Consider the following 72,089-nt stretch of genomic DNA (forward strand, 5'->3'; position numbering starts at 1 on the left):
TCAGGAGGAAGAGAAGGTATGATGGGGAAGACATGTTGTTTGGGACTGTTGAGTTTGAGGTGCCTGAGGGAGGGCCAAGAAGGGCCTCCAGAGCTCAGGAGAGAGAGATTAGGCTGGAGATGCAGGCTTGGGAGCCGGTGGTGTCCTCACGGCTGCAGAAGCCGAGGGGTGGCTGGGCTTGCCCAGGAAGAGAGGAGGAGGGCAGAAGAGAGGGGTGGATAGAGAAGGAAAGATTGCTTGGAAAGGTGGGCTTCACAAGGAAAGACCCGTGGAGTAGACACCACAGGGCTGTGACACTGAGTAAGGAGGACAGGGCACTCCTGATGGTATGTGGCAGTTCCGTGTGCCTGGTCAGCACCGCGGCACCTGTGAGGCAGGTACTGTTCCCTCCATTTTAGGTGAGGACTCTGAGGCTCCGAGTGGTGCAGGGACAGGCCCAGGGCACCTGGGGATAAGGGGTGGAGATGAGATGGAAACCTGGGCTGCCCCTCCAGCTGTGTGGATTGTGTGATAAACTTTACCTCAGAGTCAGGGCAGATAAATATGAAACAAAATGGATTGGCTCAGACAAGCGGGTGGGCTGGGGTGCCCAGGAAGAGGAGGGAGTAGGCTTTGAACCCTGACCCACAGCCCTTGGTGAGGACACCCCTAGGAAAGGGGGGTGGGCAAGGCTTGGGGAGGGGAGCCCAGTGTGGGGTGAGGGTGGGCTGTTTGAAGAGAAGGAGCCAGCCCAGAGGGAGAGGCTGGAGGCTCAGAGCAGACAGAAAGAATAGCTTGAAGGAGAAGTAATCAGACCCTAAGCAACGGAAGGGACCCATGCCCAGCTATACCCTTTAACAAAAAGGCTCCTTCCAGACTCTTCCCCTTTCTCAGTTCTCCCCTTGAAGGAGGGGGGCTGGCCCTGCCCCCTCTCTGAGCCATGCCTACCCCTACCGCCTAGCCCAGTGAGGAGCACACTGGGGATTCTGAACAAAGACATCAGGGAACTAGAACAAGAGCGGATCACAACCAGCCCCTGTGGCTGCCAAGCCGCCCTCCCCCATCCGCACACCCCTGCGCTCCCGCAAACACTCCTTGGCTCAGGCCCAGCACTGGGCCTTCTGGTGAGAACCCCTCCCGTGGAGCGCAGCCTTCTGGGCCACTTTCTTCTCCCGGACTGAGCTGACAGGAGCCTCCAGGAGATTTCAAGGCAGCTCCCCTCCCCCAAGGGAGGCCTTTGTCTTTGTCTCCATGCAGGAGGCAGCAGCAGGGCGGGGTTTGGAAGAGAGGGAGCTGAGGTTAGTCTTTGACCCCAGGAGCTCGCAAATGGGGGTGAAAGATGGCAAAAAAGAATGCCTTTTATACTCTTAATGCGAAACCTTTGGGACCTCAGAGGGCTGAGAGTTCACTGCCTTCTGGAAGGTGGTCACAGAAGGCTTCAAGGAGGAGGCAGCCTTTGTGCTGTCCTGGAAGGACGGTAGGGCTACCTGGGCAGAGATGAGGAGGAAGTGGAGATGCGGAAGCACCAGGAGCACTGGGGAACGGGGCGTGGTCCAGTCTGCGGGGCCTTCGAGAGTGTGGGGAGAGATGATGGGGAGATGGGAGATGAGGCCAGAGAAGCCCCAGGGCAGCCAGACTCCAGAGCGCTTGATTGCCGGCAGCATGAGTGCTGTTCCCAGGCAGTGGGGAGCCACAGAGTTTTTTAGCAAGTGAGGGACTTGATACAAATGTTGGCTCCGGCCACTTGAGTGGAGGATAAATGCGTAGGGTGAGGTGGAGGCAGGGAGAGCAATGGCGGGGGAGGGGGCAGGGAGGGGATCCTTGGTGGCCTGGACGGGGCAGTGGCAGTTGGGGTGGAGAAAAGGGTGCACACGGAAGAGCGCTTTCAATAGAAGGCAGAACTTACAAAACACGGGACTGATTGGAGAATGGAGAAAAGTCGAGGAAGAAGCAGCAGTCAGGGGTGACTCCTGGGTGACCCAAGCGGCCCTTGGCCGGGAAACCAAGTCAGGTAGAAAGCAGGAGAGGGTTGGGTGGCATCTTCTGAGCACAACTGTCTATGTCCCTCTGGATATCTGTGACCCCACACATGTCTGGGAAGGTGGTTTTGCTCTGGGCAAAGAAGATTTTGCCTTCATCTGTTCCCACCCATAGTCTCCCAAACTTGTGTGGGAGGCATAGAATAGGTGCTTGGAGCATGTGGTATGTGGCAGGGTCGGGGTGCTGTAACCAGCAGGCCTGGCACAGGAGAGTACCCCAGGGAAGAGAGAAGGAGCAGGGTGGGAAGTCACTGACCACACATGGAAGGGGTAAAGGGAGAGCACTATTTGCTCAAAGATAATTTCTTTTTTTAATTTTTTATTTATTATTTTCTTATTCGGTACGCAGGCCTCTCACTGCTGTGGCCTCTCCCATGGCGGAGCACAGGCTCCAGACGCGCAGGCTCAGCGGCCATGGCTCACGGGCCCAGCCGCTCGGCAGCATGTGGGATCTTCCCGGACCAGGGCACGAACCCGTGTCCCCTGCATCGGCAGGCGGACTCTCAACCACTGCGCCACCAGGGAAGCCCAATTTCTTTTTTTTAAATTGAAGTGTAGTTGACTTACAATGTTATATTAGTTTCAGGTGTACAACACAGTGACTCTTTTTATAGATTACACAGCATACAACATTATTATAAAATACTGACTATATTCCCTGTGCTGTACATTACATCTCTGTGACCTGTTTATTTTGTAACTGATAGTCTGTATTTCTTAATCCCCTTCACCTATTTCGCCCTTCCCCCTGCTCCCTCCAGTAACCACTAGTTTTTCCTCTGTAGCTGTGAGTCTGTTTCTCTTTTGTTATCTTCGTTGTTTGTTTTGTTTTTTGGATTCCACATATAAGTGAAAACATACAGTATTTGTCTTTCTCTGTCTGACTTATTTCACTTAGCATAATACCCTCCAGGTCTATCCATGTTGTTGCAAATGGCAAGATTTCATTCTTTTTTATGGCTGAGTAATATTCCATTGTGTATATATACCACATCATCTTTACCCTTTCCTCTGTCAGTGGGCACCTATGTTGCTTCCATATCTTGGCAATTGTAAATAATGCTGCAGTGAAAATACATGGGGTACATGTATCTTTTTGAATTAGTGTTTTCTGACCTTGACTTTTCCCATTATTCCAACATTGACTGATCACCTCCCGTGAGCCAGGTAGTGGTAGAACCATGGCGGGTTCTGACCCAGCCCTTACCCTTAAGGAAGTCTCAGTCTAATGTGGGGAGGGTGACATGGACATAACAGCCTCCAATATTAAGGCTCACAGTGCTCAGTGCCTTGAGACAGGGACAGGTCAGTGAAGGAGTCTTAAACGAGGTTTCACCTCCAGGACTTGGAGATAAGGATAATCCCGGGAGAGGAAACAGTCTGAGCAAAGGCATGGAGACAGGAGCCTATTCACGTAGACCGGAGCCCAGAAGGATTTGAGAAGGGAGACAGGACAGGGGAGGACAGCAGAAGCAGCTCTGGAAAGGCAGGCTGAGGCAGATGCAGGTGACCTGGGCTCTGGCTGTGGGTGGGAGGCTGCAGCGCGGGCAGTAAGAAGGGACAGTGGGGGTAGGCAGAAGGGAAGGATGGATGATGGAAGAGTTTCATAAAAGGGGAGGCTGTGATGGTTGCTGAGCCTGAAAGGTCACTGGGCCCTGGCCGCCTGCCTCTCCAGGACCTCTCAGTTTACATTATTGTCTGGGTCCTGACTCCTTTATATTACATTTCTGATCACCCACTCATAAATCCTCATCCTGCCCGGGGCCAGAAGCCCTTGAACAGAGAGCGGCTTTGATTTAAAGACAGGAATGGCAGTAAAGGGGGAGCAAAACTATCTGGAGAAGAGCACAGGCTTCCCTGGGGGCGACAATGTAATTAAAATGGGGCCGGCTCTCTTCCTGGGATGGAGACGTCTGGCCCAGGCTCTGCATGGCCCTAAGAGCCTCCCGAGAGCACAGACAAGGGAAAACTGCCACCTGCCACCGTGCCAGCACATCTCCATGTCCAGGAAGAAGGGCCAGACTCAGAGCTGCACACCCCGGGCTCCAGCCCAGCCCCCTGCTGGGATAAGCAGACTTCTAAGACAGCCTCCAATAATCCCACCTGCTAATAATCATGGCCTTGTGTAATTCCCTCCCCTGGGGTAGGAGTCTGGAGTGGAAGTAGTGACTTGTTTCTGATGGATAGAATGCAGCAAATGTGTGGGATGTCACTTCCATGATTCGGTTACGAGATCATGACCTCCTTGCTTGCAGACTCGATCACCTTCTTGGCTTGTACACTTTGATAAAATGAGCTACCATACTGGAAAGGCCCCCACAACAAGGAACTGAGGGTGGTACTTGGTCCACAGCCAGCAAGGAAGTTAGGCCCTCAGTCCAACAACACACAAAGAATTAAATCCTGCCAACAATCACGTGAATGAGGTTAGAAGCAGATTCTTGTCAAGTTGAGCCTTCAGATGAGACCACAGACCCTGGGCTGATGCTTTGATTACAGCCTCATGGGAGACCATGAAGCAGAAGATTCAGCTAAGTCATGCCTGGATCCCTGACCACACAAACTGTGAGATAATAAATGTGTACTGTTTTAAGCTGCCAAGTTTGGGGGTTATTTCTTACACACCTGGCAACAGATAAATCATACACCCCCTGATTTAAGCCAGTTGATTCCTTACTCTAAGTCTCAGTGTCCCCATCTGAATAAATGGGCTGATGATACACAGCCCAAGGGGTTACTGCAAAGATCAGAGACAGTGGCAGATGGGAAAGGGCTCCATAGACTATAAAATGCTATATACATGGACTGCATTTTTGTGAATATGACTACCTCAGTGAGAGGTTAGGCAGAACTTGGTTCTCATTTTAGCTTCTCAAGTCAAAGGCCAGGTGACCTTGTATAAATCAGTTAAGCTCTCTGTCCTTAGTTTCCTTATCTGTAAATGTGCTTGTTGGGAGGAACAGAGGAAAATTCAGATAAAGCACCCAGCCTGTGCCTAGCACGTAGCAGGCACTCAAAAAAAAAAAAAAATCATGACCTTCTGACTCATGTTATTATTATCATCATTGTGACTCTGAATGAGATGAATAGGATGGGCACTGTGAACCCTGGCTCAGCCATCTTCAGAGAGGCCAGCGCCTGTCATCCCCAAGAGCTCTGGACAACCAGCCTGATCTCATCTGTAGGCCAAGTGGGTCTCTCTGGGGGAACCAAGGGCAGAGGGCAGAGTGATCCTGCCCTGAGATTCACCCTCAGCAAGGGTTTATTAAGGCTGCATTATTAAGGAGACAGCTGGCAGAGAAGCATCTGAGATGCAGGATGCAGAAGTGGACCCTGGGCCCATGGCCCACTCTGCAGTGGATTGGGCCCCTGTTTAGCCTGGGTGTTTGAAGCCAATCCCAGAGTAACCTGAGGAAACCCTTGAAGTCCTTGAAGGGAAAGTCAGGCCTTCCTAGCAGGGATCATGAAGGTGCAGAACAGATTCTGGCAGCATGTATCCTGTCCAGAGGATGCAGAGCGCTAATGGCAGATAAAGAAGACGAGGGAGTCAGAAAGGGCATCCTGGGGACAATGTGCATCTTGGTTAACCTTCACCTTTTCTCATCTCTATTGGGTGTTAGATTCTGACTGGGTGGCCTCTGGCCTTCTCATGGCTTGCAGGTGGGGGGCATTCTACACCCTCCTGGGCCAGAGTCAGCTGGGCAGAGCAGAGTCATTGGCCCAGAGAGAAACAGTGACTTACTTGCTCAGCTGGTGGAGGAGTAGGGAGCAGGAAGGGGTCGGCCTGACCTCAAAGCCCATGAAAAAAAATCAGTCTGTAGAAGCTGAGGTTCTAAGGCTGGACTCATTCCTTTTCCTTGAAAAGAGAGGATAAAGTTGAAAAGTTTAGCACATTTTAATCCTAAAGATTTTGGTCCAAAGAATGACCTTCTTGCAGTGACAGAGCCTGAGTGTATTCTGTCCTGCACATGGCAGAGATAATGACATAGATGCTATGAAGTAAAAGAGTTAGGTTCTGGGAGAGAGAGACAAGGATGTGGGAGACCTAATTGGGAGAGGTGAGAGGTATCAGAGAAGACTTCTCTGAAAAGGGCTTAGATCTAAGGATGAGTAGGAATCAGCCAGGGGAAAGGTAGAAAAAGAGAGTCACAGGAAGAGGGAATAGCTTGTGCAAAGGCCCTGGGACAGGAAGGCACATGGTGTATTCAGGTGATGGAAAGGAGGCCAGTCTTCTTGGAGTTCAGTGAACACGGGGATAGTTTATTGAGGCCAGAGTGTGCAGGACTCTTGGAAGCCTTGGTAAGAAGTTTGGATTTTATTCTAAGTGACCCAATTCTCATTATAAACAGGCCAGGCCTCTGGGTGTGTGGGAGGTAGGGAGTGGTAGTAGGGGTTTGGTTGGAGATGGTGCCACGTCCTGAGATTAGGCAAGCAGTGAGTATGGGTGGTGGATGAGAGATTAATAAAATGTGGGAAATTTGGGGCAAGTTTAAATGCCTATGACCAGGGCAGCCTCAGTTTCCCTGGGCACCTTGGTGTTAGGGAGCTTGCTCCAGGTTTTAAAGGACTAGACTGTAAGAAAAGACATGGGCACAGATAAAGATAACAAAATCAACGTAGTTCAGCCATCCATGAACTTTCCTAGGTCCTACAGAACTGTATCCCTGGACAGGGTGCTGAAGCTCTCGCACATCTGGTCCAAGCCTGAGTCACCTACTCTGCCAAGTAACCCATTGATGGGTTCTGTGGGCAGGGATCTTCTCTTTGTCCCTGCGACAGGCAAAATAATGCCCCCAAAGATGTCTATACCCTAATCTCTGGAGCCTGTGAGTATGTTAGATTACATGACAAAGGGGAATGAAGGTTGCAGATGGAATTAAGGTTGAAAATCAGCTGACCTTAAAAGAGGGAGGGAGAGTATCCTGGATTCTGGGTGGGTACAATGTAATCACAAGGGTCCTTAAGAGTGGAAGGGGGAGACAGAAGAGGACGTCAGAAAGATGCAACCTGAGAAGGACTTGACCAGCCTTCTTTGCTGGTGCTGAAGATGGAGGAAGGGGCCACAAGCCAAGGAATACAAGTGGCCTCTAGAAGGTAGAAAAAAGCAAGAAACAGATTCTCTCCTAGAGCCTCCAAAAAGGAACACAGCCCTGCTAACACCCGGACTTTAGCCCAGGGAGACTTGAGTTAGACTTCCATCCTAAAGAACTGTAAGATAATCATACATTTGTATAATCTGAGCCACTAAGTGTGTGGTAATTTGTTATAGCAGCAACAAGAAAGTAACACAGCCCTCTTTCTCCCCAAAGGCAACCCTGAGGCATGTGGGCACCACCTCTGTGTGGGTGGGCAGCTTGTCCTCAAATAAATAAAGTCACCTTCCGTAAACTGGAGCACAGCCGTAAGAGCACTGGACCTGTACTCTGGGAACCTGGGTTCAGTCACTGTGGCTTTGCCAACTAGGTATCCCTTCCCTTCTCTGGCCTCAGTCTGGAATGGGGCTGATACCCACCCCCTTTTGTCACCTTGCAGAGGGAGAGCACTCTGCGAACTGTAAGGTGGGACACATATGTGAAGGATGTTCATTATGGTGCAGGGATGAGTGGCAAGGAGAGGGAGGTCATAGTCCTAGAAGACCAGACATTTAAATGAGGAGAGAAAAGACACAGGCACAAGTAAAGATAACAAAGTAGAAATGCCACAGGGAGATGTGACTGGAAGGTACCGAAGCCAAGACTGGAGGCTAGACAGCCCTGAGTGTGTTCAGGGAACTGCAAGTTAACTGGCTGGGCCCAAGCTTGGAGCCTCACAGGGGAGGGATGGACACGAGGCTGGGGATGCAGGCTGGAGCCTGGCCTTGCAGGGCCTGGAATGCATGCCAGGCAGAGCAGCCCAGACTTTATCCTGAAGACAGACCCTGGGGAGCCCTGCTGGGGACTGAGTAACTTGGAAGGCCACACAGGGGCTGGGGCACAGGATCACCTAGGAAACTGATACAAGGATCTCAGCGTTGGACACAGGGGGTGGAGGGGACCCTCGGATGTGTGTGGATGCCCCATTTGTTCTTCCTCACTCACAACTCTGCCCTCATCAGCTGGGAGCCCTTGACAAATCACCCTGTAAAATCTCAGTCTTCCCTCCTGTAAAATGGGGCTGATAATGCTAACCCTCTTATAGTGTCATGAGGCTCACAGAAGAAAACACACGTAAAAAACTTGATATGGACTAAACGCTACCCATCTGCCAGGCTTCCTTCTCATCATCCAGTGACGTCCACCCCACTCAAGGGGATATTCTGCAGCCCTTCTCCCCCGCCACTCCCCAGCCCCACCGCCACCACCACCAGCAAAGGCAGCTTTTCTTTTCTGTTGTCTGCTTATCTGTGCAGAGCATCCCCACCTTCTTCAATAGACGTGTTTGGAAACAAGAAATTGCTAGAGAGATGATTCAGTCTTTGGCCTCAGATTGCGTCTGGACATAAGCAGGCCCATCTGCAGAGGCTGCACTGCCAAATTCTGTCACTCTTGCTCCATATGGTCTGTGCTCCCCCCGTCTTCCCTCCTAGAGGCTGCAGTCTGTGCCCGTCTCTCACTCCACTTTGGTTGCTACACAGAAAATTCAGTGAGGGGTATCTTGCTTCCAGTGGGTGGGGCATCTCTGTTCCTCTCCTGCCCTGGCTGGGTATGCTACCGGGCCAGAAACACAGGGTGGAGTGGGTGGTGGGCTGCTTTGGGCCCTCTCACTTCTTGTCCATGTAGAGCCACAGTGTGGAGTCCTATTGCTGAGAGGGCTGGAGAGAGGCTGTCAGCTCCCACTTGGGCAGCAGAGATCTCTCCTGCAGGAAAGTAACTTCCTGAAATGCTAGCTCAGTTGTTCACCAATCCAATCCCTTTGTCCTAAAACAGAATGATGTTGGATGGTCTCTTTTGACCACATCCTTGTCCACAGGCTGATTGACCTGACATTGGAAGACCCTAATTCACATCAAGCTGTGTGACCTTAGGCCATCGATTAACCTCTCTGAGTGCCCCTTTCCTCATTTGTGGTCTGTGAGTAGCGATTCCTTCCCTGGTCACACCATAGGCTGGATGTCGGGGTCTAATAAGATAATGACTGTGAGAGAGCTTTGTAAACAGTAGAGTAGCAGATCTCAAAGTGTGGTCCCTGGGCCATCAGCCATAGCATCACCTGGGAACTTGTTAGGAATGCAAATTCTCTGCCCTGTGGACGACCCACTAACCCAGAAGCTCTGGAGGTGGACCCAGCAAAGTGGACCTTCATAAGCTCTCCCAGTGACAAGCTTGAGGATCACCACTGTGGGAAGACAAGCACATGGACAAGGCTGTCCTCACCACATCATCAGTTTGGCTCAGGGAGTTGCCTTAAGTGTATGAGGGCCTGTGCCATGTAGAGCTCTATAGCTATTTCATTGTAAAGGTCTAAAGTTTAAAGATCTGCATGATTTCTCACCCCGGAAAATCCATTTCAAAATAAATTCATGATGTCCATGGTCAGACTGAAAAAGCAACTTCCCAGGGAGATTTAAGCTGAGATGGCAAACTCAAAGCTTTCAGGAGCTAAGAAGGTGATGAGAATGTGGGAAGAGGCCAGGGTGAGACAGGAAGAGGCAGAACCTGGCTGTGCTGCAGGGTTCAGACCTTACCTAAAGGCATTAAAAAAAAAATAAGCCCCTGTGCTGGCCAAACAAAACACGTATATTAGACAGATCTGGTTCAAGGCCCGCCAGTTTGTAATTGGTATAAATGTTGAGGAAAAAAAAAAGATTTGGTCTTAACTAAGCTATGCATTGGTCATAGTATTAATTGCCCTGGAGAAGAGTTTGACACACAGTTATAATTCCCAGATTCACATGATTTCATTAATTCACTCATTTATTCATTCCACAAACACTCTTTTCTAGGTCATGTGCTAGATCTTGTGGACCCAAAACTGGATCAGATATTATCTCTGCTCTTCAGGGGGCTGGACACGGCTGTGTCCAGGGTTGTGAATGGCTCCATGGCATCATCTTCCAACATTCCATGGAGTGCTTCTCAATGAGATAACCAGCCTTCCATGAGAAAGGTGGTCCAAGGTTAGTTAAGCAAGGAATGCACCTACTTAAAGTCAAATGTAGTACTTCACTGCAGGACCTCTCAAAGCCTTTACTATGCAAATGTGCATTGCACATTAAATGACTTTCAAATGCCTGGGCCTGTCTGGGGTTCCTGATAGGTCTGGATGTCCTGACCTGTATTAGGGGCTGATGAGTGAGCAGACGTGGGACTCCGCCCGGAGGTGTGCCTGGGTTAGGGCCCCTTCTGCACTTAGGCCTCGGGGCAGCCTCCTGATGAGGGGTGGGCTGAGGAGATACCCACTCCTCTTAGGGTTCTGCAGTGGAGTGCTGAGGGGATAGTACTCAAGGAGTAGACTTCAATTTCTGTGGCAGCAGGAGAGCCTTGAAGACTGGGGGTCCAGGTCCCATTTGAATTTGAGGAATATGACTCTGCTATGCTGGAGAGGAGAGACTCACACCAGAGAACTCAGTGTCCTTGCACCTGGAATGCTGAAACCTACTCCCATGTGGTTTTGGTTTTTATTACCAAGAAAAGGGGAGAAAGCAATTCCATATATACACACAGGGCTTGATCTCCCTCTTACAGCATAAGCAGCTGCCCTGCTGATGATTATGAGGAAGCTTCCGACAGAACCTACAGTTACATTAACTGCTGCTTTCCAACCAAGGCTGGCTGTGACTTCTATGAATAAAATTGAGAGGTTCAGGACAGATCTGAAAACCAATCTCCCCCTTTCTCTTCTCAACCCTCCCCACTCATTGTCTGTGGCATTCTCTCTCTCTCTCCCCCTCTCCCTCCCTCCCTCGTTCTGCAATATATGAAGTCACTCCAGTTTGGGACTGGATATCTCTTTGTTCTGGAAATCCCGACAACAAAGGGAGAATGAATTGCACCTGGTCCAGGATAATCTTTCACAGATTTAGGCTGGAAGCACATTCATGGAAAAACATAAAAGAAAACAGAATAAAACCAAGCTCCCCTGAAAACATATTTCATGGAGATAATCTCCAAGAATCAACTTCTCAAACCAATCAAAATTTATTCTAAAATTGACTTCAAAGTGTCCGCTGTGACTCCCTTCACATTCAGTTTCAGGGCTTGTTCCCAAAGTGGAAAAGGCGAGAAAATCCTACTTTAAGTCAGGTCCTATTTAAGAAAGACTTGGGGGTAGGAAAGCTCACTTTGGAAAAATAAGAAAAAGCTGGAAGCAAGGAAGGGGGGAGATATTTATCTTTATTTTATTTTTGGCTGCGCTGGGTCTTCATTGCTGCACGTGGGCTTTCTCTATTTCTCTAGTTGCGGTGAGTGGGGGCTACTCTTTGTTGCGGTGCGCGGGCTTCTCATTGCTGTGGCTCCTCTTGTTGCAGAGCACGGGCTCTAGGCGGGCTTCAGTAGTTGTGGTGCACGGGCTCAGTAGTTGCAGCTCGCGGGCTCTAGAGCGCTTGTGGCACATGCGCTTAGTTGCTCCGCAGCATGTGGGAACTTCTCAGACCATGATCGAGCCCATGTCCCCTGTTCCACCAGGGAAGTCCCAGGGGGGAGATATTTAAATACATAAATAAATATATACTTTGTGTGTATGTGTGTATATATATATATATCACCTAGAGTGTGCTCAGTACTCCACTGGGCATTTCCAGGTGGTTCTCTCACTCATCGTATCTTCTCAGTGACCCACGTTCTCTGTGCTCCAGGGAGTCTAAGGGACGTTCCCAAGGCCACATGGGCAATAAAGGGCAGCTCATGGAGTTCAAATCTGTTAGTTTTAAGGTCATTCTATTCTGTGTCTGGGACGGACCTCAAAAGAACTGGATATCTGGTGGGGGCGGCAGGAGAGAGGTTTCAATTTGAAGGAACAGCAGGAGGTGCCTGCTGCTGCCTGTCTTTGTGACAGAAGGGAGGGGGATTCTCCCCAGAGACTGGCCTGGGGATTTCTTTCCCTCACTTTGTCCTCAGTCCCTCTCCTTGGCAGCCTCTGGTCTGTCAGTTTGTAGGGGATATGTCAGCCAGCAATCCAGAGTTGTGCTCCCAGACCAGGGAAAACAGAACTGGAAACTTCCTCCCAAACAGTCTGCAGGACAGGTAGCCCAGCCTTCAGCAGACCCGTGGGGATGTGCTTGTGCAGATCCCTCATAAGCAGCAACAGCCTGCTTGGTCGCACGATTCAAGCTTGAGCAGGGCTCACATTTCTCAGACAGTTGGAGGAGGTTATACTCCACAGGAGGCTCTGGCTTCAGTCTGGCCAAGACTACAGAGGGCTTCCCTTCCCAGCTTACCGGGACGTCTCTTGCTTTAATTCTCATCCTGTCTCTGGTCTGTGTGTTGAAGGCAGGTTTGCACCTGCAGAGACTCCAGCAAACAGCCTTTCTCTTCTCTGGAGTTTAAATGATTGCTGATCTCACCAAAACCAGACTCAGAGCTGTCTGCAGGCTTCTCGTGAAAGAGACAGAGGAAAATGGACATTGGAACGTTGGGTCTAGAACGATAGAAGTCACAGTCCCACTACGGCCACAGCTACGACATCATGATCCAGGTACAACCAGCACAGGTCCTCATGGCTGGTGGGTGACTATATGTATAAACCCAAGTGATGCTGCTAAAACACCTGTTCACCCAAGCAGTTTCCAAGGTCACGGCTACTATTTTTGCTATTACTTATCTAATCAAACATTTCTCAAAGCTTCTTTCCCCATGGGATATTAGTAGGTGTTATGTGGGGGAAAAGGAGGTTTCTGTGATAAAATAACGTTGGGGAAGAGCTGAATTAAAGAAAATTAATTGGGTTTCTTTAACTGAAGAACTTTTCAGAGCCTTTACCATGCCAATGTGCTTTGTGAATCTCTGAGAGGGAGTAGTTGGTAGCATTCCCCAGACAATGACCATGGATCCATTTTCCTCCAAGTACCTCAGGGGATGAGTGTTTCATGGAGCACACTGTTGGAAACGTGGTTTTCATGGTATACTCTGCTTACTTTTGTAAACGCTGGCATTAACCAAAGCATGCAAAAGGAGGACCTCACAGAATGAGACTAAAGGGAGCATAAGAGTGGAGAACCCCAGGCTGCTGAAAAGTTCCTAAAGTCCAAGGCAGGAAGGGAGACACTGGGCTACTCTAACAGCTATTGTTTTATGTTTCCTGAGATGTCTTTTCCCCAGCCCCTTCTTCTGTCAACTGATGTTCTCCCCTCAACCTGAGTTGTATTTCATTTAGGATTAGATTTAGCTGAAATAACCAAGACCCCACAATAGTAGCTTAAACAAGATAGAAGTATATTTTTTTCTCACACATAAAAAGGAAAAGAGGAGGCAGTTCAAGGCTGGCAGGACAGAGACATGGTATCAGGGACCCAGGCTCTATCTATCTTGTTCCTCTGCCATACATAGCTTCCATGCCCAAAGCCACTTCGTGGTGTAAGATGGCTGCTGGAGCTCTAGCCATTGCATCCACATTCCAAACTATAGAAAGGAGAAAAGAGCAACCTCTTCCTTTTAAGTTTTCCAGAAATACCTCAGAATACTTCTGCTTACCTCTCATTGATCAGAACTTGGACACATGGCCATGCCTAATTTCAAGGGAGGCTGGGGAATGTATTAACTGATCAGAAATATGCCCAGCTCAAAAATGGAAGTTCCAGCAAGAAGAGGAGAATGGATATTAGGAGAATGTGCTCTGTTGCACATTAAGTATTACTTCCATGACTAAGAAATCTGGTAAATCTGAGTTTAGCCCTCTTAATTTGAAGCTAGCGGGGAAGATTTTTTCCTATGGTTACTGAGCTGATGGGAATCCGAAGGTTTGAAGACCTTGTTCCCAGTACATGGAGAAAGCAAGTGCAGACAGAGAGGACAAAGCCAATAAGAGAGGATCACGAAGGTGAGAGAGTGGGGAGGAGACTGAAAGAGGTGTCAATTGATGGATGGATCCCCATTTCCAGCCATCCCTACATCCAGCCTCACCCCTGCCTCTCCTAGTAACATGATCCAATAAACCCCCCTTTTGACTTAAAGTATTTCAACTTGGGTTTCCATCACTTGCCACAAAAGAGTGTTGGCTACTAAAGTTATCATGTCCCATTTCAGAGAGCAGGGACCATGTGGATCACTCTTTAGGCAAAGACAGTTTTTTTCTGGGAACTAAATCACAGGACTTTATTACTTGATTTCCTACTAAAAGACATCAAGTACATAATTATACTCTTGCAGGTCTGTGCAGCTCTTTACAGTTTACAAAATTCTTTTAAATCCATTAGATCATCTGAGTCTCACAGGTTCTGTGAGATGTTAGTTTTATTATCTCCATTCTAAAGATGAGGACACTGAGACTGCATGAGATTATCTGGTTCATTTACATGATTGGTCAACAGTGGTACCACTAACTATTCAAGCAGCACTCATGGGCAAGCTCTGTAAAGATGGAGACAGCATAACTCTGCCATAGCTTGGAGGGGAACACATTTTGTAGGGTGGATGAGCTAAGAAAACCTGGCCCACATACTTAATACAGGGGCAGACCTCAGAGTAGAGGACTAGAGCATGGGCCTGACCATTGGACTGTCTCAGATACCCGTGGCCTGCATGAAGCCTCAGGCAGGTACAGTTCTGCAATTGCTTCATGACTCATGCCTGGAAGTCTTTGCAACAAGGTTCTCACAAGGGCTTGTAGTCCAGGCCTTCCATACAGTTGGTTACAGGGACAGCTCTCGTTGCCGGCACTGGTCTGAGAATTATGTCTCTGGATTTATGGGAATTTCAGAGGTCAGTTTACATTCTCATCCAGAGAGAAGGAAAACTGCCTTCAGTGGGGTGCCTGTGTCCTTCACAAAAACATTTAGATCATTGAGGAACTTGCGGTTCTGCCTCATGTAGCATGAAAGAGACAGCTTGCGTTGAGCAAAGGCGTATAGCAAGAGTTACTAACTTGATCAGGGTTACCAGTTGCAAGCAAAATAAACTGAGTCTTTAGCAAACATTTTAAAAAACAATCTACTGGAAGGATATTGGAAGGTTTATAAAATCAATGGGAAGCTGGAGGATCAGGCTTGGAAAATGGGCAGGAATCATATTTCAGTCTAGTCAGGAATGACTGTCCCACCAATGGACACTGCTTCCACAAACCAGTTCTAAATTGCTTCATTTTTACATCGCCCACTCTTACAAATCAGATCCCCAGGTGGGGTCCTTACTTAGCCAAGTGCCCTGCGGGCAGGAAGCTGGGGAGCTCCGTTCCCTTCACCTCTGCAGAGGAGGGGCATACTGGGCACCTCCCCAAACAGTGGTCTACTCTGCTTACTGATTGCTGCTTCCTTAATTTAAAAAGCCATCCAGGTGGCTCCTGTGGGATATTGCTTTTAAGATCTGAAGAGAGAAAATAAACGGACAGAAACTGACATGTTTCCAGTTTTGCCCTAGCCTCCCAGCTCTTCAGAGCCAAACTCAGTGGGTTTACCAGTGTCACAAGGCCACTGTGGCTATCCTCCTGCCTGCCCTGCTGTCATACTGAGTTTTAAGGCATATAGATGTCTCTATCCTGCTCATGGCCTTCACATGGAGAACAAACATCTCATCATGGTACTCAAGACCTTAGCGATTCGACTACAGACGATCTTTCCCCATCATTCCCCACCTCCACTTCCATGATCTGCTCTCCCACTACTGAATTGTTTAAAATCTTCAAACACACTCTCTCAAACATTGGTTCTAGTCTCCCTTCTTCCTCTTCCATCTGGGGAACCCCTGTACTATCCCCTTCACCAGTCCTATGGTCTTTGATTCACTTCTTCGTGGGCTGGAATACTTACTGAGGTCAGCAGGATAATCCCCCCACCCCCCAAAAAATGTCCACATTCTAATCCCCAGAATTTGGGAATATGTTACCTTATTTTGGCAAAAAGGACTCTGCAGAGGTGATTAAGGTCAGGTCATTAACATAGGAAGTATATCCTGGATAATCCAGGTTCAATGTAAGCACAGAAATCTTTAGAAACAGAGAACCTACTGGCTGTGATCAGAGACAGACGTAACTACAGAAGCAGGTCAGAGAGAGGGCAGCATGAGAAGGACCTGACCCACTGCTTTTGGCTTTGAATACAGAAGAAACCATGAGCCAAGAAATCCAGGTGGCCATTAGAAGCTGGAAAAGGCAAGGAAAAGGATTCTCCCCTAGAGCCTCCAGATGGAACCTAGTTCTGCTGACACGTTAATTTTTGCCAGTGAGACCCACGTTGGACTTCTGACATCTGTAGCTGTAAGATAATACATTTCTGTTGTCTTAAACTATGAAATTTGTGGTAATTTGTTACAGCTGTAATAGAAAACGAATACTCTTACTCGTAATTTTTTTAGGAAGGGTATGAAGTGTTACTTTGCATATCTGAGAATGTCTGTCTATTGCCATGGCTCATAAACAACAATTCAGCTGAGTTTAAAACTATTGGGTCATACACAAAGCAATCTACAGATTTAATGTAATCACTATTAAAATGCCCATGACATTTTTTCACAGAACTGGAACAAATAATCCTAAAATTTATATGAAACTACAAAAGACCCCAAATTGCCAAAGCAATCTTGAGAAAAAATGAACAAAGCTGGAGGTATAACCCTCCCAGATTTCAGACTATACTACAAAGCTACAGTAATCTCAACAGTATGGTACTGGTACAAAAACAGACACATAGATCAATGGAACAGAATAGAGAGCCCAGAAATAAACTCACACACCTATGGTCAATTAATCTATGATAATAGAGGCAAAAATATACAATGGAGAAAAGATAGTCTTTTCAATAAGTGGTGTTAGGAAAACTGGACAGCTACATGTAAAAAAACAATGAGTTAGAACATTCCCTCACACCACATACAAAAAAAAAAAACCCTCAAAAATGGTTTAAAGACCTAAATGTAAGACACGAAACCATAAAACTCCTAGAAAAGAACATAGGCAGAACACTCTTTGACATAAATTGTAGCAATATTTTTTGGACCTGTCTCCTAAGACAAAAGAAATAAAAGCAAAAATAAGCAAATGAGGACTAATTAAACTTAAAAGCTTTTGCATAGAAAAGGAAACCATCAACAAAATGAAAAGACAACCTATGGAATGGGAGAAAATATTTGCAAATAATGTGACCGACAAGGGGTTAATATCCAAGATATGTAAACAGCTCATACAACTCGATATCAAAAAATACAAACAATGTGATAAAAAAAAAAAGGTCAGAAGACCTGAATAGACATTTTTCCAAAGATGACATACAGCTGGGTAACAGGCACATGAAAAGATGCTCAACATCACTAATTATTAGACAAATGCAAACTGAAACAACAATGAGATATTACCTCATACCTGTCAGAATGGCTATCATCAAAAGTCTGCAAATAATAAATGTTGGAGAGGATGTGGAGAAAAGGGAACCATAGTATACTGTTGGTGGGAATGTAAATTGGTGCAGCCCCTATGGAAAACATTATGGAAGTTTCTCAAAAAACTAAAAACAGAACTACCATATGACCCAGAAATTCTACTCCTGGGTCTATATCAAGAAAAAATGAAGACACTAATTCAAAAAGATACCTGCATCCCAATGTTCATAGCAGCACTATTTACAACAGCCAAGACATGAAAGCAACCCAAGTACCCATCAACTGATGAATGGATAAAGAAGATGTGGTATATATAATGGAATATCACTCAGCCACAAAAGGAATGAAATTCTGCTTTGCAGCAATGTGGATGGACCTAGAGAATATTGTGCTAGTGAAATAAATCAGACAGAGAAAGACAAATATTGTATGATATTATTTATATATGGAATCTAAAAAAATAATACAAATGAATGTATATGCAAAACAGAAATAGTCTCACAGATATAGGAAACAAACTTGTGGTTTTCAAAGGGGAGATGGAAGGTGGGAGGGACAAATTAGGGGTATGGGATTAACAGGTACAAACTACTATGTATAAAATAGACAAGCAAAAAGAATATATATTGTATAGTAGAGGGAATTACAGCCATTTTCTTGCAATAACTTGTAATGGAGTATAATCTGCAAAAATACTGACATTATGCTGTACACTTAAAACTAACATAATATTGTAAATCAACTATACTTCAATTAAAAACAACTATTGGGTCATATTTTAAACTAAAAATATGCATGTGCTATCTCATTGTTGTGCAGAAAACAGTTAATGGAGTAGACCTGAGACTGTTATCCTTTGAAAGGTCTGCTAGCAAGGTTGACCCTTGGCTGGTGTCTGGGAACTTGGATTTGGGAAGGGTTCCCAAAGTTTCCAGAACTCATAAGGGTGAATCATTGTGTCTAAATTGTACAAACAACGTGGTTTACGCTGCATAACTGCTTTCTTTCTAGGAGTCTGGAATCTTGGTATGTAGTAGGCAGAGGGTGCCTAGGGGACCAGCCCCCGAAAAAAACTATCAGGCACTGAGTGTCTAGTGAGCTTCCATGGTAGATGGCATGTCACACGTGTTGTCAGAATTCATTGCTGGGGAAGAAACGCGTCCTGTGTGACTCCGCTGGGAGAGGCTCCTGAAAGTGTGCTCCTGGTTTCCCTGGTCTTCATTCCATGCATTTCTTTTCCCTTTGTTGATTTGCTTTGTCTCCTTTCTCTGAAATGAATCACAGCCATGACTATAACTAAATGCTGAGTCCTGTGGTCCTCCTAGTGCATCAAACCCAGCAGAGTGTTGGGATTCCCAGCACAATTGCCTAGTAGCATTTAGTGTTTCAGAGGAGAAATTTGATGCCTATAACTCCATCTGCCACCTTACAGATATCTTTTTTTATTTTTCTGTTTGGATATTTATAATTTTTTTTCCTTATTTAAAAAAAAATCCCCAGGGCTTTCCTGGTGGCGCAGTGGTTGAGAGTCCGCCTGCTGATGCAGGGGACGCGGGGATGCGTGCCCCGGTCCGGGAGGATCCCACATGCCGCGGAGCGGCTGGGCCCGTGAGCCATGGCCACTGAGCCTGTGCGTCTGGAGCCTGTGCTCGGCAACGGGAGAGGCCACAGCAGTGAGAGGCCCGCGTACCGCAAAAAAAAAAAAAAATCCCCAAAGTAGGTCTAGGTGTGCATCTCCTTTCATTGCTTTTCTCTGATGGCCAATGAACCTTTTTATCAAAAGATGCAATTCTTTAGCTCAGGGAGGTTTTCATCTAGTATAGTAGGTATCACTGTCAAAATTAAACTACTTTTTTTCTCTCTAATCTAAGAGAGAAATGCCGTGAAGTCACCTTTGTCACCCTCAGAAAGTTGACTTCTCTCTAAGGCAGGGAATTCCTTTGTGCAAAAGTCCCCCTCCTACCACCACTGAGACCATTATATGCATCATACAGGTGGGTGGGCACCAGGCCTTTGTGTCTGAAGGCAGGAAGGTCATCAGGATTTGAGCCCCTCCTGACCCGGGTTGCAGCCCCCCGTTGTTGGTGCAAATGAACGTGGAAAGTGGAGACGCATGCATGGCCTGCATCGTGCAGTAGCCAGAACAGAGGACTCAGCCCATTCACATCTCAGGGTACTCACCAAGGTAGCTGATTCCCATTTATCATAGCTCAACCCACTGCCCTCAGTGCTGTATAGTCACTGTATGGCTTAGAGACAGGACCGGTTTTATACTCCAAAGATGATGCTTGATAATCCCCTCTGGCTACTGTATGAATCACAGGTGAGTCAGGTGTCCCCTGTGTTTCTGAGATGACCCACTAAAGCCAAGCCACCAAGTCAGTGCTACCCTCACCCCACTGGCCACAGCCAGGGATGCCTCATAATAACATCTCTGGGCATTTTGTGAATTAGGGACCAGAAGTAAGCTCTTCATTCTGGCGATGCACTGGTGAATGCTAGAGAAGCTTCAGCTGGGGGAAAAGAGGACTCTGGACACTCTTATGATTCTTTCTTTTTATTTTTTTAAACTTGAAGTATAGTTGATTTATATTATATTAGTTTCAGGCATACAACATAGTGATTCAATATTTTTATAGATTGTACTCCATTTAAAGTTATCATGATAATTTTCTTAATTATTCTTCTTCTGTTTCCATTGCATAACAGACCACCCCCAAGACTCAGTGGCTTAAAGCACTCATGATTTATTATTGCTTACAATTCTGTGGATTAGCAATCTGAAGGATTCTTCTGCGGCTCTTTTCATCTCTAAACCTATGTATCTCTTCAAAAATGTTTTTAATCACTTGTTTGTGTGGCTGTAATCATCTGACAGCTCAGGTGAGGCTGGAGGGTCCAAGATGAACTCACTCACATGCTTGGCAGTTGGTGCTGGTTGTCTTCCACGTGGTCTGTCACCCTTCCATAGGCTTCAGTGGACTGAGTTTCTTTACTACATGATGGTCTTGGGAGTTAAAGTGGAAGCTACAAGGCTTGGGCTCAGAAGTCACCGAATGCACTTCTGCTGCATTCACGTGGTCAAAGCAAATGGCAAGGCCAGCCTGGATTCAACGAGTGGGGAAACAGACTCCATCTTTTGATAGGAGTGTCAAGGTCGCATTGCAGAGGGGTATGGACACAGGGAGGCAAGACTCATTGGGGACCATTTTTAATAATCTATCACGCTCTCCTCTGAGAATTTCTATGATCTATAGATGTACAATAGACCCTAGGTCTTTCTTCCACAATTCTCATCTTTTTACTATGCTTTACTCTGTCTTTATTTGCTTTCTCTGGGTTCTCGGAGAATGTATCAAGCACATATTATATATATATATATATATATATATATATATATATATAGCTCATTTGATTTTCTACAGTGTCCAATCTGACTTTCATGGAATCTGTAACATTTTAATTTAGCAATTATGCTTTCCATTTGAAAACAAGTTTGTATTATTTCAGACCAATCCTTTTCATAAGTGCAATGTCTTCCTGAATGGAACTGAAAATGCAAATTAGATTTTTATCTAAGTTTCCTTCTATTTCTTGCAGTAAGTCTAATCTGAGGGAGCCATTTTCTCTTAATTCCTCAGATATAGTCTCTTTCTTTTGAACTACTGAACCTCTTTTTATATCTGATGAGTTTTCTCTATTTGCTCATCCTAACAGATAGGGAAGCTAAGTTTTGTTCAGAATCGGGAGCTGAGTTAAGTTTGATCAGAGATTGTGCGAATATTTGGTTAAATCTTTCAGTTCCAGATGAATTAGAAAGGAAAAAGATTAGATTTGCTGTGTTTTCACCATTCCAGGATATAATTTCCATGGGATTTGAGAGAAACAGTCAAAAGGAGCCCCATGGCAACACATTTTTTCTGATTTGCTGTGGCAGCCTGAAGCAAATACACAACGATTTGCACAACAGCCCTCATGAGAGGCTATTTACCAGGGTGCACCCACCTTGCTTGTAGAGCCAGCTGGGCCAACTGTAGGCTGAGAGCATGCCATGGACCACCATCCAAAGTCCTGGCCCTTCCAGAAGTACTAGTGGGACTGAGATATCAACTCCTCCCCTTCCCTTTTCTCTTCTTGGGAAGTTATCACACTAACTTTGAGGGGGTCAGTGAAACACTCACCGGGCCCTTACTCCTCAGATGCGATTTGGGGTTTCACACATGATTTCCACTCCAGTTAGCCTTGCCTTGCTGCACTTTATTTCACGTAAATGTCTCAAATGTCTGGCAAGTGCCAGCCTTTGTTGGTATTCATCCCTCATACAGGTTGTTCTCTATTTTGTATTCCTTTGGTCAATTTAATGGGAATTTGGAGGATGGGGATGGGGAGGTTCAACCATGGGCTCAGGTTGAACTCTATTGTTCCACTAGGAGACAGGAAATAACGGTTTGATCCCAGATGTGGTAGAAAGTTAGAGTTGTATCTTCCCACTTCCCACCCAGTAAGCTTAGGACACAAAGGGACAAACCCATGATGAAAAGTGGACAAGAAGGGACTTCCCTGGTAGTCCGGTGGTTAAGAATCCACCTTCCAATGCAGGGGACACGGGTTCAATAACTGGTCGGGGAACTATTTCCCACATGCCACCATGCAACTAGGCCTGCATACCAAAACTAGAGAGCCCGTGTGCCACAGCTACAGAGACCACACTCTCTGTAGCCCACGTGCCACAACTACTAAGCCCGCGCACCGCAATTACTGAGCCCGTATGCTCTGGAGCCCACGCACCGAAACTAGAGAGAAGCCCATGCACTACAACGAAAGATCCTGCGTGCCGCAACTGAGATCCGATGCAGCAAAATAATTAATTAATTAACTAATTAATTAATTTTTAAAAAGTGGACAAGAAAAAATTCACTCACTCTTTGTCTTGGCCTGTGCCTTTAATTCCCACAGATGAAGCCTGCAGATGAGCTTATAGTGCAAATTACCAAAAAAAAAAAAAAAAGATTAAAAATCCTCAGTGAGAGTCACGCAAGACAACAAAAAGTAAGAATTAGATCAGCAAGTACTTAAGACAGCTGAAAATCTGACATCTAATATAAAATAATATTTTATAATAATAAAAAACATTTTTAATGGATACTGAAGACAAGGAAAACAAGGCAATATTGTCAAGGCATATTTTTTAAAGAATCAAATGGAACTTTTAGACATGAAAATATAATTGTTGAAAATAAAAACTCAGTGAATGGACTATTAGACACAACTGAAGAGAACTAGTGAAATGGAAGGTAAGTTTGAGGCCTAGAATGCAATACTGTGCATTAAAGAGACTGAAAATGTGAAATAGAAATTGAGAAGATAGAATGAGTAGTTCATTCTATGAAGGATAGAATGAGTAGCTCCAACATACATTTATAGGTACTTCATGAGGTTAGATATGAGAGGAAGTGGAGAGGCTCTATTAGGATGGCTGAGAATATTTGATGAAATCTCAAAATAATCGCTGAGAATATTCCAGAATTGATGAAAACAAGAATTTTCAGATTCAGTAACTGCCACAAGTATCAAACAAGATTTTTTTAAAATCCTAAATATATCAGAGTGAAACTACAGAAGATCAAAGACAAAGAGAAGATCTTTAAAGCAAACAGAGAGACTGATTAGAAATGACAGAGGACAGCAGACTTCTCAACAGTAATAACCACATCCATAAGACAATGGAAAATAACTAGCACCCTAGAATTCTATAACTCCCTCCTCCACTCAAAAAAAAGTTCAACTAAAATTATTAAGCTTTAAGAAAGGTTAAAATAAAATGATTTTTAGATAAATACTGAGGCAGTTTATCACCAATAGATCCTTTCTGAAAGAATTATGCAAGGATATACTTTAGGGAAAAGAAAATCAGATTCAGAAAGGAGGAATAGAATGTAAGAATCTATGTGGAGGAAAAAGATGGTGAACATTTGGTTAAATCTAAATAATTAACAATATTTTAATGTATAAAATATTAATAATAATCTGGAAAATATAAAAATAAGGTGTGACTAAAATACTGAACAATAATAAGACAGGAGGGGTATGATGAAATCCAAGTTATGCTAAGGGCCTCATATTGTCTGGGAAGAAGGAATACATAGTGATTAACTTGATACTATCCAATATGCATATTAAAAAATCAAGGGTAGCCAATAAAAGTAGAAAAAGTATGTATCATTTCTTAATGAGTGGAAGGGAAATCATACAATAAAAGATGATTCAATTACACTGATAGAAGGCAAAAAAATAAAAAAGCATGGGGCTTCTCTGGTGGCGCAGTGGTTGAGGGTCCGCCTGCCGATGCAGGGGACACGGGTTCGTGCCCCGGTCCGGGAGGATCCCACATGCTGCGGAGTGGCTGAGCCCGTGAGCCATGGCCACTGAGCCTGCATGTCTGGAGCCTGTGCTCCGCAACGGGAGAGGCCACAACAGTGAGAGGCCCATGTACCGCAAAAAAAAAAAAAAAAAAAAAAAAAAAAGCATGATAAATATAAAGCTTTAAATAAGATGGCAGAAATAGATCTAGGGACTTCCTTGGTGGCACAGTGGTTAAGAATCCGCCTGCCAATGCAGGAGACACTGGTTCAATCCCTGGTCTAGGAAGATCCCACATGCCGTGGAGCAACTAAGCCTGTGCGCCACAACTACTGAGCCTGCACTCCAGAACCCGCGAGCCACAACTACTGAGCCCACGTGCAGCAACTACTGAAGCCCACGTGCCTAGAGCCCATGCTCCACAACAAGAGAAGTCACCGCAGTGAGAAGCCCGCGAACCTCAACGAAGAGTAGCCCCCTCTCTCCGTAACTAGAGAAAAGCCTGCTCGCAGCAACAAAGACCCAACGCAGGCAAAAATAAATTTTAAAAATTTTAAAAAAAGAAATAAACCTAAGAAAATTGATAGTAGCAACATATGTAAGTAGACTAAAGTCTTTGATGAAAGAATAGAAATTCTCAGATTGAAATTCTTGTAAAAAGCCCTAGGCATGAAACTAACACAACATTATAAATCAATTACACTTCAATTTAAAAAAAGCCCTGTGGGGACTTCCCTGGTGGTGCAGTGGTTAAGAATCCGCCTGCCAATGCAGGGCACACAGGTTCGTGCCCTGGTCCGGGAAGATTCCACATGCCGCGGAGCGGCTGGGCCCGTGAGCCATGGCCACTGAGCCTGTGCGTCCGGAGCCTGTGCCCCGCAACGGGAGAGGCCACAACAGTGAGAGGCCCGTGTACAGCAAAAACAAAAACAAAATATATAGGTATATATATATATATATATTTATGTTTTAGATTTTTATACAATTGTGAATATATTATATATACTGTCCAGTTTCTTGCTTTCTTCACTCAATTTATATTATGTCTTTTCCTATGAATTCTTTTTTTAACATGTGCATAGTATTACATTTTATGACTATACCTTAATTCATTTAACAAATCTCTGGATGGACATATAAGACGTTTGAAATTTCACAGTTGTACAAGCAGCTGCAGTGAACAACTCTGGATGTGTATCTCTGTGCATTTGAGTGAGGAAATCTGCAGAATAAATTTTTAGAAGTGGAATGTCTGGGTCAATAGATATTCACATTTTAATCTTTGATGGATTCTGCCAAATTGATTTTAAAATACTCTCTCAATTTACCCCCTTCCCAAATGGGTATGTCTTTTTCTACCACTTTGCTAGCACTAAGCATGATCAATTTTTTTAAGTGTTTTGTCAACCTGATAGGTAAGAAAATATTTTTGTTGTTTTAATCTGTATTTCTTTGTTTGTATATCTTTGAGCACTGTGTTTCTCTATTTCTCTTTAAGTGAATTTCTAGTCCAAGTCTTCTTCACATTTACTATTGGGTTGTTTTTCTTTTTTTATCGGGTTGTGAAAAGTTCTTTATACATTAACACTATTAACCTTTAGTATATAATAAGTGTTGAAAATGTTTTTACTTGATTTGTCATTTGTACTTTAGTTTTATTTACGACGTCATTTGCCTTACAGAAATTTAAAATATTTATGTAGTTATGTCATTTGCCTTACAGATTTAACTGTCATGATTTCTGGCCTTATTTTCATTTTACTACCTTGTTTTTAATGATCTGTTAATGATTTTACTCTCTAGTTAATCATAAGTTCCTTGACGGCAGTGGCTACCTCTTATTCATATCTGTAGATCCCTACTCCGGAAATCACTCACCCCCAGCCTTTACTGTGATGAGTGCTCAATAAATAAACACATTTTTAAATGTTATTGAATTGACAGAGTTCAGTGTGCTATAAAATAAGCAAGCGTAGAAAATTTAATTCTAAGACTGAGGTTGCGGGAAAACCTCCAAGGCAAGTTAGCCTCCAAGCCAAAATACATGGTGAGTTAGAAAGTGTAATTTCAATCAATATGTGCAATAAGATCAGGGTTAAATTAAGCTGGAAAATTAAATTATTAAAAGGATCACAATAAATATGTTCTGTATTTGTTTCATTTTAAAAGCTGGTTTTGTCACTGAGTTATCTGCTCTCAGAATCAGAGTTTAATATGAAACAGTCAGAGTTTAATATAAAAATAGTCAGTTTAATATAAAATGTCAGAATTTAATATCAAAATTTTAAAATGGGGAGTTCAGATGATAATCTGGACCCTGTGTAAACCACCTGCCTGATGAACCACTTTAACCGTGTTAACTACCTGGTGTACAGTAACCTCGGGACGCATGGGGAAGAGAGCAAAAGGCAGAATCTTAAGTATAGGAACCATGCACCTGAAGCTATAAGATGCTGTAGTTGTTTACATTCTTTATTTTTTATTTTTTTTTTTTTGCGGTACGCGGGCCTCTCACTGTTGTGGCCTCTCCTGTTGCGGAGCACAGGCTCCGGACGCACAGGCTCAGCGGCCACGGCTCACTGTCCTAGCCGCTCCGCGGCATGTGGGATCTTCCCGGACCGGGGCACGAACCCGTGTCCCCTGCATCGGCAGGCGGACTCTCAACCACTGCGCCACCAAGGAAGCCCGTTGTTTACCTTCTTAATGCTGTTTCATCAAAACCTGGGAAAGCCGTGTGACTTTGGGGAAATCCCTTGCCCTTGGTTTGGCTATTTTAAAAATAAAGGAGTCACTGGGTGTTCTTGGCAGCTCCTTCTAAAACGGAGGTCCTGGGAGTCAGTCAGTATCTTTCTATAAAATGGTTTCCAGGGCCCTGCCTCCCTGGGATTCCCTTGCGATTCAATGATTCAATTGGAGGTGTGAAGGCAAACCCATCACAGCTGTTACCAGCTGTTCTGTGCGGCTTCTCTGGGAGCTCCCAAGAATGTCAACACTGATGTCTGTATGAGTTAAATTAAATTCCAGGGGCTGGTGTGAAGCTGGAACAGGCCTTGATGTTTTTATCTGTCTGCTGCTGTGTTCCTTTGGGGCCTATGGCTTCAACTGAGAAAACCTGAGGGAAGGGAATGGAGTGGAAGGGGCAGTCTTCTCTCTGTAATTTATTTATGGTTCATAATCATTTTATTATATAAATGATACCCTGGTCACTTCCTAAAAAGACTCAATATGATTCATTAATTCACTGGAATAATAGGTAGTCTGTGCCGGCTCTGTGCCAGACCCAACACTGGGGTCTGGAAACAGATGAAAAAAACTAATACTGTCTCTTCCACAGCATCACAGAGGCACTGGATGTATAAGGGCTATGAGGACACAGAGGAAGAGTAAGCAATTTTGATAGTCCAGAGGTGAGCATGGGGGAAGGAGAGAGAAGAAAGGGAAACAATTTCCTGAGTACCTTCTAGGAGGCACTATATCATAATGATTAAGAGCCTGTGCTTTTGAGACAGATAGGACTGGGTTCAACCTCTCTAAACCTCAGTTTCCTTACCTGCAAAATGGAATAACAGAACTTCCTTTATTGGCTTGTTCGGGAGAACAAATGAAAAATGCATTTAAAGCAACTGCCATAATGTCCAGCACATGGCAAGCATGGAATACATGGTCACTGTTCTTATTATTCTGTGGTCAGTCACTAAGATGGGCTTTATCGTCAAAGATTACACTGTGCTCATTCTACAGATAAAGCAAAAACTCAGAGAGCTATATAGTTTTACCAAGGCCACACAGCTTGGAAGGGACAGAGGCAAAATTCTAACTAAATTCAAAGCCCATTTTCTTTCCACTGCTGCGATGCCTCTGAAGGAAGTTTTCCCAGAAGACCTGATGTTTGAGTTGAGTGTTAAAAATTGAAAGGAAGTTCCTTTGCGGAGTTTAGGGAGAAGGAGGAAATGCCAGGCAAAGGGAACAGCATATGCTAAAGCACAGAGGCAACGACGGAATGAGCTGTCAGGAGTTGGCACCGGGGGAGAAGCTTGTGATGCTCTGGGTTTCTGAAGTTTCCTCCAGTAGAGGAGGATGTGGTGGAGGCCATGAAGGTACCAGATGGAACTCTCAGTGATTCTGTCTTGTTCTCTGCCTTCTCTGAAGTTGAAACTTCACAGCAAATAGGAATCAGAACCACCCCTGTTCCATCTTCTGGGGACATGGTCTATGGCCCTTGTGAGTCCCTTGCTCCCGTTTGACAATACTATGGTTAATGCTGGAGCCTCTCTACATCCTTTCTCCACTGTACCCTACTCCCAGACCCAAGAGATATTTGTGTGTTAGAGGGTATTTGATTTTTAAATCAACAAAAGGGAGAATCAAGATAGGGAAGAAAATCTCTCACACCCTGATCCCAAACCACTCACCAGGACTTGCTTGATGGGCTGCAGATTAGGTAAGATCTGGGTAGGACTAGATTCTAGTTTGGGAGGAGTTCCCTGTCTGGTCAGGGAGACAGACAGCCAAATTCAACATCACTGACAAGCTGACCATAAAGTGGGTCAGGGTTTGGGTCCGTGGTAATCCCAAGGGATGCCCTAGAGAGGTGTTTTAGCCCCCTCATAATCTCTACTAGCCCCCTCCCATTCTTTAATGGACTTTCAGTTTTTGTAAATTGTGTTCATGTATTTTTTGTTGGGTAAAATCATCTGTGATGGCCAGAATTCTAAAACGACCCTCAATGATGCTCAGCCTTGTATAATCCCCTCCCCTCTGAGTGTGAGTGAGATCTGTAAATAAGATATCACCCTTGGAACTATGTTTTGTTATATGGCAAAAGAGAGATTATTCTGGGTGGTCTTGACTTCATCAGGAGATCCCTTTAAAAGCAAAGCATTTTTTTTCCGGGTGGTCACAGAGGAAAAAAACAGTGAGACATGCTACTGCTGGCCTGGAAGAAGGCAAACTGCTATGCTGTGATCTCCCAATGGAGAGAAGTGATCTCCAGTTGCTGACAGCGGCCCCCAGATGACAGCCAGAGAGAAAACAGGGGTCTCAGTCTTACAACCTCAGAGAGTCGAATTTGGCCAAAAACCTGAATGTGCTCAGAAGTGGATTCTTCCCCCAGAGGCTCCAGAAAGGAACGCAGCCTGGCTGACACTTGGATTCCAGCAGACCCTGAGCAGAGAATCCAGCCATGCTGTGCTGGTTCCTCTGACCTACAGAACTGTGAGCCCATAAATGTGTGCTACATTAAGCTGATAAATTTGTGGTGATTTGTTATGCAGCAATAGAAAACCAATACAATGATTCTCATACAGATATAAAAACAACATGAGTCAAATACTTTAACTCATTAATTAATGAGGGACTCCGTAAGCTGTTACAACATGTTCAAAGGAGGATTCACAGAACTGTGCATGTAGGCAATCAGGAATGTTGAAACAGATACAAAAGTAGTCATTACCCATAGAGCAATCATCATTGCAATGCCAGTGGACAAAATTCATTTGCATCTCTATGGATGGGAATCATGTGTTACTATCAGTTTTCTATAATTTATAAAGTTGTAAGATAGCTCAAAAACAATGAAAGAGCAGACAGCCTGAAAGAAAGAGTATCTAGAAGTTACTAGAAGGACATCCAGTCTTCACTGCCCAGTTTAAAATACTTTCCCAGTTTTTCCTTGTAAGTGGTATAGAAATGCAGCTTCAAAATAGGCCACCACTGCCACACCCTTCCCTCCCCACCACTAAATCCTGTCACAGAGATGGCAGAGTGGTCACTAGCTAGGATTCAGTGAGGCCAAGGGTGGAGGGGCTCAGCCCAGCCTTGACTGTTTATAAGTCCTTTCATATCTGTTACCTGGCTTGTGACTCTATCTTCTCACAAGACTCCTATGGGTAAGGTGGAACAGGTAACAGTTACCCCATCATGTTGCTAAGGAAACTGAGGCCCAGAGAGGACGGGGAACATGCCCAGGGTCACTCAGGGAGCCAGTGACAGGTGTGAGGTTGGACCCCTCCCTTATTCTGGGCTTGTCTCCTCCACCCCCACCCCCTTATCCTCAGGTGGGTGAACTTTCTGTCCCTCATCCCCTGCCCTCGTTTGTGTTGGGCCAGACTCCCCTCCACACTGCAGGGCCTGCACTTGACCTGGAGGTTGGCTATGGCCCCAGATGCCCCATGTCCAGTCTGCAGACGCAGTCCCAGGCCTCTGGGGAGACTGCCTGACCCAGCACCGCACTCCTGAGCATGCTCCTGCCTAGGTTCCCTGATTTAGCTCCAGCAGCCTGACAGCCCCCAGAACAGCGCCAGTCCTGCTGTGCCAGGGCCCCCTGCTGTGCTCCCAGGCTGCCCACCCCGGTCACCGCCTCTGTTGGTTTCCCACTGGCACGTGTGGGAGGCCAGGCACACCAGTCTGCCAGAACCTCTTCCCAAACCCTCCTCCTAACCGGTGCCAGGCGCCCGTGCAGGACAAACCACTGATGCCAGGTCGGGCGGCAGGTGGCTGGCAAACTGGCCACCTGCTCGGCCTACAGAGCGTAAAGTTTTTGTTTTGCTTTGCCTTTTTTTTTTATAAATTGGATTTTTCTTTCTTTTTTCTGGTGATACTACTCTAATTTCTCTTTTTGATCTTCAGCTTTGTATTGTTTTTTTAACATCCTTATTGGAGTACGATTGCTTTACAATGCTGTGTTATTTTCTGCGTTACAACAATTGCTTTGCCTTTTGAATCCCGTTGCTGAGAAGTTCTGGAGAGAGGCTAGCCCAGCCTGAGCTGTTAGACGCAGTCACTGAAGCCCAGAGAGGAGTCAGGCTCTGTGAGGGCTGTGCTCATTGGCTGGGAGCATGGGGGTTGGCACTGGATCTGCCAGGTCCGGTGAGGGTTTAGTACTGACCCGCTCTAATGGTCTGCTCTTTGGGGGGCCCTGTGGGTGCAGATCACAGGGGAGTGAGGTGCAGGCTGATCAGTACTTGGGGATTTACTAAAGAGGTATAATGGCTGGTGAGTCCAAGTTGTGGAACTATCAGCTCAGCTGTGTGACATCAGTGTCTCGGTACCCTCATCCCCTTCCCTGTCCCTGCGCCTCATGCTCCAGTCCCAGGAGGGAGCCACATGCCAGACATACAACGATGTTCTTCAGCAACACTGAGTCTTCCCTTGTGTTCCTGCTGCCTGAGCTACCCCTTCCAACTCCTGCTTGTTTCAAGATTCAGGCCAAGCTCCATGTGGCTCTCAGTGCCCCTCCTCCCTGCTTCACTCCTGCTCCTTGACAGTGGAATTCACCTGCCTGTGCACTCCCTCACCCTCACCCTTTTTTGTGTGTTTTTTTTTTTAACATCTTTATTGGAGTATAATTGCTTTACAATGGTGTGTTAGTTTCTGCTTTATAACAAAGTGAATCAGTTATACATATACATATGTTCCCATATCTCTTCCCTCTTGCGTCTCCCTCCCTCCCACCCTCCCTATCCCACCCCTCTAGGTGGTCACAAAGCACCAAGCTGATCTCCCTGTGCTATGCGGCTGCTTCCCACTAGCTATGGTCACAAAGCACCAAGCTGATCTCCCTGTGCTATGCGGCTACTTCCCACTAGCTATCTATTTTATGTCTGGTAGTGTATATATGTCCATGCTACTCTCTCACTTTGTCACAGCTTACCCTTCCCCCTCCCCATATCCTCAAGTCCATTCTCTAGTAGGTCTGTGTCTTTATTCCTGTCTTGCCCCTAGGTTCTTCATGACCTTTTTTTTTTTTTCTTAGATTCCATATATATGTGTTAGCATACGGTATTTCTTTTTCTCTTTCTGACTTACTTCACTCTGTATGACAGACTCTAAGTCCACCCACCTCACTACAAATAACTCAATTTCTTTTCTTTTTATGGATGAGTAATATTCCATTGTATATATGTGCCACATCTTCTTTATCCATTCATCTGTCGATGGACACTTAGGTTGCTTCCATGTCCTGGCTATTGTAAATAGAGCTTCAATGAACATTGTGACACATGACTCTTTTTGAATTATGGTTTTCTCAGGGTATATGCCCAGTAGTGGGATTGCTGGGTTGTATGGTAGTTCTATTTTTACTTTTTTAAGGAACCTCCATACTGTTCTCCATAGTGGCTGTATCAATTTACATTCCCACCAACAGTGCAAGAGTCACCCTCACCCTCTTTACAGCACCCGGGATACCTGCTGCCTCCCATTATTCACGTGCGCATGTACCGTTTAACCTTGTGAACCTCCCAGAGGTGGTGGCTGAACCTTATGCACCTCCACACATGCACACCTGTACAAGGTCGGGCGCAATCAGTGTTTGCAAAATGTTTGCTGAGTATGGGCTACACTCAGAAAACAAAAAGGGACAAATATTTTCAGTGATATCTATTATACTAAGGCTTTATATATTTATTTATTTTTGTCTGCTCCGTGCGGCATGCAGGATCTTACTTCTTCGACCAGGGATTGACCCCGTGCCCCCTGCAGAGGAAGCGCGGAGTCCTAACCACTGGACCGCCAGGGAATTCCTCTAAGGCTTTAGAAAGCATCAAATGTGTGTAATTATGGAGGCTTTAGAAAGGCTTTAGAAAGGCTTTAGAAAGCATCAAATGTGTGTAATTATGGAGAACCATGTGGAAATAATACTATTAAACTTAGAAATTAAACTTGGTTAAAAGTATAATATAGAAATGATCTGAAAAGCTATTAATGAGTTACTGATCTTAACAAAACGAAACCTCATTTTAAATATTTTAAAATACATTCTACTTATTGCAATTGTAATAACTTTCTTAAAGGTCCAGATGTCTTGGGCAATTCTTGATCATGAATATTCTTGAAATGTGTTAAACAATTTTTTTCTCAGAGAGGAAGAAAGAAGGAAAGAGAAAAAAGGAAGGATGGAAGGAGGGGAGGGAGGAAGGAATAGGTTGTCAGAAACAGCCCTTCAATGGGTCATCATACTCAGTATACCATTAGGGCAAATGATATCATCTCTCTGGGTCTTAGCTCCTCCATCGAAAGCTAGAACTAGTTGCTATAGAGAGAGAAGTGCTGGGTGTTGGCAGAGGGTCATTGTACTATTTTTCAATTTCCCTGGGCCCAGCAATGGAGAGAAGCTTTCTCTTTTAAGGAGGACCACAAATTTACTAGCAATGAGAGAAATCTAGGACAAGGAGCATGTCCTAGAGGGCTTTTGATATGAGAATGGTCTAAAGTCAGGAAGCCTTTGGGTCCTAACATTTAAAACCAAGGCTCTTCCTTCTCTGAGCTTCAGTTGCCAAAATGAAGGAACTGGACCCATGAGTCTAAACTCACTTCCCACTTCCACAATCTGTGGACCCACCTCTGGCACGCTGATGGTGAAAAAACAAAAGATCATGTCAGGGCCAGAGAAAGTTTCAGGGCCCAGGCTTTACAGGACACATATCCCCATTCCTCACAGTTCCCCTAAAGCTTCAGAGCCAGATAGCTCAGCCAGCTGCTGGGACCTCCGATTATCCTCTCCACATTTTGGATCCTTTTTGTTCTTTTGCGCCTGGAAATCATTCAGCTCATCTTTGACCTCTCAGCATTTCCTCATATGTCAAGACAGCTGTTGGAAAGTGAAGTGGTTGGATCTAAGCAGCTGGGGAAGAGTTGTTTGTTTTAGTGCTGGAGACTCAAGAAATGCACATGCTCCTTTCGTGGGTTATATTAAAGCATATCTGCAGGTCTTTTTTATCATTCTAATTACAAAATAGCTTAGCAGTGTCTCTGAAGCAAAGGGTGGGAATGATAGCCAGAAGTCCTGAATTCATGCTGTAGCACAGCTGGAAAAGGACAGGATGCTTCTGCATGAGCACGTGAATGTTCACATTGATGGCTGAGGAGCCAGGATTTACGGACCAGAGTCTTGGGAATGGTCGTGGGTGCCACCCCCTCTCACTGCATCGACAACACCAGGCTGGGGGTCACATCCCTCAGGCTTTTCACATGGGCTTCTGCTCAACTACATCTCCCCTGTCCTGTGGGTTAGGTTTTTGTAAGATGGTTTAGACCAAGCATGTTAAGTGGGACCATGACAGTGAAGTGCAGGCCACGCTAAGAGGAGCTCTCACAAGACTGCCATTTCGGTCAGCTTGGTAGGTAAGTATAAGCAGGACTCCTGAGGACTCAGGTGGGTTTTCTCTTTATTAGTGCCCAGGAGGCGAGGGGACCAAATACTTCAGAGTCTGGTGTTTGAGATCTGAAACCTCTCGGGTGGCAGAGGGGAAACTGAGGCATGAGCAGCTACTTGCCTCAGGTCCCACAGCAAGTGGGAGGGAAGGCGAGGGTGGCAGCCCAGAGTCTAGCCTGGCCTACTCCTCTCCCTGTCCCACCATGCGGCCTCCTGGGGCTCCCTCTTCAAGCCTCAAGCAGACCAGGGCTGGCAGGAGCACAGAGACCATGAAGCAGGGGGAGTGTGTTGTTATCCACAGAGGCCTAGAATTGTGGCCCTTCAGGAGGAGCTAAATGATAAGGATATTCCTTGGGCTAAGAAACAGACCAAGCAGACAATTCTCTGTGGGTGGGTGGGGGTGCCACATGTCTTGGATCAAAGGCACATTTCATGTGATCTCTGTAGGCCACTGGTTGGCAAACCATGCAGGGCCAGGCAGAGTAGCAAGCTCTGGCCTGGGAGGTGGGGGACCTGGCTGCCTGGTGTGGGTCTCTCTCTGCCTCAGCCTCTGCCCGTTCAATATGACTACTTACTCTATGCTGAGGGCTTTCACACATTTTGTCTCATTATATCCCAGTGTCGTGTGCTCCATGCTCCATCGCCAGCCCTCTTGTGGGCCCAGGGTGTGGACACGCACAATGGAATGCTCCTTAAAGCCCCTCTCATCATAGCCACAAGCTGCCCTGCCAGCGAGGAGCTGGCTACCTACTTTGAGATTAGGCAACTGAGGTCCAGAGGATGCAACCACATGTATTCCAAGTGTAGCCAGAATTTGAACCCAGGTCTGTCTGACTCTTCTTGATCTGTGCCCTTTAACCCCAGCACTCTGACTCTCAAGGAGAAAGCACCAGAAGGCCAGACCTCTTCTTACTGTCCACTCTGTCTCTGAGAGTACTCAACAACATCTGTGGCTCTTATGACCAGAGGCTGAGAGGGTCAGACACCAGATCGGAGCTGTCCCTGAGGACCCCAAGACTGGTGGGGCATGGGCAATAGAGAGAGGATGCCCAGAGAAACCCCTCAGGGCGCCAGGGGCAGAAGCAGGGCTCTTCCTCCTCTCAGGCTGCCTGTATTGAGGGTGCTGAGTAAGGTACAGCAGGAGTGGGTGAGGTCAGACTGCCCTGTGCATATCTGCCAACAGTGTTAGTGAGTCAACCCAACTGTAAGTCAATGCACTGCCACGGTAGCTGCTAAGACTAGAATGCCAAGCTGCAAGAAGGAATAGAGTGAGTGCAAGACTCTGGGCATCCAGAGAAGTGGACAGAGGATCCCTCTGCCCAGCTCCCCCACAGGGCTCCACCCTCTGATGGAACAACTCATCCTCAGCCCCATGTGGGACCTCTCCTGGAGCCATACCCCACAGACAACATGGCTACTCCCTCACTCCCACCAGAGGTGGCAAGCTGCCCAGATCCCCGCCCAGCACCACAAAGGAGGAAGAAACTTTGGCAAACAGGAGCTAGAGGGGAGCTGCCAGGGGGCAGCCCTGAGGGGGGTTGAGCAGAGACTCCTGGGCGGGCTGCCCAGAATGGGGGCTGCTGTATCCCCCAGAAAGGCTCAGCCTGCTCATAGGAGCTGCAGACTCTCACACAATGCTGATGGGAGGAGGAAAACAGGAGGGTGTTAGAACCAGAACCAGCCGTGGGAACCCAGGTGGCCACGTGGAGGCGGCTTCAGGTGGGTATGATTCCTCATCTTGAGGTTGATCTCTGACATCCAAGGTTCTGGAGCCTGGAGATCAACAAGGTCCCAGGTAAGGTTCTTCTGAAAAGCCCCAGGGTCCTGGTGGGTGCCTGACCATACCATCTATTCTGTGGCAGGAGTTGGGGTGGTGGCAGCACAAAGGAGAGGTGTGACTCATCAGGAACCCACAGGTTGGTGGAGCAGATCACAGAAACCCCACACGACCAGAACTTGTGCCTCTGGACACGGTGAGCCGTGGTGGGGATGCGTTCAGCCACGGAAGGGCCGTGCCAAAGCTGGGTGAGAGTGTTACTATTACTAAGTGTCTTCCAAAGTAGCTTCTGCTTGTTCAGGGGACTTGTTACTAAGCTTTCCACTTGTGACAGGTAAAGCAAGGGCATAATTTGGAATGAAAAATTTGAGACTAAGGGAAAAAATTTCTCCACATAAGAAAGCAGTGGGAATTTCCAATGTACTGAGAGTGTGGAGAGGAGGGAAGGACTCAGGAAGGAGATGTGCACCTCATCGACAAGACAATGGATAGATGCAAAGGAGAGAGATGGCTGGAAAGGGCCTCCCTGTGGCAGGAATGATCAATGAACTTCAGCACCAGTAACATCTGGCAGGCAATTTTAAGTTGTTTCTTGTTCTATGATGTCTCCTCAGCTTTTGTGCTACTGGTGCTTTGGGGAATGAGCAAGATGGGGTACTGGGGACTGGAGTTGTCCAAAGAGTGAGATGGATACATGGTGTGATGGTTAACTTTATGTCGACTTGGGTGAGTCACAGTAATTAGATCAAACACGTTGCTGTGTAGGTACTATTTAGAGGAGGTTAATATTTAAATCAATAGACTTGAAGGAGATTATCCTCCATGGTATGGGTGGGCCTCATCTAATCAGCTGAAGACTAAAGATGCACCTCCCCTGAGAGGAGAGGGAATTCTGCCATCAGACTACCTCCTGATTTAAACTAGAACTCATCTCTGGATCTTCAGCCTGCCGGCCTACCTTTGCAGATTGTGGACTTGCTAGCACGCACAACTGTGTGAGCCAATTCCTTAAGATAAACCTCTCTCTCTCTACAGGCCCCCCACCCCCTGGCCATCACCACATGTATATGTACATATCCTACTGGTTCTGTTTCTTCAGAGAACCCTGACTAATGTATATAGTTAAGAGATAACCAGAGGGGACCAAGTGGAAGGTATTATGGAAGTTTGAAACCAGAGGTGGCAGGTAAAGGCAAGGATATGTGAATCCCCCACCCTGCAGACAAAAATCTTGAGAAATATTCAGCAGGAGACGGAATTTCTTATCAAAGGCAGGCTAGAGGTGCGTGAGGCACGTTCAGCAAGGGGAACACAAACCACTCTAGGCATCCTAGGCGGGAAGGGGTTGGATCAGAGCAGGGGGACCTGATGCAGTCACTGGGAGGGTTATAGTAGTGGGCTCCAGGCCGGCCTCCAGGAAGAATCGTCAGGATGACACAGACCTGATCCCCGGGGTTACTATACACTACCTGGCTCTGCTTAAATAGAAAAGTCAAGGTGCCACTGCTGCCACCACCGCCGTGGGAGGCCCTGTGTACTAAAGAACTGGAGAACAGACAGGGTGCGCAGCTGCAGGGAGACCATGGGTTTCCCTGACCTCACTGCCTCCGGCTGGAGGAGCAGCAAGCAGGGGCAGGGAAATGGAGCTTCCTCACTCTGACTTCCAAAACTTACACGGGTGCACCTAACGGATGGCACCTACTTCACATCCACAACTCTCACCACAAGAGGGTCTGGGGAAATGTGGTCGTAAGGTGCCCAGACCCTCCAACTAGAAGGGCTGGGTGGAAGTTGAGCGAGCCACCCGGTGGGACTCTCCAGGGCACGGCTCTGGGGATGTGGAGGCTCTGGGAGTGCACACACAGGGAAGTGAGGCCCACACAGACACTGCTATCCAAGAGCACATGGAAATTCAAGACAGGGTGAATAAGCCGGGACTCAGCCACGCCGGCCTTCCTAGATGCAGGGCACGACGGAGCACAACTGCTTGGAGCGAGAAAACGAAATGCAGTTGAGATCATATCTTGGCTTTGTTCCCCACGAATGCACAGTTATTTGTATTTCAGCATCCTAGCTCCCAGGACCTGGTTAACAAAGGCAGCAAGATGCATTCCCCCAGAGGCCAGCCAGATGGAAAGCCCAACGGAATCTCACTTTGAAGTGTTCTGTGTTATCTGACTCATTTGCAAAAGAAATGAGCTTTATGGGATGTTCAGATGTTTCCAGAAAAACCAGTTGCCCCCAAGTGAGAATAAAGTTATAATCTCTCCTTCACCTTGTATGCTGATGTACACAGGCTGTTAGAATCAAAATATGTCTCCTCCTCAGGATCTGCAGGGTGTGGGTGGGAGGAGGAATCAAAATAAAAACACCTCGGATCAAGAAATGATGGACTTGTTTTCCCCCCACTTTGACAGTGGAATCAGAACGGCTGTATGGCTGGTCCAATGAATTACACCCTCATTTGTCATTAGGATAATGCAAAATAGTTGACTAGATATGCTCGGTCATACAGCCTCTAAAGCTCTGTGGTGACTGGGATGAGCTCAGATAGATTTGGGATCAAATCTCAGCCTTGCTAATTTCCAGGTGTCTGACCCTAGAGAAGTAGCTACTGCCCTCTGAACCTCAGTTTCCTTTCCTGTAAAATAAGCATTGAAATGTTGATGTCACAGCGTGGTTCTGAGGGTGTTAAGGGGATTCAGAAACCACAAAGGCCTGCAGATGCCTTAAGATCCCTCCCTCTACACACCTAGTGATCCTATCGGCCAACCCACCTTGCCTTCCCTGAAGACAAGGAGTAACATCCCTCTTCGTGCTTTTGCTTGTGCTGTGCCCTCTGCTCAGAATGCCTTCTCCTACCTATCCTTGCCAACATCCACTCTTACCCTTTTTTGGAGGTGGAAACAGAGTAGACATTGCCCATTACTGATCAGGGAGGTGGAAAATGGTGTGGAGGCTTGGCTCTGTTCACTTCTCAGTAGCCCAGCATCTCAGGGCACCCAGAAGATTAGAGCTGAAAAAGCCTCAGGGATCATCCAGTCCAACTTCTCACAGATGACACAGCAAGATGGAGGCCCTGAGAGGCCAAGGTATATACCCCACCTGTGCAGGGTGGGTGAAGGAGGCCTGTGGTACCAGGCCACTTGGCAGTGCCTGCATTGGCAAAGTTCCTGGGCCTCTTCTGTTTCCTCATCGTATTAGTCAGGGTTCTCCAAGAAGCAGGTTCTCCAAGCCAAGCCCCAAATCTGCAGAGCCGGATGTCCCAGTTTGAATCCCAAGGCCAGCACACTGCTATAGAACCAGTTCGAAGGCCCTCTGGCACAAGTCTCTCTTACTCAGAGGAGGGTCAGCCTTTTTATCATTCAGGCCTTCAACTGAATGGATGAGGTCCACCATGTTAGAAAGGGCAACCTGCCTGATTCAGTCTAGTGATTCAAACGTTAACCTCATCGAAACACACCCTCTCAGGAACACTCAGAATAATGTTTGACCAAATGTCTGGTCACTCCATGGCCCAGTCAAGTTGATGTACAAAATTAACGATTACACTCAGGAAAGTTGAAAATCTTTCACGAGTTAAGCCAGCAGGGTGTGTCTATGAGATGGATATTTAAAACTCTAGGTAATTTGGAGAGGAGTGGTTTGGACTTTTTAAAAATTTAAATATTTCTAAGTAAGAATTCTGGTTAAAAATGGCACTTGGGTGGTACTCCCCCTCCCTACCCCACCCCTATATTGTCACTAATACAATGATGAAAACAGAGCATTCCTCACAATACCAGGTATGACAAGGTGGACAGAAAACTTACTTCCCAAATCTGAGAGAACACTCAACTAATGATAAGACATGTATAGCAGATGGAGAAAACCTTCTCAGGCTCATCTCAGGAAATGCAGAATTACTTAAAATAGACAGGAAGCCCCTTCAAACCTCCGCCACCATCTGACCCTTGAAAAACCTATAGTCACACAAGTACAGTGAGGACTGCTTTTTGGGGTGGCCACAACTTCAGTGCCCACCCAACAAACACCATCTTCCTGCTTAATTTGTGCCCAGAATCTCAAAGAAAACAGCCTTGTAAATCTCAGGGGATATTAAAGCAACAATGAGATACCATTCACACTCACCAGATTATGGGGAAAAACCTGACAATATCAAGTATTGGGAGGGTATAACCTCATCAATAACCTTCACACCTCAAAGGCTAGTGGTAAATTCTCTGTCATCTTCCACGACTTATCAAAAGTACTTGACACGAAGGGAGGGATAGATTAGGAGTTTGGGATTGACATGTACACGGTGCTATATTTAACATAGATAACCAACAAGGACCTACTGTATAGCACAGGGAACTCTGTCAATATTCTGTAATAACCTAAATAGGAAAAGAATTTTAAAAAGAATAGATAACGTGTGTGCAACTGAATCACTTTGCTGTACACCTAAAACTAACACAACATTGTAAATCAACTATACTCCAATATAAAGTAAAAATTGAAAAAAAAGAATAAAAACAAAGACTACAAGGGTCAGGGCAAAAGAACTCAGGAAGCCAACTTGAAGAGGCTTCCACTAGCCTAAGATGGGACAATTTGAATATCAAAAAAATAATGACTGTCATGGATTGGTAAACTTATTGGCAAACTTATGGTTACCAAAGGGGAAGATGGAAGGGAGGGGTAAATTAGGAGTTTGGGATTGACATATACACACTACTGTATATAAAACAGATAACCAACAAGGACCTACTGCATAGCACAGGGAACTCTACTCAATATTCTATAATAACCTACATGGGAAAAGAATCTGAAAAAGAATGGTTATATGTATATGTATAACTGAATCACTTTGCTGTACACCTGAATCTAACATAACATTGTAAATCAACTATACTCCAATAAAAAAACAAAACAAAACAAAACAAAAAACTTGACACAGTTGACTGGTCCCTCTTCTTGGAAAGACTTTCTTCATCTGGTTTCCTGGAAACCACACTCTCCAGGTGTCCCCCTGCTGGATGCTTGCCTCTCAGTCTTCTTTTCTAGTTCTTCTTCTTCCCCCATTTGTTACCACTGATGTGGCCCAGGGCCCGGTCCTTGGACATTTTCTCTTCACTATCCACACTGAGATGATCTTCCCGGTCTCACAGATTTAATAGCATCTAGTTGCTAACAATTGCCAAATTTAAATCCACACCCAAAGTTTCTCCCAACCCCCAGGCTTGGATTTCCAAAAGCCAACTCAACACCTGAACTTGGATATCTAAGAGTTGTCTCAAATGTCTAATGTCCAATACTGATGTCCCAGTCATCCCCCAAAGTGTGCTACACACAGCCCTCCCTCTCTCAGTAAATGGCAACTCCATCTTCCAATGACTCAGGCCAGAGACCTTGGACTCAACCCGGACTCCTGGTAGCAAATCCTGTTGGTTCTCCTTTCCACATGGATCCCAGATCTAATTTCTTCTCATTACCTTCATTACTACCACCCTAGTCCAAGCTACCATCTTTTCTTGCTTAGAACATCGCCACAGCCTATGATCTAGTCTCCCTCCTTCTACCCTAGTCTTCCTACAGCCTGTTATCCATAGACACCCAATGATCCTCTTAAAGCATAAATCAGATCATGGTACTTTTTTGCTCAAGACCATCCATGCTTGTCATTTCACTCAAAGTAAAAGTGAAGGTCTTTATAATCACTTTTGAGGTCACTGCAACTGGCTCTGTTACCTCTTTAATTATACCTCTACTTCACCCCCTCACTCCACTCTAACACAGGTGTTACTGCTGTACTGTGAACCCTCCAGGCACTCTCATCTCAGGACCTTTACCCCTGCAGGGCCCCAGATATCCACATGGCACACTCCCTCACTTCCTTCAAGTCTTTGCTCAACATCACCATCTCAGTGGGGCCCTGACCACCGGACCTCAGCTCCCCACTTTCCTTACTCTGCCTTATTTCTCTTTACAGCATTTCTCACTTTCAACTGTACTATGTAATTTATTTATTTATCATGTTTATTGTCTGTCTCTCCCCACTGACACTGTCAGGGAGAATTGCAATCATCTTTCAAAAACTGACAAGGAAAAGAAAGACCAAGCAGCAGCCAGGAATTCAGCCACATACCAGCCTGGGTGAGGCTCCATGGTCACCATGATTGAAGCCCAGATGTGCTATTTGTGCCATTGGCTGCTGCTGCTGGCCCTGCTGGCCCTGGAAACTCAGTGCTGCCTCCATTCATGTGCAGAAGTGGACTTTCAAGGCTCCTGCTTCTTCACCTCAACAAACCCTGTCCAACGCAGCTGAACAACTTAGCTGAACAGAGAGAGGTTGGGAAAGCAGGTGTTAGGCACACTCAATGCCAAACACAGAAAGGGGATTCAGACACTGAGCAACCAAAGAAAAATGTCTACCACACTGGGGTACATTAGGCCATGAAGAAAGCCTCCAAATTTCTGGAAAGTTGGAATTGTACGGGCTATCTTCTCTTATCATAATCTAATAAACCATAGCTGTTTGGTTGAACAAGCCAAATTCAATAATATATAAGTAGAAGTTTATTTTTTCTCCCTGCTATCTTTTCAGATTGGTTCTATGTTGTTTACTTTTTCTCCAAACCTTGGATGAAACCTCAGGACGTGTGTCCCACATTTCCAGTCAACCTTGGATAAAACAAACCAAAAGCTTCCACCTTTAGTCACAAAAATTGCTCTGTCTTTTTCAGTAATTAAAATGTGCCCCTTTTCTCAGTTAAAGCTCCTCCCCTCCCTTGCTCAGTTGGAGCTGGGAAGCCTGTAGTGGGGGAGGTGGCATGGGTGCCTCTGTCACACTTCCCCTCCTTACTCTGCTCCCCCCAGCTTCCCGGCCTGTGGCTCCTGACCCCTCAGGTGAGGCCCAGAGGCAGCAGGTGCCAGGGGAGGTTGCACAGCCTGATGTGGCTGCTGTTGTGTGGGTCAGTGTCGGTGTTCTCTGGGCCTGGTGGCACTTGTTGGGTTTCACAGAGATCTCCCCAGCTGGGACCCTGCCATTACAATCTCCAGGACAGGATAAAGCCTGTCTCTGCCTGGTAGCTTACATCTCCAACTGACTTCAACCCTGAGCCCTGGGCTATCCAGTGGTCCATTTCCCCCACGCTTTCTTTGTTGCGTCCGTCGACCCTCTAAGGGGACTTTTGGGGCAAAGTCCCTATTAAGATGGCCCCAGGTCAAGTCTCCCCCTTGTAACCCAGAGCAGGTCCATGAGAAAACATGTGCATCCTTGCCCCTTTCTGTTGGCAGAAATGAACTCGTTCTCTGTGCAGTCCTTTTTCTTTCGGCTCCCTCAGATGGGCAGCCTCGGCCTCAGGGCTTTGCATCTTCCAGGAGCCAGTCATTCCCAGTCCACTGCCCCAGGCTCTAGGGGACATATATGGAGATGAGGGGAACTGTTCCTAGGCTCCCCCAGGTGAGGAAAGGGTAAACACTTCCACGAACTTTCTCAGAGAAATGTCCTCTCCCAGACTCTTCACACTCAACCCTTTTATACGGTTGAGGTGGATGTTGGGCTAAGGTGGCCAAACTTGGTTTCCAGATGCTTCCTTTGTGAGAGCTGTAGAGATGGTCTAGCTTCTCACTTCAGCATGTGGGGGTTTTATTCCCAGGCTTTTAGGCTTCAGCCAAACTGAGAGGGAGCCCCTATTACAAAGGATTTATTTTAGCAATAAATAGGAAATAATATGGAAATGAAAATATATTCCATACAAGGAAATAAGAAAAATGAAAATATTATATATTAAAGCTTAGAGTCGATGTTGTCCTCAGAGAAAATTTCATAGTACATTTTTTAAAGAAACAATAAAAATTAGTCACCTAAGTATTTAACTCAAGAAGTTAGAAAAAACAACAACAACAAAATAAAAACAAAAACCTAGTAGACCGGTAAAACCAAGAATAATTTCTTCAAAAAGTCCAATAAATTATACATACTGAAGGAAAAAGTAATAAAGATAAAAAGGGGAAAACAGAAAATATGGCATCACAACATGAGAGGGGTGACAAAACTAAAGATACTGGTGAGATTTTATAGTTACAAGAGGATGCTATGTATTTAATATATCTCTAAGCTAGTTGTCTTTAAAACTTGGGGAAATTGATAATCTTGTGAGAAACTATAAACTGGCAAAATTAGCTAAAGAAAGAAAATGAGGAACTATGGAAGAAAACAACACAATTATTGAAGAACCATTACCAAATAAGGCTAAGAGCTCACACTGTTTTATGAGCAAATTTCTCTAAACCTTCAAGAAACAAATAATTCCCATGCTATTTAAACAGTTCCAGACCAAAGAAAAATATGGAAATCTTCCCAGCTCCTTCTATAAACCCAACATATCACTGATTCCCAGCTCAACAGAAATGTCACAACAGAGCATGCTTGCCTGAAGATTTTTTTAAATCCCAAATAAAGCAATAGCAAATAAAACATAGAAGTATAGTAAAATGATAATATGCCAAGCTGAAGAAGGTTTATTTCAAAAAGGCAAGAATGGTTTGATATAAATCTGTTGATATAATCCATTACACTAACAGGTCAAATGAGAAATATCACATGATTATCTTGAAAATGAACAAAAGAACATAATTCAAACTCTATTCCAAATTTTAAATACTTGTAGTAAATTTGTAATAGAAAGATATTTCCTTAACTGAAATGAATATCTATCTCCTACCCAGAGACAACATCACACCCAAAGTGAAATGCCCCATTGTGGGCAGGAACAAGACGTGAATGCCTGCGATTACCACCCTCATTTAACAGAGGACAGCTGATTGATTCTTAAACAAAGAGTATGAATAGCACAAAGAAGGAATCAAAGATGTTATTTGCAGATGATATAATTTTCTAGCTTGAAAATCCAAAGGCATCAACTAAAAACCTATGCTAGAATGAATGAGAGTGTTCAGGAAAGTGGTCAGTTACCCCCCGCAAAAAAAAAAAAAAAAAAAAAGTCATTCTCAATACACTAGCAATAAACAAGGGAGAAAATCCAAAGGATAAAAAGAGCACATTCACAATAGTAGCAAAAATATGAATGACCCAGAAATTATTATAACAAGAAATGTACAGGATTTATATAACAAAAGATGTAATGCTTTACTGAGAGATATAAAGACAACCTGAATAAATGAAAAGATATATCTTCAGCCCTTGTCTATTGCCACGCAGGCTGAACACTTCATGACTCTAATGTAATGGAGCCCCCTGGAGTTGTGCAATGTGATGGTCTTGGACATATCATATTCCTGGGTAGAAAGATTTAGTAATATGAAGGTACCCATTTTCCCCAAATTTGTAAATTTAATAAAATACCAGTTGAAATCCAGCAGAATATTTGAGAACTTGGCAAAATGATTTTGAAGTTCACAAATGTGCAAGGATAGCCAAGAACATTTTGAAAATAAATAGTAAATGAGGAGACTAATATTACCAGGTATGAAAACTTATTATAAAGCTGCAATAAAGAAAACATGGAGATACTTGTAAAAAAAAATTTGGTACATTCAGCTCAATGGAACAGAGTAGAGTCCATATATAGATACAAATTTATATGCAAATTTAGTATATGTTAAAGGTAACTTTTTAAACATGTATGTTGGGACTTGGGGGAAATGGATTACATTATAAGTGGTGTCAGTACTATTAGCTAACCATTTCGGGAAAAAACCCTTTTTTTTTAATAGCATAGACCAAAAAAATTTCATTTGTAGACAAGGTCTATGGAAAACATGAAGTGACAAGAAGATATGGGTGGATATTTATATTTTCCTGAGGTAGTTTAGGACTTTCATTTAAGACAATATCTTTACTATTTTAGGGATGGACAAATCATCATTCTTGCCACATGTTAAGAAAAAACATACAAAACTCCTAATTTATAATTATTCATACAAGTGGAGCAAAAGTCCCATTGAAGCTCTCATGAAAGAGCAGGTTATAAACAGAAATATAGCTTTGTTTTAGAGGGTCATATAGAACTTTTTAAAAATTGGCTTCATTGAAGAATAATTTGCATATAATAAACTTTAGCAATTTTACTTGTACAATGAGTTTTTTTAACTTTAAAAAATTTATACAATTTTTAAAGGTTACTTTCCATTTACACTTATTACCAAATATTGGCTATATTCCCTATGTTGTACAATATATGCCTGAGCCTAGTACCTCCCACTTTCCCACATCTATACTGCCCCTCCCCCTCTCCACTGATAATCACTAGTTTGCTCTCTATATCTGTGTGTCTGCTTCTTTTTTTTATTATACTCACTAGTTTGTTGTATTTCTTAGATTCCACGTATAAGTGATATCATACAGTATTTGTCTTTCTCTGATTTATTTCACTTAGCATAATTCCCTCCAGGTCCATCCATGTACAATGAGTTTTTAATTGAAATTTTATTGACATAATTATAGATTCATGTGTAATCGTAAGAAATACTACAGCAAGATCCCATGTAGCCTCTCCCCAGTTTCCTCCAATGGTAACATTTTGTAGTACTACAGTTAATATCATAAGTCATATTGACATTGATAACATCCACGGTTCTTATACAGATTTCCCCCATTTTACTTGTACTCATTTGTATATGTGTTCTTAGTTCTATACAATATTATCCCACGTGTAGATTGGTGTATCCACCACCACAGTCAAGACACTGAGCAGTTCCATCACCACGAAGATCCTTCAAGTTGCCTTTTGATAACTATACCTATCTTCCCCCACCCCATGCACAAACAATATAATAAGTTTTGGCAAACATATTCAGTCATGTAATCATCTCCACAATTATGATAGAAAACATTTCCATCACCCCAAAAAGTTCTCTCATGTCTCTTTGTAGTCAATTCCCTCCCTTCATTCCTCACCCTAGGCAACCACTGATCTGTTTTCTATTACTGTAGTTTTACCTTTTCTAGAATATCATATAAATGTAATCAGCATCATGTTTTTGAAATTTATCCATGTTATTGCAGGTAGCAATAGTTAATTCTTTTTATTGCCGAGTATTATATTTCATTCCAATGAATAGATACATCACATTATGTTTATCACTTCATCCGTCTATAGACAGTTGGGTTGTTTCCAGTTCTTTATTATGAACAAAACTATGAATATTCAAGTCGTCATGTGAGTATGTTTTCATTTCTTTTGGGTAGATGCTTAAGAGTGTGACTGCTGGATCATATGGTAAGCATATGTTTCATTTTGGATGGTTTCTAAACCTATAGCTTCAAATTCACTGATCTTTCCTTCTTCAAAGTCTAACCTGGTATTAATAACATCCTGTGTGTTTCCATTTTAGATATTATATTTCTCATTTCTAGAATTTCTATTTGGATCTAAAACTTTAAAAACTTCCATTTCTCTCCTCATCTTCATCACTTTTCCCCTACTTTCTCAAATATATGAATCATAATAGCTATCTTAATGTTCTTTGCTAAATCCACCATCTCTATCATTTCTTGGTTTGTTTATAATAATTAGTTTTCTATCTGGTTATAGACCATATTTTCCTGCTTCTTGCCTGCCTGGAAATTTTTTATTGGATGCTGGACGTTGTCAATTTTACACTGTCGATTGCTGGCTTTTGTTGTATTCCTTTTTTTTTTTTTGCTGTACGCGGGCCTCTCACTGTTGTGGCCTCTCCCGTTGCAGAGCACAGGCTCCGGACGCGCAGGCTCAGCGGCCATGGCTCACAGGCCCAGCCGCTCCGTGGCATGTGGGATCTTCCCGGACCGGGGCACGAACCCGCGTCCCCTGCATCAGCAGGCAGACTCTCAACCACTGCGCCACCAGGGAAGCCCTGTTGTATTCCTTTAAATACCATTGGATTTTGCTCTGGAGCCCAAATCAGTTGGATCTTTTCAAGCCTTGCAGCACAGCCTTTAGTCTAGAGTTAATTTGGCCTCACTATTAAGGTAATACCTTTCTGAGGACCCTACTCAATGCCTCGTGTGTAAGAAGGTCTTTCCACTCTGGTTGGCGGGAACATAAAGAATTCCTAGCCCCATATGAGCTCCAGGAACTATTCTGCCTACTCCTTGTTTGGAAACAGACATCTTTGCTTAGGTCTTTAAAGCATAACATTAAAAGCAGAAATTGTAAAGGAAAAGAGTGATAGATTTGACAACAGAAAAATTTAAAGCCTCTCTCTTTGTTTTTCTCTTAAATTCATTTCAATTCAGCTGCTGTTTCTCATTGATTTGCATGCCATTTGGTAGAGGGTGAACATCAGTGGGCCCTGGGTCTGGAGCCAGCTCTGCCTATCACTGTGCAACCAGAGGGGAAATTCTCCTCTCTGGGCCTAGGTCTTCTGATCTGGAACAGAGGGGGCTGGATAAAGTGTTCCCTGAGGCACTTTCAGCCCTAACACCCTATGCCCTGGCCCAGTAGTACCAGTTTCTTGGTCATCTCTTTGCCACTGTGATAACGGATTCTCGGGATCCCACATCCACCTCAAAGCAGTCTTCTTATTCCTATTTCCCTTTTTAAATATAATTTAGTTTTTATTTGATTTATGGACTCAGTCCCAGTCACTGAACTTCATTTGGCTTGGACGGCTTATTGATTTTCAATAACAGTGGAGCAGAAAAATAAAGAGATGACAGCAGCACTTGGCTGCAGACCCAGGGTCCACTGAGAGAGGCAGGAATTAATCATCTCTGGTGTGATCACTCAGGCTGTCCCTGAAAGGACAGTGACCCAGGGAGCTCGGCCAGCCTGGGACAGCCCAACGAACCACACAAGGATTGTCTGCCTCTGATAACATGAGCTCACCAGACTGCCCTGCCTGGGTTCTCATTCCAGCATCACCTGATGTAAGTCAGTTACCCATCCAGCTTCCTCACCTCTAAAGAGGGGGCTTTGACAGAGTTCCCAAGGCTAGCTAGAGGGAGACTGCACAATTTGGATCAACAGGGAGGATGTGACTATGTATAAAGGTGCCAACATTAAGTAAGTGAATGCAAAGATAGATGATGAAAGGTGAAGAGGATGCAGATGTGCTGAGTATGCAGGTTGATTTCAGTGTGGCTTCTCTTGGCTGCCTGCAGCAGCCAACAACAGCAAGGCTGATGTATTTTTACTTCCCTAAAGAAATGCATCAAGCTTTCTTTTGCCTCTGGACCTTTGCATATGCTGTTCTCTGCACAATGTTCCAGCTTTCTCTTTGCCTGGCCAACTCCTGCTTCTCCTTCAGGGCTCAGCTTAGTTGCTGCCTCCTCTGGGAAGCCTTTCTTGATTCCCCCCACCCCATGCTCCCCCAGATTTCTGTGCTGACCCTGGAAGGATATTCATCACACTGTATTATGAAAATTACATCAAGAATGTAATAGTTCTTTGTTACAGGAATAACTGTGGTCTGTTTTCTTAACTGTATCTCCTACTTAACTCCCAGCTCTGAGGGCAGAGACTGTGCCTGCTTTGTTCATCCAGCATCCTGGTATATAAGAGATAATAAATATTTGCTGAATGAATGAAAGATAGCTGAAAAGAATGATTTTCAAAGTTACTCAGTGATGCAAAGAATATTTATTGACAATCAATTACATACTAACTTTGTAGGTAGGTGGTGAAGTCCATTAATCGCTTTATTTAATCCTCTCTACACCCTTTAATTGCATGTGTAGAAAAACACTCAGAGAGGTGAGGCGACTAGCCCAAGGTCACACAGCCACGATCTGACCAGGAATCTGGGTCTCCTAATTCTTAACTCCAGTTCTGCCCCTTTCTCACTAGGGGAACTCAACTGGTCCCTTCTCCTACAAGGACTCCATAGTTTTCTCCTCTGTATGCTGAGTGGGGTGAACCAGACCAGTGGTTCTTAATCTTTGAGAACTGATGAAAGCTACTGATGAAAGCTATGATGAAAGCTATAAAACCCCAGGGAAATGCACATATGCACTGAAAAATTACATACAATTTCATGGGTTCATAGACCCCCATAAAACCTAGCCACAGCCCAGAGCTCACCAATCATGGAGGCCTTGCCAGCTCTCATAGTCCCTGCACGATCTATTGTTCTTTATTTTGTTTTTTGTTTTTTGTTTTTGCAGTACGCGGGCCTCTCACTGCTGTGGCCTCTCCCGTTGCGGAGCACAGGCTCCGGATGCGCAGGCTCAGCGGCCGTGGCTCACGGGCCCAGCTGCTCTGCGGCACGTGGGATCCTCCCGGACCGGGGCACGAACCCGTGTCCCCTGCATTGGCAGGTGGACTCTCAACCACTGTGCCACCAGGGAAGCCCCCCTGCATGATCTATGATTCACCCACTGACATCGGTTTTAGGAAGTGGCAAAATTTTTCCATTCATTTTTCAATGTCTCAACAATACCTCTCTTCCCCAGCCTGGCTGGCAGTAGTTCCTCCCTGCCTTGAGACCCCATTAGCCCCCAAACCCCAGGGCCTGCCAGACTGTGGCTGTCACACTGAGTCCTGCTCCTGATTTATTCTCCATGGTGTCTCTCTGGATGAGAAGTTGTGCATAACAGCAGGACTCAGCCCCTGGTAGAAGAAATGGCCAAGTTCAATCATTAACAAATAAAACCACTACCGTTCAGTAATTCCCATGGTTCATGAAAAATGTGATTTCCTTGCTGCATCAAATGTGGAGGGCAGGAGATGTAAAGACAGTCCCACTTTGGTCTATGGAAGAAACCGTAACAATATAAATCATTGAGATAGATAACCTTCTCCTCTATTCATTATCTGGGCAGGCCACAGCTAATGTGTTTGTTTTTGTAAATCCTCTGTTATCAGCCACTTTCCCCCTCAAGGATGGCAGCACCTGTCTGAAATCCACCAGGAACACTGCAGCAAAGAAACAGAACTTTCAGTTTTTGAAGATAACACAATTCTCTAGGATCTTAAATGCCAGGCCAAGAATTTTACACTACAGGCCAGTGAGTCTTACCTAGGGACATCCAGAATGGGGCAGACCTCTGGTGAAGGTGCTGGTGAAGGTGATTTGACCAGAGGATCATGTTAGAAAGATCATTCTGACTGTGGATGAGGATCCATCAGAAGGACAGAGAGAAATGAGAGTGCAGCTTAGGGGTTGTGGGGAGAAGCCTGATTCCGTCAGGGTAGAGGTCTGGGGAGAGGTCTCTTCTTGTTCCTTATTGTTCCCACAATGGGAATGGCAGCATGCCAACTAAAACTATATACAGATAGGACACTCTGCCACCCTACATATCCTGGAGCATTCAAGGAGATGTAAGTGGAAGGTGCTGGTGGACTTTCTTGGAAGCCCCTTTGCCATTCTCCATGTCTTTCTTCCTGTGTAGAATGCACTTGGGATGGCTGGCGCTATAGCTGTTTTCATGCAACCATAAGGAAAAGGTCAAGAGAACCACAAAAACCTCAGTTCTGAAATGCTTGAATGGCTGAGTCAATACCAAACACTGCCTGTTTCTGGACTCATTTTTTGAGAAAAATCCCTGTGGGGCATCAAATGGAGAAGTTACGTAGACAGGCAGATGGATAAGTCTGGAGCTCTGGAAATTCATGAGCACATACGTGGGGGTGATGGAAGCTGTGGAATTGGGTGCGATGACTCAGGGTGTAGACAGATGATCGATAGATAGATAGGCAACAAGAAGATGGTCCTGGAGAGCACCAACCTTCAAGGAACAGGCTGGGAGAAAGGTAACTGCAGATGCAGAGAGGGAACTGCCAGAGAGGGGACACCTGGAAACTGTGGGATCCTGGGGACCAAGGAAGGACAGGGACTCAGGAAGTGGTCAATAGTACACATGACAGAGGGCCAGAGGCCAACACCAGAGAAGAGGACTTGGTGGCGATCCTGATGAGAGCTGAAGAGACAGCACTGATGAACCCCTCCTGAAACGTCAATGCCAGTCTGCCAGAGGACTCCACTGTGCCCCCAGAACCCCCCTGTAGGACTGTGGCCATCTCATAGCCTTGTAGCTCCCAGGAATCCACATAGAGAAGAAGACAATGGAAAGGGAACACTTCCTTACCTGACACCTTGACCAGGAGCTATTTTGGACATGACTACTACACACATGCTTTCTCCCTATTCCCAGCCTGTATTCAGATGAGCATGTTGATCTTGTTGGATTTGATTCTTTGTTCAAAGGGAACATGGCTGGGTGTTCAACACTCGCTCTGCCTCATGCTCTGTGGGCCTCAGGCAACTCTCTTGACAAGCTGAAGGTAAAGCAGAGGCTAGAGCCCAGGCCTCCTGATTCCAAATCCATCAGGCCTCAAAACCCATGCCTGCAACATTTCCTAGGTCTGGCTTTTAACAAACGTGTTGGAGGTTGGCATACTGCCGATGTTTTGTTGGCTCGGGCTGGGTACCAGGTTACTTTTTGCAAATTGGGTACTCTATCATGTAGAAAAACGCTCTTTTTGGGGAGTAAAACATCTGGAGTTACACAGCATGAAAAAAGACTAAAGGTTACCCACTCAACACACAGCTCTCAGGTTTTAATGACGCTCAAAGACTCAGAATGTTCAACAAATCTGTTTCTTGTTGCTCTGACTTTCAATGTTTCCACTGGGGAGCCACCACTTATTTTTTTCTGTCTTGTTTAACCCAGTAAGATTCCTAGGGGAAGATGTATCTCCAAGAGCTTGAACAAGCTCCCCAGGAAAGCCCCCAGATCTCACAGATTCTAAGTCACAAAAATATGCTTCTAAAAATAGAGTTTGCCTGGCAAGAACACAGGTCTTGGCCCACTCAACCCAGCCCCACAGACAGCCTTTGTCTTGATTATCAGGCCTGAAGATCGCTGGAAAGAGCAGCCCATATTGAAGAGTGTTGGGGGACTTCTGCTTAAGGGCATAACAGCAGCCAGGAAGTCCAGCGATGGACACAGAACAGGGACCTGATAAAGGGGGAGCTTTACAAGGCTCTGAAAGCTTGGGCAGAGTTTGCCCAGAGATTTACAAAGTGCCAGTCTTGGAGTCAGAAACCCAAACTCCAGTTCCAATTCACTACTGATTGTCTGGATGCCCTTAGCGAGCCTCCTTCCCTCTTTGGGATTCAGTTTTCACATCTATAGAATAAGGATGGTAAATTCCAAAGCCCTACGTGCTCCCAGAGATGCTGCTGAAAGCTGTATAGATATGAGAAAGAACCGATCCTCTGGTGAGCGGGCTCTGGCTAAACACATCCAGACAGCCTGAGGGGCTCTGTGGGCAGCTACAGAAGGCTCTTCTGAGCAGAACACGTGTTTTCCTCTGGAAAGGACTCTTTTTATTGAGGCTGTTCCGTTTAAATGCGTGCTCATGAAGACTGTGGTGGGTTACTTCTCAGCGCCTGGGGGTCAGCTGGGAACCAGCCGCCCCTCATCTCATCACCACAGGACTGAGCCTCAGAAACCCAAGTGTAGAAGAGAGATACCTGACTTTCTTTGGCTGCAGGGACTACAATTGATGGCCTGTGTTTGATGTGATTAAATATGGCAAAAAGAGAAGAGATGTGGTGGAGGGCTTGTGTCCAGAATTACAGAAATTGGCCTCATCTTCAGTCATCCAGTCAAGTCATCTCTCGTGCTTCTACATGCAGGGGACAAACAAGTCTTTTGTGTTAAGAAAACATCTTGTCCCTTGAGAACTTCTGAACCTTGTGAATGTGTGTACCTGTGTGTGCATGAGTATGCATCTCTGGGGTGTGCATTACAGGTATATGTGTATGCTATATGGGTGTGTATGTGTATGCATGTGCATTTATGTGTATGTGTATTTGTGTGTCCATGCACGTGTGTGCACTTGCACGCACGTGTGTGTATATGTGTATATATATACACCCTGTCTCACGAGGAAGGAGGTTTACTCAATTGCATCAGGGCCAGGGGATGATTTAATAATCCCTGGATCTTCTTGTCCTATGTACATGGAAATGGCAAAGCCTTTCCAAACCCGAAAGATTGATTAGTTCATTTTCAGCTTTTGCCGTGAATTGGTAGTTCCTGGAATGGCTAAATGGCTCAGAGAGGCAGCATTTGCATCCAGCAATGTTAGAGTGGCTTTGGGAGTAGTGGCTAGGGGGTGATTTAGGATAGCTATTTGGAAACATCTACCATTTTCCAATAATGCTTGAGAAATTGCCTCTCCTGAGAAATTTCAGGAGGGCCCTGGAACAGTGAGGGAGGAGGCCAAGGAAAATGCAGATTCCTCTTGTCTGAGCAGCATGGCTGCAGGCATTCAGAACACCCAGTATTCCAAATACCTTCAGGCAGGTCAGCTGCATCGACTGTGCTGTTGCCCACCCCGATCTGTGCACATGCTCATCTCTCTGCACGTCCCCCAGGTCACCCCCCTACATCTATCTGATGAAATTAGTACTTGAAATGCAATAAAGTGATTAGTTTACTTGACTGTGACAAACATATTTAATCTTGACTGATCGATAGTGTCAGAAAACCAGCACCATTAGTTAAATTATCCCCTGGACTCAGAGAAGCAAACAGCCTAATTGAAGAAGGCAAACTCCCAAGGCCTCCTCTCAGCCCAGGCACTTCCCACCTTGTGGGTTTGGAGGGCTCTGATTTGAACTTAAGCCGTAACTTGCTTTCTCTCGAGCCACCACTGCCTGCATGTCAGTTTCCCCATCCATCAGTATACTGCAGAGAAGAAGAGGAGAGACTCTGGAACTAGACTCAATTTAAATCAGCACCACCAACTAGTTGATCATGGGCGAGTAACCTAACTTCTCTGTGCCTCCATTTCTTCATCTGTAAAATGGGGGTATCAATACTAGTATCTGGGTCCTCAGGAAGGGTGGGTGAAAGAGGCATGGGCTGGATTCTCCTCCTGGCCCTACAGGACCACAATTTGACCACTTCAGCTCCTTCCCTCTCTGAGCCTCAGTCACCCCATCTATAAATGAGGAGATGAGATGAGTCAATTGTAGAGGCTCCTATAGCCCTGATATTCCATGAGCCTCAGAGCCTAACAACCTTGTTGATGTACATGAGAGTTACTAGAAGTGATCCCGGGCCAGGAAGCCTAAGTGATCTCATAGCCCAAGGGAGGATGTCTTTGAGGCAACGTAACTTATCTTTATGGACATGGCAGGGTGGGGAATAGGGAACCATGCTTTCTGGGTATGAAAGGAAATCAATTCCATTTCATTTCAGCCCAAGAACTCTCAAACGCCTGATATCCACAGTGGGTCTGCTGGTACCAGGGGAAGGAAGTATCTCACTCACTCACTCATTCATTCATCCCGTGTTTGCTAAGCATCATCGCTGTGGCAGACCTTGTACTGGGAGTTAGAGACAGACGGAAGGACCAGCCTCATGCTTTGTCCTTTGTCCTTTGTATCCAGGGACTCACAGACACATGAACAGTCACCTCTAGTACAATGCTGTATTAGTTTCCAATGGCTGCTGTCACAAATCACTACAAACTTAGTGACTGAAAGCAATACGAATACATTATCTTATAGTTCTAGAGGTCAGAAACCCAATATGGGTCTCAATGGACTAAAATCAAAATATTAGGAGGACTGTGGTCCTTTCTGGAGACTGTAGGGGAGAATTCAATTATCTGCCTTTTCTAGCTTCTAGAGGCTGCCTGCATTCCTTGGCCATGGCCCCACATCACTTGACCTCTGCATCCATTGTCACATTCCTTTTCTGTCTTTCACACTTCTGCCTCCTTCTTATAAAAACCATGAGCAGGGCTTCCCTGGTGGTGCAGTGGTTAAGAATCCGCCTGCCAATGCAGGGGACACAGGTTCGAGCCCTGGTCCAGGAAGATCCCACATGCCGCACAGCAAGTAAGCCCATGCGCCACAACTACTGAGCCTCTGCTCTAGAGCCCGCGAGCCACAACTACGGAAGCCCACACACCTAGAGCCCGTGCTCCACAACAAGAGAAGCCACTGCAGTGAGAAGCCTGCACACCGCAACAAAGAGTAGCCCCCACTTGCCGCAACTAGAGAAAGCCTGCAACGCAGGCTGCAACAAAGATCCAACGCAGCCAAAAATAAAATAAATAAAATATATATTTTTTAAAAAGTCCTTAAAAAAAAAATGAGTAATTGGACCCACCTAGATAATCCAGGATATTCTTCCCACCTCAACAGCCTTAACTAAATCACATCTGCAAAGTCCCTTTTGCCATGTAAGGTAATATATGCACAAATTTCAGGGATTGGGACCTGGACATCTTGTGGCAAGCATGGAGGTGGGGGGGGGGGTCATTATTCTACTCACTACAGACATAAAAGTCTCAAGGCTGGAATAAAAAGAAGACTAGGAGTCACTTTTCCCAGGAAGACTTAAGGGTTCCATTAGAAGTGGTTCTTGGGAACCCTCGTACACTGTTGGTGGGAATACAAATTAGTGCAGCCACTATGACAAACAGTATGAAGTTTCCTTTAAAGACTAAAAATAGAACTACCATACAATGCAGCAATTCCACTCCTGGGTACATATCCAGAAAAAAAAGAAAACTCTAATTTGAAAAGATACATGCACCCCAATGTTCATAGCAGCACTATTTACAGTAGCTAAGAAAGACATGGAAACAACCCAAGTGCCTGTCAACAGACAATTGGCTTAAAAAGATGTGGTATCAAAAATAAACTCAAAATGGATTAAAGACCTAAATGTAAGGCCAGAAACTATAAAACCCTTAGAGGAAAACATAGGCAGAACACTTTATGACATAAATCACAGCAAGATCCTTTTTGACCCACCTCCTAGAGAAATGGAAATAAAAACAAAAATAAACAAATGGGACCTAATGAAACTTCAAAGCTTTTGCACAGCAAAGGAAACCATAAACAAGACGAAAAGACAGCCCTCAGAATGGGAGAAAATATTTGCAAACGAAGCAGCTGACAAAGGATTAATCTCCAAAATTTACAAGCAGCTCATGCAGCTCAATATCAAAAAACAAACAACCCAATCCAAAAATGGGCAGAAGACATAAATAGACATTTCTCCAAAAAAGATATACAGATTGCCAACAAACACATGAAAGGATGCTCAACATCACTAATCATTAGAGAAATGCAAATCAAAACTACAATGAGATATCATCTCACACCGGTCAGAATGGCCATCATCAAAAAATCTACAAACAATAAATGCTGGAGAGGGTGTGGAGAAAAGGGAACCCTCTGGCACTGTTGGTGGGAATGTAAATTGATACAGCCACTGTGGAGAACAGTATGGAGGTTCCTTAAAAAACTACAAATAGAACTACCATATGACCCAGCAATCCCACTACTCGGCATATACCCTGAGAAAACCATAATTCAAAAAAGAGTCATGCAGGGCGAGAGAGAGTCATGGACATATACACACTAACAAACATAGTAAGGTAGATAGCTAGTGGGAAGCAGCCGCATGGCACAGGGATATTGGCTCGGTGCTTTGTGACAGCCTGGAGGGGTGGGATAGGGAGGGTGGGAGGGAGGGAGACGCAAGAGGGAAGACATACGGGAACATATGTATATGTATAACTGATTCACTTTGTTATAAAGCAGAAACTAACACACCATTGTAAAGCAATTATACCCCAATAAAGATGTTAAAAAAAAAAAAAAAAAAGTCATGTACCACAATGTTCATTGCAGCTCTATTTACAATAGCCAGGACATGGAAGCAACCTAAGTGTCTATTGACAGATGAATGGATAAAGAAAATGTGGCACATATATACAATGGAATATTACTCAGCCATAAAAAGAAACTAAATTGAGTTATCTGTAGTGAGGTGGATGGACCTAGAGTCTGTCATGCAGTGTGAAGTAAGTCAGAAAGAGAAAAACAAATACCGTATGTTAACACATATATACGGAATCTAAAAAAAAAAAATTGGTTCTGAAGAACCTAGGGGCAGGACAGGAATAAAGATGCAGATGCAGAGAATGCACTTGAGGACACAGGGAGGGGGAAGGGTAAGCTGGGACGAAGTGAGAGTGTGGCTTGGACATATATACACTACCAAATGTAAAACAGATAGCTAGTGGGAAGCAGCCGCATAGCACAGGGAGATCAGCTCAGTGCTCTGTGACCACCTAGAGGGGTGGGATAGGGAGGGTAGGAGCGAGACGCAAGAGGGAGGAGATATGGGGATATATGTATAGCTGATTCACTCTGTTATACAGCAGAAACTAACACACCACTGTAAAGCAATTATACTCCAATAAAGATGTTAATAAATAAATAAACCAAAAAAACCCATAATATTAAAAATGATGGGAAAAAAAAGATGTGGTATATATACAATGGACTACTACTCAGCCATAAAAAAGAATGAATATGTATACAATGGATAACTAATAAGAACCTGCTGTATAAAAAAATAAATAAAATTCAAAAAAAAAGAATGAAATATTGCCATTTGTAGCAACATGGATGGACCTAGAGAATATTATGCTTAGTGAAATAAGTGAGACAGAGTGAGACAAAGACTGTATGATATCACTTATACATGGAATTTAAAGAATAATACAAATAAATGTATATACAAAACAGAAACAGACTCAAAATACATAGAAAACAAATTTATGGGGAGAGAGAGGAGAGGAGGGACAAATCAGGAGCATGGGATTAAAAGATACAAACTACCGGGCTTCCCTGGTGGCGCAGTGGTTGAGAGTCTGCCTGCTGATGCAGGGGACACGGGTTCGTGCCCCAGTCCGGGAGGATCCCACATGCCACGGAGCGGCTGGGCCTGTGAGCCATGGCCGCTGAGCCTGCGCATCCGGAGCCTGTGCTCCTCAACGGGAGAGGCCACAGCAGTGACAGGCCCGTGTACCGCAAAAAAATAAATAAATAAAAATAAAAGATACAAACTACCATACAAAAAACAGATAAGTAACAAGGATTTACTGTATAGCACTGGGAATTACACACAATATCTTGTGTATAAGAATGATGTGTAATAACCTATAATGGAATATAATCTGAAAAAAAAAAAAAAAAACCCCAAGCTGAATTACTATGCTGTACACCTGAAACTTACACAATGTTGTAAATCAACTATACTTCAATTTAAAAAAAAAAAAAGAAGAAGAAGAAGGCGTGGTCCTTGAAGCATGAGTAGGATTTGGACTTCTGGCGCAAGGCGAAGAATACTCCAGGTAATAAGAACAATAGCAGCGAAGGCCTGGAGGTGGGAGATGGTGTAGTATGTCTGGAGAACACCATGTTTGGAAATAATCGGCTGAGACAGGAGAGAGGCAGAGGCCGGAATAAGGAAGGCCTCATATGCCATGCTTCCATGACACAAAACCACAGAAGGGTTTTAGACTAGGGAGCAGACAGATCAGACTTGAATTTCATAAAGATTATTCTGGCTACAAGGTAAGTGACCAAGAGGAGGGGGTAAACCGAGATCAGAGACATGAGCAAGAAAGCTGCTATGGAGATCCTGATGAGATGAGCAGGCCTGAATACAATATTGGCAGGGACAGGGCTCATGGGGCAGAGGATGTGAAGGAAAGGAGAAGTTTTAGACGACTCCTAGGACTCCGGCTTGGGTGACTGGGTGGAGGGCAGAGCGGGTGCCTCTAACTAAGAGAGGTGTCTTATCTCTAAGTCCTTTCTTCAGGATGGCCACGGTCTGGGTCTGAGAGTCACCTGAGCTAGATCCCTCCCTCCAAATGGTTCCATTCAACAAGAAACAGGACACCAGAGTGCTTGAGCCACAAGCTTTGGGCTCTGGCAGCTCTGGTTTCTGAATCCCTGCTCTGCTCTCACAGCCCTGGTCTCCAAGTCCCAGCTCTGCCTCTCACCAGCTAGCGGAGCTCAGCAGGTTCTTAGGACTGGCCATGAACCTTACCCTCTTTGCAGTAACATAAGGAAGTGCTAACACTTTGCCCTTTGCATCCTCCAGGCCTCTCCTGGACATCCCATAGCTCTAAAACTCCCTTCTTAATAGGGATCTACCTAGGGGAGGGGAAAGAGCAATTAACACCTTTCTATTCCCTCGGGACTGGCCCTGTCCCCTGCCAACTACTGCATCAGGACCCACCTGCTCTTGAAGGGGGTGACCAATTATCAGGAATAAGTGTGAAATCGAGTTTGCTGCCCGGATACTCATTACCTGCCTCTTCATCAGCCTGCAGGGGAGGGGGGCCCAGTCTCTGCTTCCCCACAGCAGGGGAAGATCAAAAAAAGATGATGGATTTCCTGAGTGTTCACCCAGCCTTGGGAAGGAAAGGGGCTCACTCTGCATTGTCACTGGAATTAGGCAGAGGCTTGTGATTTTATTTTTTTTAATTATATATGCGTGCTTCTGGCAGATAATACATTTAGATATTTGTATATCTGTATTTCTTCTAACTGTATTTTCCCTCCCTGTTCCAAGAAGGAACTAGCTGATCTTCGTTGACTCTGGAGAAGCTGCTGGCAGGCATCAGTTCTTTCTTGGCCTTTGCTTTCCAAAAACCTGAGCTGCTTGAGGGGTTCCTGAAAGGGAAGAAAGGAGAGAGGAGCTGGCCTATGAGAAGGAAGATTCCCCAGAAGGCCAGTAAGAAGCCAGGGTCAGACCCCCAGTTCCCTGCAGTGCCAGGGGAGGTGACAGGCTTTGGAGAGGAATGGCTGAGTACCACCAAAAAGGCTGGAACTGTGCCTCATCAGCATCCAGGCTCAGTGGCCACAGGGCATCTGGCAGTGACCATAAGTGGGCCAGGAGGCTCACAGACTGGGCTAAGAGCTGTTCTCTCCTTCTTGAAGACATAGCTGTGCCAGACAGTGTTCTAGATACTAGGCACACAACAGTGAAGAGGATAGAAACATTCTCTGCTCTTACAGTGTTTCATTTTTCAAAGATAAATATATAATTTAGTAAAAGCCAGTAATAAGTGCTACCAGCAATAACAAACAAAACAAAAACCACAAAACCAAACAGGGTGAGGGCACAGACAATGATGGTGGATGTCAAGATAGGTTTCTCAGAAGAGAGCAGGTTTGAGCTGACATCTAATGGAAAGAGGAAGTGAGTCAGTTAAACTGTAGGGGAGAAAGCATTCCAGAAAGAGGGGACAGTAAGTGCAAAGGCCCTGGGGTAGGAGTGCTAGCATGTTCTAGGAACATTGAGATGGTTAGGTGGCTAAGGAGGAGTGACAAGGGTGAGTTTGGCAGGAGATGAGGTTGGACTGGGGGAGACAGAAGTGTCCTCCCTTCCAGGCCAGACAAATCTGCATTTATAACCCAAGGTCTGTCACTTTCCATTTACAAGCTTGAATTTCCTCACCCTCATCATAAGGCCAGAGACACCTTCCCTGGTGCCGATGATGTCCTGCACTTGACGGTGGCTACTGTAATTACCATGCGGTTATTATTGTTTAATCTAGGTGCTTCTCCTCACCATGCTCCCATTCCTACACCACGAGAATTGGATGCTGTTGCTGCAACGACTTTGTGTGCAGGGCACCAGTGGGGTGGAGGGTTGAGGCTCTTTATCAGTAATTACTGCTCCCGGGAAGCCCTCTTGGCTCTGCTCCACACCCAGCATGGCGAGGACGACAGCCACTTGTCAGAAGCCTCCCAGAGAGACCACCTGGAAATGAGAGCAGCCCTGACAGGGAGCTGTGCTGAAGGGGGAAGGGCATGCGGGCCCCTTTGTCATTAGGCAGCCAGAGCTGGAGGGATCGCTGCGGTTTAAATTAAGGATTTAATGAGATGAGGCCAAATTAGATGCAATTAAAAAGACACTTTAGAGCTGGCAGACGACCAAGAGAGGCAGTAATGACTTTCCTAGAAGGGAATCCCACAGGCTGGGGGTTGGGGGAGACCAGGAGGGCTTGGTTTTCTACTCCTGGAAACATCTGGGGTCGGGTGATGGGAGGATAAAATAGAATCAATCATTGGTAACACCGGTGCCCAGCAAGGGCTGGATGACCCTCAGATGTCCACCCACGAGATCCCTGAGACACTGCCTAGACTTATAGTTTCCAAACTGGAATTTGGGGAGCCGAGTAGGATCCCAAGAAGACCGATAGTAACTTCCCCAAGCATTGTCTAAATATATTTTTTTAATTATTTTAAATCTTAAAGCAAAAATGCTGTGTAGGCATCCAAAGTTTAGCCCACAAAGGCTGCCAACATGCTGCACAGTGCGATTCCCTGGGGACCTCGGGATAAAGATTCTGTAGCCTGGGCCTCCCTGTGGATTCTGAAGAGAAGCTCCGTTGCTTGGAAAGGCTGCTCACCTGACTCACCTGCACTGCCGCCCCCCGCCCAGTAATTCAGGCCTGGATATGAGCTCTCAAGTCCTGCGAGCCCACTCCTAGGTGACTCAGGTGAAGCACTCAATTAAATACCAGCTCAGTTAGTGGCCTGCTCCTGACACCACAGAAGGACTTGGTGCTAACTGGGGAATGGGTAAAAGTGCCAGAAGTCTTGATACTATCGTATGGGGAAAACTCTTTTAGTGCTCAGAGTAAGTCTGGGCACTTCTTGTATGACTTCCATTAACTCCAATGGGCTCAGTTTGGCAATGTAGGGTCCCACGGTTACTCTGATTACAATTCTGGATAACGTGTTTAGCATAAAGTTGCATCCTGAAGTTTGGACTTCACATACAAAACAAAGTAAATTTGACTGTTCAGAAAGTTTGAGTGTAGAGCTGTCAGAGACGGGCACTGAGGCATGAGATTTTCTTAAATGACAACACTGAACATCCTTCAAGCTACATCTGAAAAGTATTTTTCTGCCAAACAATGAATATTTAAACTAACAAACCTACTCATCATCTCCCTCCAAATGTAATACAGCTTAAGCAATGAGAGTTGCACTTAGGTATTATTAATAATTCAATCCTGAAACAAAATAATTGCCTATTAATCCTCTTGAAGTTCCTGGACCAGCTTAACTGGAGAATGTTTTGAGAATGGAAAGTAAAGTATTTTGAAAATCTGTTAGCATATGCAACTGTTTTTTTGGGCTGGATCAGGATTTTAATAATACAGTGAAACCAAATCTAAATACTGAAATAAATTGGATATTGATGCTGATACCAAATTGCAACTATTATTTATAATGCCCAACTTCAAATTGTTTAAGTTATTGAAATAGCTTCATTATTCTCATTGGCTGATTTTATAATAAGTAGTGCTTGTGCGTTTGAACTTAAACATACGTTTATAATAGTCACTCCTGTCAGCTTTATGTAATGGACTTCCACCGACCAATGTGTTTGAATATTAGTGCTGCAACAGTAGGAAACCACTGACCTAGTCCAAGCCCGCCATGATACAACTGGGAAACACAACCCAGAGAGGTGCAGAGGCTTGTTCATTCAGGACCAGAGTCAGCAGTGGCTGGCTTAGAAGCAGGATCCCCTGACCTCCAATTGTAAAGAGGCCATCAGGACTCTGCCCCAGCTCTGTCTCTTGCCTCCACCTGGTCCAGACCTCCTCCCTCTCCCATCCTTCTCTCTCCACGCAGTGCTAAGCTGTGATTAAGTCCCTCCTTCCAAACCCCGGGGGGGTAGATCAGAACAATGGGTTCAACCTCTTCTCCCTGGAGCCACTGTGTCATGTGGGGGAACCTGGTGGCCCACTGTGGGGATAAGGGGAGACTGAGCAAGCAGAGCACCAGCACCTAGCCCCACCTCAAACAAAGATGATGAGTCCAGAGCACAGAGGGCTCTGACACTGGGGTGTCTGGGTTCAAAGCCTACCTCCCCCCTCTTACCAGACCAAAACTAGGTATGGCAAATACTGCCTGCCAAGGAGGGATGCTGTGAGAATTTAGGGAATCAATCTACGTAAGGCACATAGAAAGTAGTCGATAAATCTTAGCCATTATTATTCATTTTATAAGGAGAGATTGATGTAAGATGTCCTTTTTTCAGAAGGATTTCGCTGCTAAGGAATGCAGGGCAAAAAACTGGCTTAGAACATATAAATTTAAAAGGTCTTACCCTGGCATTTGAGGTCTTCAGCCTTTTCCACCCCTCTTCATATGCCCCACGTGCCAGCCACACTGGTCTTCTCACTGCCCCCAAAGTGCCCTACCTGCTCTGGCCTCCATGCATTTGCGCATGCTGTTCCCTATGTCTGAAGACTCCTGCTCACCTCTCAGGGCCTACTCTTTATGTCACCTCTTCCCAGAAGCCATCCATTATCCCTCATAGCAGAGACTCCAGAATCTCTATAGGAAAGTTCCAGGGCAGCACTGTATTTGGTGGGTGGGGTGGCGGGGCCTCTAGGAAATTTGTCTAAAAGCTCTGCACAACTTATTCACTGCCTTTACTTAGACTGTGTGTTTATTTGGGTTGGCTCTGTGGGGCTGATGGAGATCATGGGGAGCTGAAGCATCTCCTCACCCCGTTAGAATGAAGTTCTGCTTCTCCTGGGTGCTCTCAGCACAGGGCTTGTCCTCATCGTGTGATGGAGCTGGCATTTGGGCTCCACATGCTCCTACTTGTGTTCCTTCCCTGCCCTCTGCCCTCTACTTCGGGCTCTGCTCCTGCCAGCCACAAGGCATGACTAGCCTTAAGTCCCCCGAGAACATCCACCAGCACCCAGAACACTGGAGCTCAAGCACTCCAACTCCCCTGGCTCATCTCGCAGGTGAAATAACTGAGGCCAATAAAGGATAAGGGCTTTGCCTGGACCATATATTAGGTGCTCAAAAACACCTTACATTTGGAGCAAGGCAGAGGGGTGTGCTGTGGGACCAGAAGTCATTAACAGTTGGACAAGTAAATCAAGCAGTAGATGGTGAAATAAAACAAACTCCAGAATTCATTGAACTAATCAATAACACCCGATTGCCTGTTACAACCTGCAAATGCCAAATTCTGATTGCCAAACCCTCAAGCCAACAGACAATTGTCACCTAATGCAATGGTTTTCAAACTCTACCAAGCATCAGAATCACCTGGAGGGCTTGTGTAAACTCAGATATCTGGGCTCCACTCCAGAATATCTGATCCAGTAGGTCTGAAGAGGGGCCTGAGAATTTTCATTTATAATAAGCCCCAGGTGATGATGATACTGCTGGACTGGGGCGTCACCCTCTGAGAACCACTGATCTAATGTTTTATCTCCTCCACCCTAAAGCCTACTGAGTGGCTCAGGTGGACCTCAGGATGTCATTTGGAAACCAGAGTGTGATGGTCCCCTCAACCTCACATCCCCATCACCGATAGTCCCCACTTAAAACAGGTCAAGCCAGCCCTCCTTTCACCCCAGATCCCAGCCCTGACTGCATTATATTGAAATGGACCACTTATGGTCTGTCTCCCTCTTGGTCAAGGAGTCCCTCCCAGGTAGGGATCCCGCCTTGTTCCTCTTGGGATTCCCAGGGCCTGAGACCCAGGACTCATTGAGCATTTGTTGACTGAGATTTGAGGCTCGTTGAGGAGCAGGAAGGTGCCCAAGCTCACACGGGTGAGAACACCTGACCCCGCCTCTGAGCCCAAGCTCCAGGTGCCCCCAGGTCTGGTCCACTCTGTTATTTCTTCCTTTTTAGAAACACTGAGAAGAGGCTTCCTGGCCAAGCAGCTTCTATCTAGGCCTCTTCCAGATGCCTCTCTGCCTCTGCCTTTCACTGTTCTCAGTTAGAATGGTCAAAGTTCTCTCTTAAGGGTGACCACCCAGCCTCCCTATAGCCTCTGCTCTTCAGGGAGCACAGCCAAATTTCCCTCTGCAAACATCCTTCCCTCCTGGGTTCTCTCCCTCCACCATTCTGGACCAAAGTTGTCTTCCATTTTACAGCCTGGACCGAATGTCATCTCCCCCTCCCCCAGGCCATCTGAAGCAGAACCAGTCCCTCCCTTTTCTGGGCACTTTCAGCCCTTTGCCCATAATGTTCTGTTTCTGGGTCTTTCTCCCCAAGGTACTTGGTGCAGCCGAGAACCTGTTCTGATTCATACCCTTCCCCAGCCCCCTCCACGAAGCCTAATGTGAGTGAAGCTGTTGCATCGATGATCCTCATCCTAAGGATGAGTTAAGAGGGTCGCTACGGAGCTACCCTTCAGCCTCCTAACCTGCCCTTTGCCACCACTCATCAGCTTGTCCTATCCTCCTAGCCAGTAGGCTCCGAAGTCTACCCTGCAGTAACCACTACCCCGCCCCCGCCAGGGGAGAGTTGGGAGGCAGTGAAGTTGTGGAAGCAGCATCTTCCTGGTCTGAAACAGAGCAAGCAGGGCCAGGGAAAAGGACACAAACCTGGCAGGTCCCTCCATGCTGGGCTCCACAGTTGTCCCTACCACCTATGTCACTAAGCCACTAAAAACTCTGGGTCAGAAAAAAATTTTAAATGAAGTATTTTGGTTATCTATTGTAAAATAACCCAAAAGGTATTAGCATAAAAAACATTTCTCATGATTCTGTGGTTTGGCTGAGCCCAGCTGGGTAGTTCTTCTACCACCCATGGCATCAGCTGAGGTCACCCACTGGGCTGTGCTCATCTGATGGCTAGGTGGAGCTGCAAATTCCAGGAAGACTCACTCAGGTGTCTGGTACTTTGGTAGTCCTCTGGGTGCTCTCTCTAAGGTGTAGCTTGGGCTTCCTCACTGCATGGTGGCATCAAGGTAATTGGACTTCTTATGTGGCAACTGCATTCCAAGAGGGAGAGAGTGGAAGCTTCTGGTCCTCTTAAGGCCTGGGTTCAGAAGTCTCAAAACATCACTTTTACCATATTCATTTGGTGAAAGTAAATCACAAGGACCTGTCCAGAATCAAGGGGAAGGGAAACAGGCTACTTCCCAGCGGTTGAAGTGGCATACACATACAGGGAGGGAAGAGATGGATGACAGCCTTCTTTGGAGACAATCAGCTTCACTAGGGAAACTGTTAGAGGTCTTCTTTCAGTCCAGAAAGTCCCCAGGTACATGTGTGCACATTCAGCTATGGAAACTTCCAAACTATGTAACCCTATAGGTCTGGGTGGTCCATTCCTTGAGAGGCGTTGAAGGCCAGCTACAACAACAATTTGAGTGCAGAATGAAACGGCCCTAGCCTGGGAGGTAGGCAGTCTGGGTCCTTCTGCAGCCTTGCCCCCCACTTGATGTGAGAAACTGAGCAAGACCCTGTCCCACTCTGAGCCACCCAAATCAGATCCACCTTGCCCACGGGGCATTTATCTATAACCATCCATCAGAGCTGAGGTCCTTTTGTCTTTTGCTAGTTTCTAGGCTCCTTAAGGACGACAAGGGCCTCTCCTCTTCTCTAGTTTTAACAACTTGATAACAGCCCCTTGCCCCTGTATTTATAACCAGAAACGCTGGTATTGATTAATTTATCTCAGTGCTGGACTGTTTTAAAAAGGGGGCTCTTCAGAATCCCAGCTCAAATACAGAACAGAGCACTGGAACTGAATGCCAGAGAAATGTCCCCAAAGTGTTCTTGGTTCATGCCCCAGTTATACGGATTGGTATACCGAGGCAGCCCTGGGGTAATGTGAGAAGGGCAGGGATATAAAGAATTAATTTAGGGACCTCCTTGGTGGCGCAGTGGTTAAGAATCCGCCTGCCAATGCAGGGTACACGGGTTCGATTCCTGGTCCGGAAAGATCCCACATGCCGCGGAGCAGCTAAGCCCGTGGGCCACAACTACTAAGCCTGAGCCCTAGAGCCCGTGAGCCACAACTACTGAAACCCACGTGCCTAGAGCCCGTGCTCCGCAACAAGAGAAGCCACTACAATGAGAAGCCCACTCACCACAACGAAGAGTAGCCCCCGCTCACCGCAACTACAGAAAGCCCGCGCGCAGCAACAAAGACCCAACGCGGCCATAAATAAATAAATAAGTAAGAATTCATTTAGCCAAACTCCCTTTCTCTGCTGGGAGCCCCCGCCAGTCTTCCCCCAAGTCCCACTTGCTAGACTCAGGACTAGTTGAGAGGTCTCTAGGTGCTCAGAAATTCCAACCCCCTGTGAGTGCCCAGAGCCTTCTCATTCAGCACCAGCGCCAAACCTAGGGAGAAACTTGGAAGCAGGAAGCCTCCAAGAGTGGAGGCTATAAGACCCAACACTTGTCTGTGGGGACACTGGACAGGCAGGAGGAGGCCCCCCACCTGCATATGCCACCCTTCCCAGTCTCTGGTCCCCATCATCACTGTTTAGCAACTATGATAATAGATATTTGGAATGTCCCATCAGACTTCAGTTATTAAGAGTCTCTGATCAATTCACTCTTCTCTGCTGCTCAAACATAGTCTATACTCTCCAGCTTCTTGGCCTTGACTCATGCTGTTCCCTCTGCCAGGAATGCCATCGTCCCATCCGACCACCCCTTATCGTTCATCCTACCAGTCCCAGCTCAAGTGCTCCCTCCTCCAGGAAGCCCTATACCCTCCTCTGCACATTGGCAGAGATTTCTCCTTTCTTTAAACCTTCACTGCCCTTGGTCTTCACCTCCCAAGGCTCTGGACACTTTCTGCCTTAGTTCTAGCTGGATTGCTGGAGAGAAGCCACTCAGCAGTGGGGACACCCCCTGACCTGGGGGTCAGTGAACTGGATTCTAACTCAGGCTCAGCCTCTGCCTCCCTTGAGACCTTGGCAAAGTGCCTTCACTCTGGCCTCAGTCTCTTCATCTCCAGGATGAGGAGTTGGGCTTTGTCTCTAGGGTAATTTCCATAGCTTCCTTTGTTTGCTACACCCCACAGTAACTGAATCCCTTCCCCACAGCAGGCCCTGTCCTGGGTATTGGGGATGTAGAAGGAGTCCCTGAGACAAGGATTCATGTACAAGTGATTTATTAAGAAGGTGCTCTAAGGAAAACCAGTAAGGAAGTGGGAAGCAGGAGAAGGAAGGGAGGAAACTGGGAAGGGAGTGATTTCTAGCCAAGTCTCACAGAGGGTAGCTTCGGCCTGATTCCCCAGGTTGCTCTGGAGTATAAGCCACGTCTCAGGGTTGTCCTGTCCCAAGACCAGGGAGCTCGGCTCCACACTCCCACCCCTGCAAGTCATTAGCTAAGGAGAAGCTTAATTCCCAGGCACTTCAATCTGTCTGCCATTGTTGGAAGTTTCCAGTAGCCTGGGGCAGGCTGCTGAAGGAGAGTCACAGGTGTGGGCCACTGAAAGCAGAACACAGGAGGCAGGGGAGGAGAGGAGCACAGAACCAGCAAAAAGCCTCTGGGGAGCACTGGGTGTAGGCCCTCCACCATCCACCTCACTGTTAGCACCGTCCCTATATTCAAGGAGCTCACGGAGGGGGGGTGGGGGAGGAGGGAATGTATTTGCCAAAAGGGAAATTCATATTCACAGGTGACCTGGGGTAATTAATTGTCTCCACTTTTCTGAAGATCACCTGCAAAATGAGGAGTTATAAACTAGGAACTGAAGCACGCACGGGAGGGACGGAGGGAGGGAGGGAGGGAGGGAGGCATGGAGCTTGCATTATCAAGCCTGATTTGCATCTCCCACTCCCCACCCCCAAATCGGGCTGCTGTCTGCCTTTTGCCAGCAGGATGGTTAAGACAACTCAGGAATCACAGGGCTCTGGCTCCCCACAGACTAATTGCAAGCCCAGGATATCAAATGGACTGATTTCCCTAGGGACACAGACATGTTTTCGTAGTTCTGACAGTCTCCTTTCATCCTACGTCTCTAACAGAGCCGGGACATTAATCAAGTCTTTTCCTCTGCAAACCCATGCTCCCACCTTTGGTTTGGGGACAGAGGGGCAGGGGGTGGGGGAAGAACAGAGGCTATGGTCCTGAGAGGGCTATCTCTAGGTGACATAATTGTGAATCTGTGAACAGGGACTCTGTATTCCCAGATGCTCTGGGCACCCAATCCTAATACTTGTGAAAAGCTTGAAGACTATCAGAGCTGAGGGGCCTTTAGTCCCCAGGTCATGGCTTCCAAACTGTGCTCTTCCAAGCCCAACTTTTCAAGAAGGGACTACCAAGGTCCCCAGGGAAAAAGGGGTAAGCAACTCTGTCCAGTGTCCAGAGCATGGCCTTCCACATAGAGGCCACCTGAAGAGGCTTCTGCAACTGAAAAAGAGTCCCAGATGCACTGGAGGCCATTCCTGTTAGGCTGCAGAGCCAAGTGGGACATGGAGGGTGGAGGGCAGAGGAGGGCCCAGCAAGTTGATGTGTAGCCTGGCCTAGACCAGAGCTCCTGGCTCCTGATTTAACTTCCTCTCCTTTACTATCCTCCCCCTCTGCCCTCCTCCCCCAAATCTGAAATTCAAAGCATTAGGCCTGAAAGGGACCTACAGCTGATGCAGTACAAACCTCCTTCTGCCATCACATGCCTGGATGCACTCGGTCCCCCTGCCTTACCTTGGACTCAGCCAGCCATGGCCAGCTCATGGCCTCTCCTCTCACGGAGGCCCCTCCAGACTTTGTACAGCTCTCTTACAAAAGTCTTTCTCCTATTGTTCCCCAAACTGTCTGCCACTAAACTTTCTCACTCTGCCTCTGGGGACCCACAGAGCACAGCTATTCCAGAGCCCCTCTTCTGGAACAGAGCCCCTCTTCTGGAACAGAGCCCTTTAGACGGCAGCAATAGTAATGACAACCATCATAGCACCTTACTCCTGAGAAAAGATTTCTGTTAGTCCTTCCCATTCAACTGCCACCTTATGGACCCTTACTAACAGCCCAAATTCTTCACTGCAGCACTATTCACAGAGTATTTGTACCTTCCTTTTGCCTCTTGTTCCTCATGAGAACACTGTCCAATATGCACAGTAAGGATCCTATCAGTCCATTTAACAGCAGCGGCCAACAGAAGGGCTGGGATTTCCTTAAGATCCCATAGCACAGCCGGACCCCAGAGTTTTCCATTTTCCTTAGAAGAACACTTGGGTCCTGCGTCTCTGAGGCTGTGGGACCCTCATTTTCTCATTTAGCAGGCATCCCTGTTGCTTCCCTCAGGTCCCATCCAACCCTGCAGGCACCCTAATTGGGGTGACATTGAAATGTGTGTCTGACTCCTGTGGCTGTGATATTTAAATCGTCTGAGCCCCACACGGAGGGGTGGGGAGGTGGCTGCACAGCTCTGAGTACTTGGAATCCGGAGTCTGTGAATATCCATTCGCCCTCTCCTTAGTCTGGCTGCCTACAGCCATGTGGGCCCCAGTGGTTAAATTCCACATGCAGAGCTGGGGCTCTGATGTCTGACCTTCAAAGATAGGGCAGCTCTGGCCGGCGGGAGGCAGCTGGGAGCCACTTACTCATAATGCCAGCTGACTCATTTTTTCATCCTCTCAGCCAACTGGTGGGTGAATTAATTAAGTGATACAGCCAGAATAAGCAGCTATAGGCTTCACTCTGCCGGCCTTAGCATCCTCCTGTTTTGAGCTCCTTTAGATGGATGAAGAGGGTGAGGAGCACTGGGTTGGAACTTAAGCGAACTGGGTTCGACTCCCGGTTTAGCTACAGCAGCTTGACTGCGTTGCTTTGGACAAGTCCCTTCTCTGACCCGGACCTCAGTTTGCTGGTCTTTACAATGAAGGGATTGGACACAAGGAGTGTAAGGAGGCAGTTTTCAGGATGTTACTCTTTATAGCCTCATGCATGAATGAGCAGGACAAATGGAAAGGACAGACACAGAGATTATAAGCTGATGGCCTGAGAGCTGCATCTGTTTCATGAATGTATTTTATTTAACAAATATACTGCTGTATGGGGATATATTTTTATTTTGAATGTATTTCAATGGGAAGTACATGTTTCTGTTTGGCTCAGTCCCCATCACTCCCTGTTTTCCTACACCTGGTCCTTTTGGGGATCAGTCTGGCCTCTGCAGACATTTGACTTTGCGACCCCCGTGCCAGTCGAATCATTTTCTATGGACAAGATAATAAGAGTGAAGACATAACAGCCACATTTGTTTTATGCTTCCAGTTTAACCAAACCATTTTCCATCCATTGAAATATTTGGCTTGGTGCTAGAGTCTCTACGCAATTTCACAAAGTCTAAATTTCCTTATTTTTCCATCCACAGAAAATTGTGGTGAGGATCGGTTTGGTCATGCACGGTAGAGATTAAATTTATTATTCTAAAATCTGCTTGCCAGAATCTTTGCATTTCGGAGATGAAAGCTAAATTCACCTTAGTGGATGATTGCTTTGTCTGGGAAAACATGTTATTGGACCTTTGTTACCTAAATACAAGGCCCAGGACTTGGTTTTGGAAAGTGGGGGATGGTGGTGGAGGTTGTGATGGATGAATGGAAACAAAACCCTAATACATAATACACATAATACAGTAAAATTAGGTCATACTTGGGTAGAGAGTTTATGAAGTTAACTGATTCCAGATTTTTTAAGATCTCAAAAGCAAGATTTGGGGGGACCTTAAGACATGGGAAAGAAGACACAAGAAAAGGCTTTTGTCCTCAAGCAGGGTAAACCTGAGACACAATAAGTTAGTAACTCTCCAAAAAGTTACAGCTT

This window comes from Aethalodelphis obliquidens, unplaced genomic scaffold, assembly GCF_003676395.1.
Source record: "Aethalodelphis obliquidens isolate GAN/ISIS:26980383/991018 unplaced genomic scaffold, ASM367639v1 scaffold7, whole genome shotgun sequence".
Taxonomy (NCBI): Eukaryota; Metazoa; Chordata; class Mammalia; order Artiodactyla; family Delphinidae; genus Aethalodelphis; species Aethalodelphis obliquidens.